Raw genomic sequence first — 72,089 nt, 5'->3', positions numbered from 1 at the left:
TATCAGGCAGGTCTGTGCTCTTAAGTAGATAGGTTGGTAGAAAAGACTAATTGTAATTGCAGTCCTTTTCAGGGCTAGGTTACATCAGTTCCTATCACTTTTTGCCAGGCAGGACTGTGCCAGTGCTGTGCAAGTTTTTTTCACAGCATTTGGCTAAATCTAGCGAAGAAAATCCTTTTTGTCCTCTTGCAGTGTGTGTTAGTCAATGGAGAAGCCTATATGTGTTGCAAGCTACACCACCTGTGTATAGAATACAAATTTTTTTACTGCACCTAGTGAAGTAAAAACTTTTGGGCATAGCATCATTCTATTAGTCCATCTATACTTAACTCCAGCAGGTTGCAAATTTAAAAATTTTTTAACTGCATCTAGCTCTGAAAAAATATTTGGGCTTCGGCTTGTAGCAGTGTGTGGGACTTGTTCTATTAGACCATCTATACTAACCTCCAGCAGGTTGCAAATTCAAAATAATTATTATCTGCACCTAGCTCTGAAAAAATATTTGGGCTTCGTCTTGTAGCAGTGTGTGGGACTTGTTCTATTAGTCCATCTATACTAACCTCCAGCAGGTTGCAAATTCAAAATAACTTTTTTCTGCATCTAGCTCTGAAAAAAATATTTGGGCTTCGGCTTGTAGCAGTGTGTGGGACTTGTTCTATTAGTCCATCTATACTAACCTCCAGCAGGTTGCAAATTCAAAATAATTTTTAACTGCATCTAGCTCTGAAATAATATTTGGGCTTCTGCTTGAAGCAGTGTTTGGGACTTGTTCTATAAGTGCATCTATACTAACCTCCAGCAGGTTGCAAATTCAAATTACATTTTGTCTGCATCTAGCTATGAAAAAATATTTGGGATTTGGCTTATAGCAGTGTGTGGGATTTGTTCTATTAGTCCATCTATACTAACCTCCAGCAGGTTGCAAATTCAAAATAATTTTTATCTGCATCTAGTTCTGAAAAAATATTTGGGCTTCGGCTTGTAGCAGTGTGTGGGACTTGTTCTATTAGTCCATCTATACTAACCTCCAGCAGGTTGAAAATTCAAAATAATTTTTATCTGCATCTAGCTCTGAAAAAGTATTTCGGCTTCTGCTTGTAGCAGTGTGTGGGACTTGATCTATTAGTCCATCTATATTAACCTCCAGCAGGTTGCAAATTCAAAATAATTTTTATCTGCATCTAGCTCTGAAAAAATATTTGTGCTTCGGCTTGTAGCAGTGTATGGGACTTGTTCTATTAGTCCATCTATACTAACCTCCAGCAGGTTGCAAATTCAAAATAATTTTTATCAGCTTCTAGCTCTGAAAAAATATTTGGGCTTCGGCTAGTAGCAGTGTGTGGGACATTTTCTATTAGTCCATTTATACTAACCTAAATCAGGTTGCAAATTCAAAAAATTTATTATCTGCACCTAGCTCTGAAAAAATATTTGGTCTTCGGCTTGTAGCAGTGTGTGGGACTTGTTCTATTTGTCCATCTATACTAACCTCCAGCAGGTTGCAAATTCAAAATAATTTTTATCTGCATGAAGCTATAAAAAAATATTTGGGCTTCGGCTTGTAGCAGTGTGTGAGACGTGTTCTGTTAGTCCATCTATACTAACCTCCAGCAGGTTGCAAATACAAAATAACTTTTATCTGCATCTAGCTCTGAAAAAATATTTGGGCTTAGGCTTCTAGCAGTGTGTGGGACTTGTTATATTAGTCCATCTATACTAACATCCATCAGGTTGAAAATTCAAAATAATTTTTATCTGCATGTAGCTAGGAAAAAATATTTGGGCTTCGGCTTGTAGCAGTGTGTGGGACTTTTTCTACTAGTCCATCTATACTAACCTCCAGCAGGTTTCAAATTCAAAATCATTTTTATCTGCATCTAGTTCTGAAAAAATATTTGGGCTTCGGCTTGTAGCAGTGTGTGGGACTTGTTCTATTTGCCTATCGATACTAACCTCCAGCAGGTTGCAAATTCAAAATAACTTTTTTCTGCATCTAGCTCTGAAAAAATATTTGGGCTTCGGCTTGTAGCAGTGTGTGGGACTTGTTCTATTAGTCCATCTATTCTAACCTCTAGCAGGTTGCAAATTCAATATAATTTTTATCTGCATCTAGCTCTGAAAAAATATTTGGGCTTCGGCTCGTATCAGTGTGTGGGACTTGTTCTATTAGTCCATGTATACTAACCTCCAGCAGGTTGCAAATTCAAAATAATTTTTATCTGCATCTATCTCTGAAAAAATATCTGGGCTTCGGCTTGTATCAGTGTGTGGGACTTGTTCTATTAGTCCATCTATACTAACCTCCAGCAGGTTGAAAATTCAAAATAATTTTTAACTGCATCTAGCTCTGAAAAAATATTTCGGGTTTGGCTTGTAGCAGTGTGTGGGACTTGTTCTATTAGACCATCTATACTAACCTCCAGCAGGTTGAAAATTCAAAATAATTTTTAACTGCATCTAGCTCTGAAAAAATATTTCGGGTTTGGCTTGTAGCAGTGTGTGGGACTTGTTCTATTAGACCATTTATACTAACCTCCAGCAGGTTGCAAATTCAAAATAATTTTTAACTGCATCTAGCTCTGAAAAAATATTTGGGCTTCGGCTTGTAACAGTGTGTGGGACTTGTTCTATTAGTCCATCTATACTAACCTCCAGCAGGTTGCAAATTCAAAATAAATTTTATCTGCATCTAGCTCTGAAAAAATATTTAGGCTTCGGCTTATAGCAGTGTGTGGGTCTTGTTCTATTAGTCCATCTATACTAACCTCCAGCAGGTTACAAATTCAAAATAGTTTTTATCTGCTTCTAGTTCTGAAAAAATATTTGGGCTTCGGCTTGTAGCAGTGTGGGGACTTGTTCTATTAATCCATCTATACTAACCTCCAGCAGGTAGAAAATTCAAAAGAATTTTTATCTGCATCTAGCTCTGAAAAAATATTTGGGCTTCTGCTTTTAACAGTGTGTGGGACTTGTTCTATTAGTCCATATGTACTAACCTCCAGCAGGTTACAAGTTCAAAGAATTTTTAGCTGCATCTAGCTCTGAAAAAATCTTTTGGCTTTGGCTTGTAGCAGTGTATGAGACTTGTTCTATTAGTCCATCTATACTAACCTCCAGCAGGTTGAAAATTCAAAATAATTTTTATCTGCATCTAGCTCTGAAAAAATATATGGGCTTCTGCTTGTAGCAGTGTGTGGGACTTGATCTATTAGTCCATCTATACTAACCTCCAGCCGGTTGCAAATACTAAATAATTTTCATCTGCATCTAGCTCTGAAAAAATATTTGTGCTTCGGCTTGTAGCAGTGTATGGGACTTGTTCTATTAGTCCATCTATACTAACCTCCAGCAGGTTGCAAATTCAAAATAATTTTTATCAGCATCTAGCTCTGAAAAAATATTTGTGCTTCGGCTAGGAGCAGTGTGTGGGACTTTTTCTATTAGATCATCTATACTAACCTCCATCAGGTTGCAAATTCAAAAAAGTTATTATCTGCTCCTAGCTCTGAAAAAATATTTGGTCTTCGGCTTGTAGCAGTGTGTGGGACTTGTTCTATTAGTCCACCTATACTAACCTCCTGCAGGTTGTAAATTCAAAATAATTTTCATCTGCATCTAGCTATGAAAAAATATTTGGGCTTCGGCATGTAGCAGTGTGTGAGACTTGCTCTATTATTCCATCTATACTAACCTCCATCAGGTTGCAAATTCAAAATAATTTTTATCTGCATCTAGCTCTGAAAAAATATTTGGGCTTCGACTTGTAGCAGTGTGTGGGACTTGTTCTATTAGTCCTTCTATACTAAACTCCAGCAGGTTGCAAATTCAAAATAATTTTTATCTGCATCTAGCTATGAAAAATATTTGGGCTTCGGCTTATAGCAGTGTGTGGGACTTGTTCTATTAGTCCATCTATACTAACCTCCAGCAGGTTGCAAATTCAAAATAACTTTTTTCTGCATCTAGCTCTGAAAAAATATTTGGGCTTCGTCTTGTAGCAGTGTGTGGGACTTGTTCTATTAGTCCATCTATACTAACCTCCAGCAGGTTGCAAATTCAAAATAACTTTTTTCTGCATCTAGCTCTGAAAAAAATATTTGGGCTTCGGCTTGTAGCAGTGTGTGGGACTTGTTCTATTAGTCCATCTATACTAACCTCCAGCAGGTTGCAAAATCAAAATAATTTTTAACTGCATCTAGCTCTGAAATAATATTTGGGCTTCGGCTTGAAGCAGTGTGTGGGACATGTTCTATAAGTCCATCTATACTAACCTCCAGCAGGTTGCAAATTCAAATTACATTTTGTCTGCATCTAGCTATGAAAAAATATTTGGGATTTGGCTCATAGCAGTGTGTGGGATTTGTTCTATTACTACATCTATACTAACCTCCAGCAGGTTGCATATTCAAAATAATTTTTATCTGCATCTAGCTTTGAAAAAGTATTTCGGCTTCTGCTTGTAGCAGTGTGTGGGACTTGATCTATTAGTCCATCTATATTAACCTCCAGCAGGTTGCAAATTCAAAATAATTTTTATCTGCATTTAGCTCTGAAAAAATATTTGTGCTTCGGCTTGTAGCAGTGTATGGGACTTGTTCTATTAGTCCATCTATACTAACCTCCAGCAGGTTGCAAATTCAAAATAATTTTTATCAGCATCTAGCTCTGAAAAAATATTTGGGCTTCGGCTAGTAGCAGTGTGTGGGACATTTTCTATTAGTCCATCTATACTAACCTCCATCAGGTTGCAAATTCAAAAAATTTATTATCTGCACCTAGCTCTGAAAAAATATTTGGTTTTCGGCTTGTAGCAGTGTGTGGGACTTGTTCTATTTGTCCATCTATATTAACCTCCAGCAGGTTGCAAATTCAAAATAACTTTTATCTGCATCTAGCTCTGAAAAAATATTTGGGCTTCGGCTTGTAGCAGTGTGTGGGACTTGTTATATTAGTCCATCTATACTAACATCCATCAGGTTGAAAATTCAAAATAATTTTTATCTGCATGTAGCTAGGAAAAAATATTTGGGCTTCGCCTTGTAGCAGTGTGTGGGACTTTTTCTACTAGTCCATCTATACTAACCTCCAGCAGGTTTCAAATTCAAAATAATTTTTATCTGCATCTAGTTCTGAAAAAATATTTGGGCTTCGGCTTGTAGCAGTGTGTGTGACTTGTTCTATTAGCCTATCGATACTAACCTCCAGCAGGTTGCAAATTCAAAATAACTTTTTTCTGCATCTAGCTCTGAAAAAATATTTGGGCTTCGGCTTGTAGCAGTGTGTGGGACTTGTTCTATTACTCCATCTATTCTAACCTCTAGCAGGTTGAAAATTCAATATAATTTTTATCTGCATCTAGCTCTGAAAAAATATTTGGGCTTCGGCTTGTAGCAGTGTGTGGGACTTGTTCTATTAGTCTATCTATACTAACCTCCAGCAGGTTGCAAATTCAAAATAATTTTTATCTGCATCTAGCTCTGAAAAAATATCTGGGCTTTGGCTTGTATCAGTGTGTGGGACTTGTTCTATTAGTCCATCTATACTAACCTCCAGCAGGTTGAAAATTCAAAATAATTTTTATCTGCATCTAGCTAGGAGAAAATATTTCGGCTTCGGCTTGTAGCAGTGTGTGGGACTTGGTATACAGTACAAGTCCATCTATACTAACCTCCAGCAGGTTTCAAATTCAAAATAATTTTTTTCTGCATCTAGCTCTGAAAAAATCTTTTGGCTTCGGCTTGTAGCAGTGTATGAGACTTGTTCTATTAGTCCATCTATACTAACCTCCAGCAGGTTGCAAATTCAAAATAATTTTTATCTGCATCTAGCTCTGAAAAAATATTTGTGCTTCGGCTTGTAGCAGTGTGTGGGACTTGTTCTATTAGTCCATCTATACTAACCTGCAGCAGGTAGCAAATTCAAAATAATTTTTATCTGCATCTAGCTATGAAAAAATATTTTTGCTTCGGCTTGTAGCAGTGTGTGGGACTTGTTCTAATAGTCCATCTATACTAACCTCCAGCAGGTTGCAAATTCAAAATAACTTTTTTCTGCATCTAGCTCTGAAAAAATATTTGGGCTTCGGCTTGTAGCAGTGTGTGGGACTTGTTCTATAAGGCCATCTATACTAACCTCCAGCAGGTTGCAAATTCAAAATAATTTTTAACTGCATCTAGCTCTGAAATAATATTTGGGCTTCGGCTTGAAGCAGTGTGTGGGACTTGTTCTATAAGTCCATCTATACTAACCTCCAGCAGGTTGCAAATTCAAAATTACATTTTATCTGCATCTAGCTATGAAAAAATATTTGGGCTTTGGCTTATAGCAGTGTGTGGGATTTGTTCTATTACTCCATCTATACTAACCTCCAGCAGGTTGCAAATTCAAAATAATTTTTGTCTGCATCTATTTCTGAAAAAATCTTTGGTCTTCGGCTTGTAGTAGTGTGTGGGACTTTTTCTATTAGTCCATCTATACTAACCTCCAGCAGGTTGAAAATTCAAAAAAACTTTTATCTGCATCTAGCTCTGAAAAAATATTTGGGCTTCTGCTTGTAGCAGTGTGTGGGACTTGATCTATTAGTCCATCTATACTAACCTCCAGCAGGTTGCAAATTCAAAATCATTTTTATCTGCATCTAGCTCTGAAAAAATATTTGGGCTTCGGCTTGTAACAGTGTATGGGACTTGTTCTATTAATCCATCTATACTAACCTCCAGCAGGTTGCAAATTCAAAATACTTTTTATCAGCATCTAGCTCTGAAAAAATATTTGAGCTTCGGCTTGTAGCAGTGTGTGGGACTTTTTCTGTTAGTCCATCTATACTAACCTCCAGCAGGTTGCAAATTCAAAAAATTTATTATCTGCACTTAGTTCTGAAAAAATATTTGGACTTCGGCATGTAGCAGTGTGTGGGACTTGGTCTATTAGTCCATCTATTCTAATGTCTAGCAGGTTGCAAATTCAAAATAATTTTTATCTGCATCTAGCTCTGAAAAAATATTTGGGCTTCGGCTTGCAGCAGTGTGTGGGACTTGTTCTATTAGTCCTTCTATACTAACCTCCATCAGGTTGCAAATTCAGAATAATTTTTATCGGCATCTAGCTAGGAAAAAATATTTGGGCTTCGGCTTCGAGCAGTGTGTGGGACATTTTTATCTAGTCCATCTATACTAACCTCCAGCAGGTTTCAAATTGAAAATTATTTTTATCTGCATTTAGCTCTGAAAAAATATTTGGGCTTCGGCTTGTAGCACTGTGTGGGACTTGTTCTATTAGTCCATCTATACTAACCTCCAGCAGGTAGCAAATTCAAAATAATTTTTATCTGCATCTAGCTATGAAAATATATTTAGGCTTCGGCTTGTAGCAGTGTGTAGGACTTGTTCTATTAGTCCATCTATACTAACCTCCAGCAGGTTGCAAATTCAAAATAATTTTATTCTGCATCTTGTTCTGAAAAAAATTTCGGCTTTGGCTTGTAGCACTGTGTGGGACTTGTTCTATTATTCCATCTATACTAACCTCCAGCAGGTTGAAAATTCAAAATAATTTTTACCTGCATCTAGCTCTGAAAAAATATTTGGGCTTTGGCTTATAGCAGTGTGTGGGATTTGTTCTATTACTCCATCAATACTAACCTCCAGCAGGTTGCAAATTCAAAATAATTTTTGTCTGCATCTATTTCTGAAAAAATCTTTGGTCTTCGGCTTGAAGTAGTGTGTGGGACTTGTTCTATTAGTCCATCTATACTAACCTCCAGCAGGTTGAAAATTCAAAAAAACTTTTATCTGCATCTAGCTCTGAAAAAATATTTGGCTTCTGCTTGTAGCAGTGTGTGGGACTTGATCTATTAGTCCATCTATACTAACCTCCAGCAGGTTGCAAATTCAAAATCATTTTTATCTGCATCTAGCTCTGAAAAAATATTTGGGCTTCGGCTTGTAGCAGTGTATGGGACTTGTTCTATTAGTCCATCTATACTAACCTCCAGCAGGTTGCAAATTCAAAATACTTTTTATCAGCATCTAGCTCTGAAAAAATATTTGGGCTTTGGCTAGTAGCAGTGTGTGGGACTTGTTCTATTAGTCCATCTATACTAACCTCCAGCAGGGTGCAAATTCAAAATAATTTTTACCTGCACCTAGCTCTGAAAAAATATTTGGGCTTCTGCTTGTAGCAGTGTGTGGGAATTGTTCTATTAGTCCATCTATACTAACCTCCAGCAGGTTGCAAATTCAAAATAATTTTTATCTGCATCTAGCTCTGAAACAATATTTGTGCTTCGGCTAGTAGCAGTGTATGGGACTTGTTCTATTAGTCCATCTATACTAACCTCCAGCAGGTTGCAAATTCAAAATAATTTTTATCTGCATCTAGCTATGAAAAAATATTTGGGCTTCGGCTTGTAGTAGTGTGTGGGACTTGGTCTATTAGTCCATCTATTCTAACGTCTAGCAGGTTGCAAATTCAAAATAAATTTTATCTGCACCTAGCTCTGAAAAAATATTTGGTCTTCGGCTTGTAGCAGTGTGTGAGACTTGTTCTATTAGTCCATCTATACTAACCTCCAGCAGGTTGCAAATTCAAAATAATTTTTATCTGCATCTAGCTATGAAAAAATATTTGCGCTTCGGCATGTAGCAGTGTGTGGGACTTGTTCTATTAGTCCATCTATACTAACCTCCAGCAGGTTGCAAATCCAAAATGATTTTTATCTGCATCTAGATCTGAAAAAATATTTGGGCTTCGGCTTGTAGCAGTGTGTGGGACTTGTTCTATTAGTCCATCTATACTAACCTCCAGCAGGTAGCAAATTCAAAATAATTTTTATCTGCATCTAGCTCTGAAAAAATATTTGGGCTTCGGCTTGTAGCAGTGTGTGGGACTTGTTCTATTAGTCCATCTATACTAACCTCCAGCAGGTTGCAAATTCAAAATAATTTTTTTCTGCATCTTGTTCTGAAAAAAATTTGGGCTTCGGCTTGTAGCAGTGTGGGAGACTTGTTCTATTAGTCCATCTATATTAACCTCCGGCAGGTTGCAAATTCAAAATAATTTTTATCTGCATCTAGCTATGAAAAAATATTAGGGCTTCGGCATGTAGCAGTGTGTGGGACTTGTTCTATTAGTCCATCTATACTAACCTCCAGCAGGTTGCAAATTCAAAATAATTTTTATCTGCATATAGCTTTGAAAAAATATTTGGGCTTCGGCTTGTAGCAGTGTGTGGGACTAGTTCTATTAATCCATCTATACTAACCTCCAGCAGGTTGCAAATTCAAAATAATTTTTATATGCATGTAGCTATGAAAAATATCTGGTCTTCGGCTTGTAGCAGTGTGTGGGACTTGTTCTATTAGTCCTTCTATACTAACCTACAGCAGGTTGCAAATTCAAAATATTTTTTATCTGCATCTAGCTATGAAAAAATATTTGGGCTTCGGCATGTAGCAGTGTGTGGGAATTGTTCTATTAGTCCATCTATACTAACCTCCAGCAGGTTGCAAATTCAAAATAATTTTTATCTGCATCTAGCTCTGAAAAAATATTTGTGCTTCGGCTAGTAGCAGTGTATGGGACTTGTTCTATTAGTCCATCTATACTAACCTCCAGCAGGTTGCAAATTCAAAATAATTTTTATCTGCATCTAGCTATGAAAAAATATTTGGGCTTCGGCTTTTAGTAGTGTGTGGGACTTGGTCTATTAGTCCATCTATTCTAACGTCTAGCAGGTTGCAAATTCAAAATATTTTTTATCTGCACCTAGCTCTGAAAAAATATTTGGTCTTCGGCTTATAGCAGTTTGTGGGACTTGTTCTATTAGTCCATCTATACTAAACTCCAGCAGGTAGCAAATTCAAAATAATTTTTATCTGCATCTACCTCTGAAAAAATATTTGGGCTTCGGCTTGTAGCAGTGTGTGGGACTTGTTCTATTAGTCCATCTATACTAACCTCCAGCAGGTTGCAAATTCAAAATAATTTTTTTCTGCATCTTGTTCTGAAAAAAATTTGGGCTTCGGCTTATAGCAGTGTGGGAGACTTGTTCTATTAGTCCATCTATATTAACCTCCGGCAGGTTGCAAATTCAATATAATTTTTATCTGCATCTAGCTATGAAAAAATATTAGGGCTTCGGCATGTAGCAGTGTGTGAGACTTGTTCTATTAGTCCATCTATACTAACCTCCAGCAGGTTGCAAATTCAAAATAATTTTTATCTGCATATAGCTTTGAAAAAATATTTGGGATTCGGCTTGTAGCAGTGTGTGGGACTAGTTCTATTAATCCATCTATGCTAACCTCCTGCAGGTTGCAAATTCAAAATAATTTTTATCTGCATCTAGCTATGAAAAAATATTTGGGCTTCGGCATGTAGCAGTGTGTGAGACTTGTTCTATTAGTCCATCTATACTAACCTCCATCAGGTTGCAAATTCAAAAAAATTTTTATCTGCATCTAGCTCTGAAAAAATATTTGGGCTTCGGCTTGTAGCAGTGTGTGGGACTTGTTCTATTTGTCCATCTATACTAACCTCCAGCAGGTTGCAAATTCAAAATAATTTTTATCTGCATCTAGCTATGAAACAATATTTGGGCTTCGGCTTGTAGTAGTGTGTGGGAATTGTTCTATTAGTCATTCTATACTAACCTACAGCAGGTTGCAAATTCAAAATTTTTTTTATCTGCATCTAGCTATGAAAAAATATTTGGGCTTCGGCATGTAGCAGTGTGTGGGAATTGTTCTATTAGTCCATCTATACTAACCTCCAGCAGGTTGCAAATTCAAAATAATTTTTATCTGCATCTAGCTATGAAAAAATATTTGGGCTTCGGCTTGTAGTAGTGTGTGGGACTTGGTATATTAGTCCATCTATTCTAACGTCTAGCAGGTTGCAAATTCAAAATATTTTTTGTCTGCACCTAGCTCTGAAAAAATATTTGGTCTTCGGCTTGTAGCAGTGTGTGGGACTTGTTCTATTAGTCCATCTATACTAAACTCCAGCAGGTTGCAAATTCAAAATAATTTTTATCTGCATCTAGCTATGAAAAAATATTTGGGCCTCGGCATGTAGCAGTGTGTGGGACTTGTTCTAGTAGTCCATCTATACTAACCTCCAGCAGGTTGCAAATCCAAAATAATTTTTTTCTGCATCTAGTTCTGAAAAAATATTTGGGCTTCGGCTTGTAGCAGTGTGTGGGACTTGTTCTATTAGTCCATCTATACTAACCTCCGGCAGGTAGCAAATTCAAAATAATTGTTATCTGCATCTAGCTCTGAAAAAATATTTGTGCTTCGGCTTGTAGCAGTGTGTGGGACTTGTTCTATTAGTCCATCTATACTAACCTCCAGCAGGTTGCAAATTCAAAATAAATTTTTTCTGCATCTTGTTCTGAAAAAAATTTGGGCTTCGGCTTGTAGCAGTGCGTGGGACTTGTTCTATTAGTCCATCTATTCTAACCTCTAGCAGGTTGCAAACTCACAATAATTTTTATCTGCATCTAGCTCTGAAAAAATAACTGGGCTTCGGCTTGTAGCAGTGTGTGGGACTTATTCTATTAGTCCATCTATACTAACCTCCAGCAGGTTGCAAATTCAAAATAATTTTTATCTGCATCTATCTCTGAAATAATATTTGGGCTTCTGCTTGTAGCAGTGTGTGGGACTTGTTCTTTTAGTCCATCTATACTAACCTCCAGCAGGTAGCAAATTCAAAATAATTTTTATCTGCATCTAGCTATGAAAATATATTTAGGCTTCGGCTTGTAGCAGTGTGTGGGACTTGTTCTATTAGTCTATCTATACTAACCTCCAGCAGGTTGCAAATTCAAAATAATTTTTCTCTGCATCTAATTCTGAAAAAATATTTGGGCTTCAGCTTGTAGCAGTGTGTGGGACTTGTTCTATTAGTCCATCTATACTAACCTCCAGCAGGTTGAAAATTCAAAATAATTTTTATCTGCATCTAGCTCTGAAAAAATATTTGGGCTTCTGCTTGTAGCAGTGTGTGGGACTTGTTCTATTAATCCATCAATACTAACCTCCAGCAGGTTGCAAATTCAAAATAATTTTTATCTGCATCTAGCTCTGAAAAAATATTTGTGCTTCGGCTAGTAGCAATATATGGGACTTGTTCTCTTAGTCCATCTATACTAACCTCCAGCTGGTTGCAAATTCAAAATAATTTTTATCTGCACCTAGCTCTGAAAAAATATTTGGTCTTCGGCTTGTAGCAGTGTGGGAGACTTGTTCTATTAGTCCATCTATATTAACCTCCGGCAGGTTGCAAATTCAAAATAATTTTTATCTGCATCTAGCTATGAAAAAATATTAGGGCTTCGGCATGTAGCAGTGTGTGGGACTTGTTCTATTAGTCCATCTATACTAACCTCCAGCAGGTTGCAAATTCAAAATAATTTTTATCTGCATATAGCTTTGAAAAAATATTTGGGCTTCGGCTTTTAGCAGTGTGTGGGACTTGTTCTATTATTCCATCTATACTAACCTCCTGCAGGTTGCAAATTCAAAATAATTTTTATCTGCATCTAGCTCTGAAAAAATATTTGGGCTTCGGCATGTAGCAGTGTGTGAGACTTGTTCTATTAGTCCATCTATACTAACCTCCAGCAGGTTGCAAATTCAAAATAATTTTTATCTGCATCTAGCTATGAAAAAATATTTGGGCTTCGGCTTGTAGTAGTGTGTGGGACATTTTCTATTAGTCCATCTATACTAACCTCCATCAGGTTGCAAATTCAAAAAATTTATTATCTGCATCTAGCTCTGAAAAAATATTTGGGTTTGGATTGTAGCAGTGTGTGGGACTTGTTCTATTATTCCATCAATACTAACCTCCATCAGGTTGCAAATTCAAAATAATTTTTATCTGCATTTAGCTCTGAAAAAATATTTGGGCTTCGGCTTGTAGCAGTGTGTGGGAATTGTTCTATTAGTCCATCTATACTAACCTCCAGCAGGTTGCAAATTCAAAATAATTTTTATCTGCATCTAGCTCTGAAAAAATATTTGTGCTTCGGCTAGTAGCAGTGTATGGGACTTGTTTTGTTAGTCCATCTATACTAACCTACAGCAGGTTGCAAATTCAAAATAATTTTTATCTGCATCTAGCTATGAAAAAATATTTGGGCTTTGACTTGTAGTAGTGTGTGGGACTTTTTCTATTAGTCCATCTATACTAACCTCCATCAGGTTGCAAATTCAAAAAATTTATTATCTGCACCTAGCTCTGAAAAAATATTTGGTCTTCGGCTTGTAGCAGTGTGTGGGACTTGTTCTATTAGTCCATCTATACTAACCTCCAGCAGGTTGCAAATTCAAAATAATTTTTATCTGCATCTAGCTATGAAAAAATATTTGGGCTTCGGCATGTAGCAGTGTGTGGGACTTGTTCTATTAGTACATCTATACTAACCTCCAGCAGGTTGCAAATCCAAAATAATTTTTATCTGCATCTAGCTCTGAAAAAATATTTGGGCTTCGGCTTGTAGCAGTGTGTGGGACTTGTTCTATTAGTCCATCTATACTAACCTCCAGCAGGTTGCAAATCCAAAATAATTTTTATCTGCATCTAGCTATGAAAAAATATTTGGGCTTCGGCTTGTAGCAGTGTGTGGGACTTGTTCTATTAGTCCATCTATACTAACCTCCAGCAGGGTGCAAATTCAAAATAATTTTTACCTACACCTAGCTCTGAAAAAATATTTGGGCTTCTGCTTGTAGCAGTGTGTGGGAATTGTTCTATTAGTCCATCTATACTAGCCTCCAGCAGGTTGCAAATTCAAAATAATTTTTATCTGCATCTAGCTCTGAAAAAATATTTGTGTTTCGGCTAGTAGCAGTGTATGGGACTTGTTCTATTAGTCCATCTATACTAACATCCAGCAGGATGCAAATTCAAAATAATTTTTATCTGCATCTAGCTATGAAAAAATATTTGGGCTTCGGCTTGTAGTAGTGTGTGGGACTTTTTCTATTAGTCCATCTATACTAACCTCCATCAGGTTGCAAATTCAAAAAATTTATTATCTGCACCTAGCTCTGAAAAAATATTTGGTCTTCAGCTTGTAGCAGTGTGTGGGACTTGTTCTATTAGTCCATCTATTCTAACCTAAAGCAGGTTGAAAATTCAATATAATTTTTATCTGCATCTAGCTCTTAAAAAATATTTGGGCTTTGGCTTGTAGCAGTGTGTGGGTCTTGTTCTATTATTCCATCAATACTAACCTCCAGCAGGTTGCAAATTCATAATAATTTTTATCTGCATCTAGCTCTGAAAAAATATTTGGGCTTCGGCTTGTAGCAGTGTATGGGACTTGTTCTATTAGTCCATCTATACTAACCTCCAGCAGGTTGCAAATTAAAAATAATTTTTATCTGCATCTAGCTTTGAAAAAATATTTGGGCTTCGGCTTGTAGCAGTGTGTGGGACGTGTTCTATTAATCCATCTATACTAACCTCCTGCAGGTTGCAAATTCAAAATAATTTTTACCTGCATCTAGCTATGAAAAAATATTTGGGCTTCGGCATGTAGCAGTGTGTGAGACTTGTTCTATTAGTCCATCTATACTAACTTTCATCAGTTTGCAAATTCAAAAAATTTTTTATCTGCATCTAGCTCTGAAAAAATATTTGGGCTTCGGCTTGTAGCAGTGTGTGGGACTTGTTCTATTAGTCCATCTATACTAACCTCCAGCAGGTTGCAAATTCAAAATAATTTTTATCTGCATCTAGCTATGAAAAAATATTTGGGCTTCGGCTTGTAGCAGTGTGTGGGACTTGTTCTATTATTCCTTCTATACTAACCTCCAGCAGGTTGCAAATTCAAAATAATTTTTATCTGCATGTAGCTATGAAAAATATTTGGGCTTCGGCTTGTAGCAGTGTGTGGGACTTGTTCTATTAGTCCTTCTATACTAACCTCCAGCAGGTTGCAAATTCAAAATAATTTTTACCTGCACCTAGTTCTGAAAAAATATTTGGGCTTCGGCTTGTAGCAGTGTGTGGGACTTGTTCTATTAGTCCATCTATACTAACCTCCAGCAGGTTGAAAATTCAAAATAATTTTTATCTGCATCTAGCTCTGAAAAAATATTTGGGCTTCTGCTTGTAGCAGTGTGTGGGACTTGTTCTATTAATCCATCAATACTAACCTCCAGCAGGTTGCAAATTCAAAATAATTTTTATCTGCATCTAGCTAGGAGAAAATATTTGGGCTTCGACTTGTAGCAGTGTGTGGGACTTGTTATACAATACTAGTCCATCTATACTAACCTCCAGCAGGTTTCAAATTCAAAATAATTTTTATCTGCATCTACCTCTGAAAAAATATTTGGGCTTGGCTTGTAGCAGTGTGTGGGACTTGTTCTATTAGTCCACCTTTACTAACCTCCAGCACTTTGCAAATTCAAAATAATTTTTTTCTGCATCTAGTTCTAAAAAAATATATGGGCTTCGGCTTGTAGCAGTGTGTGGGACTTGTTCTATTAGTCCATCTATACTAACCTCCAACATGTTGCAAATTCAAAATAATTTTTTTCTGCATCTTGTTCTGAAAAAATATTTGGGCTTCGGCTTGTAGCAGTGTGTGGGACTTGTTCTATTAGTCCATCTATACTAAACTCCAGCAGGTTGAAAATTCAAAATAATTTTAATCTGCATCTAGCGAGGAAAAAATATTTGGGCTTCTGCTTGTAGCAGTGTGTGGGACTTGTTCTATTAATCCATCTATACTAATCTCCAGCAGGTTGAAAATTCAAAGTAATTTTTATCTGCATCTAGCTCTGAAAAAATATTTGTGCTTCGGCTAGTAGCAGTGTTTGGGACTTGTTCTATTAGTCCATCTATACTAACCTCCAGCAGGTTGCAAATTCAAAATAATTTTTATCTGCATCTACCTCTGAAAAAATATTTGGGCTTCGGCTTGTAGCAGTGTGTGGGACTTGTTCTATTAGTCCACCTTTACTAACCTCCAGCAGGTTGCAAATTCAAAATATTTTTTATCTGCATCTAGCTATGAAAAAATATTTGGGCTTCGGCATGAAGCAGTGTGTGGGTCTTGTTCTATTATTCCATCAATACTAACCTCCAGCAGGTTGCAAATTCAAAATAATTTTTATCTGCATCTAGCTCTGAAAAAATATTTGGGCTTCGGTTTGTAGCAGTGTGTGGGAATTTTTCTATTTGTCGATCTATACTAACCTCCAGCAGATTGCAAATTCAAAATAATTTTTATCTGCATCTAGCTATGAAACAGTATTTGGGCTTCGGCTTGTAGTAGTGTGTGGGACTTTTTCTATTAGTCCATCTATACTAACCTCCATCAGGTTGCTAATTGAAAAAATTTATTTTCTGCACCTAGCTCTGAAAAAATATTTGGTCTTCGGCTTGTAGCAGTGTGTGGGACTTGTTCTATTAGTCCATCTATACTAACCTACAGCAGGTTGCAAATTCAAAATATTTTTTATCTGCATCTAGCTATGAAAAAATATTTGGGCTTCGGCATATAGCAGTGTGTGGGACTTGTTCTATTAGTCCATCTATACTAACCTCCAGCAGGTTGCAAATCCAAAATAATTTTTATCTGCATCTAGCTCTGAAAAAATATTTGGTCTTCGGATTGTAGCAGTGTGTGGGACTTGTTCTATTAGTCCATCTATACTAACCTACAGCAGGTTGCAAATTCAAAATAATTTTTATCTGCATCTAGCCCTGAAAAAATATTTGGGCTTCGGCTTGTAGCAGTGTGTGGGACTTGTTCTATTAATCCATCTATACTAACCTCCAGCAGGTTGCAAATTCAAAATAACTTTTATCTGTATCTAGCTCAGAAAAAATATTTGGGCTTCGGCTTGTAGCAGTGTGTGGGACTTGTTCTATTAGTCCATCTATTCTAACGTCTAGCAGGTTGCAAATTCAAAATAATTTTTATCTGCATCTACCTCTGAAAAAATATTTGGGCTTCGGCTTGTAGCAGTGTGTGGGTCTTGTTCTATTAGTACACCTATACTAACCTCCAGCAGGTTGCAAATTCAAAATAATTTTTTTCTGCGTCTAGTTCTGAAAAAATATTTGGGCTTTGGCTTGTAGCAGTGTGTGGGACTTGTTCTATTATTCCATCAATACTAACCTCCAGCAGGTTGCAAATTCAAAATAATTTTTATCTGCATCTAGCTATGAAAAAATATTTGGGCTTCGGCTTGTAGTAGTGTGTGGGACTTTTTCTATTAGTCCATCTATACTAACCTCCATCAGGTTGCAAATTCAAAAAATTTATTATCTGCACCTAGCTCTGAAAAAATATTTGGTCTTCGGCTTGTAGCAGTGTGTGGGACTTGTTCTATTAGTCCATCTATACTAACTTCCAGCAGGTTGCAAATCCAAAATAATTTTTATCTGCATCTAGCTCTGAAAAAATATTTGGGCTTCGGCTTGTAGCAGTGTGTGGGACTTGTTCTATTAGTCCATCTATACTAACCTACAGCAGGTTGCAAATTCAAAATAACTTTTATCTGCATCTAGCTCAGAAAAAATATTTGGGCTTCGGCTTGTAGCAGTGTGTGGGACTTGTTCTATTAGTCCATCTATTCTAACCTCTAGCAGGTTGCAAATTCAAAATAATTTTTATCTGTATCTACCTCTGAAAAAATATTTGGGCTTCGGCTTATAGCAGTGTGTGGGACTTGTTCTATTAGTCCATCTATACTAACCTCCAGCAGGTGGCAAATTCAAAATAATTTTTTTCTGCGTCTAGTTCTGAAAAAATATTTGGGCTTTGGCTTGTAGCAGTGTGTGGGAATTGTTCTATTATTCCATCAATACTAACCTCCATCAGGTTTCAAATTCAAAATAATTTTTATCTGCATCTAGCTCTGAAAATATATTTGGGCTTTGGCTAGTAGCAGTGTATGGGACTTGTTCTATTAGTCCATCTATACTAACCTCCAGCAGGTTGCAAATTCAAAATAATTTTTATCTGCATCTAGCTATGAAAAAATCTTTGGGCTTCGGCTTGTAGCAGTGTGTGGGTCTTGTTCTATTATTCCATCAATACTAACCTCCAGCAGGTTGCAAATACAAAATAATTTTTATCTGCATCTAGCTCTGAAAAATTATTTGGGCTTCGGCTTGTTGCAGTGTGTGGGACTTGTTCTATTTGTCCATCTATACTAACCTCCAGCAGGTTGCAAATTCAAAATAATTTTTATCTGCATCTAGCTATGAAACAATATTTGGGCTTCGGCTTGTAGTAGTGTGTGGGACTTTTTCTATTAGTCCATCTATACTAACCTCCATCAGGTTGCAAATTCAAAAAATTTATTATCTGCACCTAGCTCTGAAAAAATATTTGGTCTTCGGCTTGTAGCAGTGTGTGGGACTTGTTCTATTAGACCATCTATTCTAACCTCCAGCAGGTTGCAAATTCAAAATATTTTTTATCTGCATCTAGCTATGAAAAAATCTTTGGGCTTCGGCTTGTAGCAGTGTGTGGGTCTTGTTCTATTATTCCATCAATACTAACCTCCAGCAGGTTGCAAATACAAAATAATTTTTATCTGCATCTAGCTCTGAAAAAATATTTGGGCTTCGGGTTGTAGCAGTGTGTGGGACTTGTCCTATTTGTCCATCTATACTAACCTCCAGCAGGTTGCAAATTCAAAATAATTTTTATCTGCATCTAGCTATGAAACAATATTTGGGCTTCGGCTTGTAGTAGTGTGTGGGACTTTTTCTATTAGTCCATCTATACTAACCTCCATCAGGTTGCAAATTCAAAAAATTTATTATCTGCACCTAGCTGAAAAAATATTTGGTCTTCGGCTTGTAGCAGTGTGTGGGACTTGTTCTATTAGTCCATCTATACTAACCTACAGCAGGTTGCAAATTCAAAATATTTTTTATCTGCATCTAGCTATGAAAAAATATTTGGGCTTCGGTATATAGCAGTGTGTAGGACTTGTTCTATTTGTCCATCTATACTAACCTCCATCAGGTTGCAAATTCAAAAAATGTATTTTCTGCACCTAGCTCTGAAAAAATATTTGGTCTTCGGCTTGTAGCAGTGTGTGGGACTTGTTCTATTAGTCCATCTATACTAACCTACAGCAGGTTGCAAATTCAAAATAACTTTTATCTGCATCTAGCTCAGAAAAAATATTTGGGCTTCGGCTTGTAGCAGTGTGTGGGACTTGTTCTATTAGTCCATCTATTCTAACCTCTAGCAGGTTGCAAATTCAAAATAATTTTTATCTGTATCTACCTCTGAAAAAATATTTGGGCTTCGGCTTATAGCAGTGTGTGGGACTTGTTCTATTAGTCCATCTATACTAACCTCCAGCAGGTGGCAAATTCAAAATAATTTTTTTCTGCGTCTAGTTCTGAAAAAATATTTGGGCTTTGGCTTGTAGCAGTGTGTGGGAATTGTTCTGTTATTCCATCAATACTAACCTCCATCAGGTTTCAAATTCAAAATAATTTTTATCTGCATCTAGCTCTGAAAATATATTTGGGCTTTGGCTAGTAGCAGTGTATGGGACTTGTTCTATTAGTCCATCTATACTAACCTCCAGCAGGTTGCAAATTCAAAATAATTTTTATCTGCATCTAGCTATGAAAAAATCTTTGGGCTTCGGCTTGTAGCAGTGTGTGGGTCTTGTTCTATTATTCCATCAATACTAACCTCCAGCAGGTTGCAAATACAAAATAATTTTTATCTGCATCTAGCTCTGAAAAATTATTTGGGCTTCGGCTTGTTGCAGTGTGTGGGACTTGTTCTATTTGTCCATCTATACTAACCTCCAGCAGGTTGCAAATTCAAAATAATTTTTATCTGCATCTAGCTATGAAACAATATTTGGGCTTCGGCTTGTAGTAGTGTGTGGGACTTTTTCTATTAGTCCATCTATACTAACCTCCATCAGGTTGCAAATTCAAAAAATTTATTATCTGCACCTAGCTCTGAAAAAATATTTGGTCTTCGGCTTGTAGCAGTGTGTGGGACTTGTTCTATTAGTCCATCTATTCTAACCTCCAGCAGGTTGCAAATTCAAAATATTTTTTATCTGCATCTAGCTATGAAAAAATCTTTGGGCTTCGGCTTGTAGCAGTGTGTGGGTCTTGTTCTATTATTCCATCAATACTAACCTCCAGCAGGTTGCAAATACAAAATAATTTTTATCTGCATCTAGCTCTGAAAAAATATTTGGGCTTCGGGTTGTAGCAGTGTGTGGGACTTGTCCTATTTGTCCATCTATACTAACCTCCAGCAGGTTGCAAATTCAAAATAATTTTTATCTGCATCTAGCTATGAAACAATATTTGGGCTTCGGCTTGTAGTAGTGTGTGGGACTTTTTCTATTAGTCCATCTATACTAACCTCCATCAGGTTGCAAATTCAAAAAATTTATTATCTGCACCTAGCTGAAAAAATATTTGGTCTTCGGCTTGTAGCAGTGTGTGGGACTTGTTCTATTAGTCCATCTATACTAACCTACAGCAGGTTGCAAATTCAAAATATTTTTTATCTGCATCTAGCTATGAAAAAATATTTGGGCTTCGGTATATAGCAGTGTGTAGGACTTGTTCTATTAGTCCATCTATACTAACCTCCATCAGGTTGCAAATTCAAAAAATGTATTTTCTGCACCTAGCTCTGAAAAAATATTTGGTCTTCGGCTTGTAGCAGTGTGTGGGACTTGTTCTATTAGTCCATCTATACTAACCTACAGCAGGTTGCAAATTCAAAATAACTTTTATCTGCATCTAGCTCAGAAAAAATATTTGGGCTTCGGCTTGTAGCAGTGTGTGGGACTTGTTCTATTAGTCCATCTATTCTAACCTCTAGCAGGTTGCAAATTCAAAATAATTTTTATCTGTATCTACCTCTGAAAAAATATTTGGGCTTCGGCTTATAGCAGTGTGTGGGACTTGTTCTATTAGTCCATCTATACTAACCTCCAGCAGGTGGCAAATTCAAAATAATTTTTTTCTGCGTCTAGTTCTGAAAAAATATTTGGGCTTTGGCTTGTAGCAGTGTGTGGGAATTGTTCTGTTATTCCATCAATACTAACCTCCATCAGGTTTCAAATTCAAAATAATTTTTATCTGCATCTAGCTCTGAAAATATATTTGGGCTTTGGCTAGTAGCAGTGTATGGGACTTGTTCTATTAGTCCATCTATACTAACCTCCAGCAGGTTGCAAATTCAAAATAATTTTTATCTGCATCTAGCTATGAAAAAATCTTTGGGCTTCGGCTTGTAGCAGTGTGTGGGTCTTGTTCTATTATTCCATCAATACTAACCTCCAGCAGGTTGCAAATACAAAATAATTTTTATCTGCATCTAGCTCTGAAAAATTATTTGGGCTTCGGCTTGTTGCAGTGTGTGGGACTTGTTCTATTTGTCCATCTATACTAACCTCCAGCAGGTTGCAAATTCAAAATAATTTTTATCTGCATCTAGCTATGAAACAATATTTGGGCTTCGGCTTGTAGTAGTGTGTGGGACTTTTTCTATTAGTCCATCTATACTAACCTCCATCAGGTTGCAAATTCAAAAAATTTATTATCTGCACCTAGCTCTGAAAAAATATTTGGTCTTCGGCTTGTAGCAGTGTGTGGGACTTGTTCTATTAGTCCATCTATTCTAACCTCCAGCAGGTTGCAAATTCAAAATATTTTTTATCTGCATCTAGCTATGAAAAAATATTTGGGCTTCGGCATGTAGCAGTGTGTGGGTCTTGTTCTATTATTCCATCAATACTAACCTCCAGCAGGTTGCAAATTCAAAATAATTTTTATCTGCATCTAGCTCTGAAAAAATATTTGGGCTTCGGTTTGTAGCAGTGTGTGGGAATTTTTCTATTTGTCGATCTATACTAACCTCCAGCAGATTGCAAATTCAAAATAATTTTTATCTGCATCTAGCTATGAAACAGTATTTGGGCTTCGGCTTGTAGTAGTGTGTGGGACTTTTTCTATTAGTCCATCTATACTAACCTCCATCAGGTTGCTAATTGAAAAAATTTATTTTCTGCACCTAGCTCTGAAAAAATATTTGGTCTTCGGCTTGTAGCAGTGTGTGGGACTTGTTCTATTAGTCCATCTATACTAACCTACAGCAGGTTGCAAATTCAAAATATTTTTTATCTGCATCTAGCTATGAAAAAATATTTGGGCTTTGGCATATAGCAGTGTGTGGGACTTGTTCTATTAGTCCATCTATACTAACCTCCAGCAGGTTGCAAATCCAAAATAATTTTTATCTGCATCTAGCTCTGAAAAAATATTTGGTCTTCGGATTGTAGCAGTGTGTGGGACTTGTTCTATTAGTCCATCTATACTAACATACAGCAGGTTGCAAATTCAAAATAATTTTTATCTGCATCTAGCCCTGAAAAAATATTTGGGCTTCGGCTTGTAGCAGTGTGTGGGACTTGTTCTATTAATCCATCTATACTAACCTCCAGCAGGTTGCAAATTCAAAATAACTTTTATCTGTATCTAGCTCAGAAAAAATATTTGGGCTTCGGCTTGTAGCAGTGTGCGGGACTTGTTCTATTAGTCCATCTATTCTAACGTCTAGCAGGTTGCAAATTCAAAATAATTTTTATCTGCATCTACCTCTGAAAAAATATTTGGGCTTCGGCTTGTAGCAGTGTGTGGGTCTTGTTCTATTAGTACACCTATACTAACCTCCAGCAGGTTGCAAATTCAAAATAATTTTTTTCTGCGTCTAGTTCTGAAAAAATATTTGGGCTTTGGCTTGTAGCAGTGTGTGGGACTTGTTCTATTATTCCATCAATACTAACCTCCAGCAGGTTGCAAATTCAAAATAATTTTTATCTGCATCTAGCTATGAAAAAATATTTGGGCTTCGGCTTGTAGTAGTGTGTAGGACTTTTTCTATTAGTCCATCTATACTAACCTACAGCAGGTTGCAAATTCAAAAAATTTATTATCTGCACCTAGCTCTGAAAAAATATTTGGTCTTCGGCTTGTAGCAGTGTGTGGGACTTGTTCTATTAGTCCATCTATACTAACTTCCAGCAGGTTGCAAATCCAAAATAATTTTTATCTGCATCTAGCTCTGAAAAAATATTTGGGCTTCGGCTTGTAGCAGTGTGTGGGACTTGTTCTATTAGTCCATCTATACTAACCTACAGCAGGTTGCAAATTCAAAATAATTTTTATCTGCATCTAGCCCTGAAAAAATATTTGGGCTTCGGCTTGTAGCAGTGTGTGGGACTTGTTCTATTAATCCATCTATACTAACCTCCATCAGGTTTCAAATTCAAAATAATTTTTATCTGCATCTAGCTATGAAAAAATATTTGGGCTTCGGCTTGTAGTAGTGTGTGGGACTTTTTCTATTAGTTCATCTATACTAACCTCCATCAGGTTGCAAATTCAAAAAATTTATTATCTGCACCTAGCTCTGAAAAAATATTTGGTCTTCGGCTTGTAGCAGTGTGTGGGACTTGTTCTATTAGTCCATCTATTCTAACCTCCAGCAGGTTGAAAATTCAATATAATTTTTATCTGCATCTAGCTCTGAAAAAATATTTGGGCTTCGGCTTGTAGCAGTGAGTGGGTCTTGTTCTATTATTCCTTCAATACTAACCTCCAGCAGGTTGCAAATTCAAAATAATTTTTATCTGCATCTAGCTCTGAAAAAATATTTGGGCTTCGGGTTGTAGCAGTGTGTTTGACTTGTTCTATTTGTCCATCTATACTAACCTCCAGCAGGTTGCAAATTCAAAATAATTTTTATCTGCATCTAGCTATGTAACAATATTTGGGCTTCGGCTTGTAGTAGTGTGTGGGACTTTTTCTATTAGTCCATCTATACTAACCTCCATCAGGTTGCAAATTCAAAAAATGTATTTTCTGCACCTATCTCTGAAAAAATATTTGGTCTTCGGCTTGTAGCAGTGTGTGGGACTTGCTCTATTAGTCCATCTATACTAACCTACAGCAGGTTGCAAATTCAAAATAACTTTTATCTGCATCTAGCTCAGAAAAAATATTTGGGCTTCGGCTTGTAGCAGTGTGTGGGACTTGTTCTATTAGTCCATCTATACTCACCTCCAGCAGGTTGCAAATTCAAAATAATTTTTTTCTGCGTCTAGTTCTGAAAAAATATTTGGGCTTTGGCTTGTAGCAGTGTGTGGGAATTGTTCTATTATTCCATCAATACTAACCTCCATCAGGTTTCAAATTCAAAATAATTTTTATCTGCATCTAGCTATGAAAAAATCTTTGGGCTTCGGCTTGTAGCAGTGTGTGGGTCTTGTTCTATTATTCCATCAATACTAACCTCCAGCAGGTTGCAAATACAAAATAATTTTTATCTGCATCTAGCTCTGAAAAAATATTTGGGCTTCGGGTTGTAGCAGTGTGTGGGACTTGTCCTATTTGTCCATCTATACTAACCTCCAGCAGGTTGCAAATTCAAAATAATTTTTATCTGCATCTAGCTATGAAACAATATTTGGGCTTCGGCTTGTAGTAGTGTGTGGGACTTTTTCTATTAGTCCATCTATACTAACCTCCATCAGGTTGCAAATTCAAAAAATTTATTATCTGCACCTAGCTGAAAAAATATTTGGTCTTCGGCTTGTAGCAGTGTGTGGGACTTGTTCTATTAGTCCATCTATACTAACCTACAGCAGGTTGCAAATTCAAAATATTTTTTATCTGCATCTAGCTATGAAAAAATATTTGGGCTTCGGTATATAGCAGTGTGTAGGACTTGTTCTATTAGTCCATCTATACTAACCTCCATCAGGTTGCAAATTCAAAAAATGTATTTTCTGCACCTAGCTCTGAAAAAATATTTGGTCTTCGGCTTGTAGCAGTGTGTGGGACTTGTTCTATTAGTCCATCTATACTAACCTACAGCAGGTTGCAAATTCAAAATAACTTTTATCTGCATCTAGCTCAGAAAAAATATTTGGGCTTCGGCTTGTAGCAGTGTGTGGGACTTGTTCTATTAGTCCATCTATTCTAACCTCTAGCAGGTTGCAAATTCAAAATAATTTTTATCTGCATCTACCTCTGAAAAAATATTTGGGCTTCGGCTTATAGCAGTGTGTGGGACTTGTTCTATTAGTCCATCTATACTAACCTCCAGCAGGTTGCAAATTCAAAATAATTTTTTTCTGCGTCTAGTTCTGAAAAAATATTTGGGCTTTGGCTTGTAGCAGTGTGTGGGAATTGTTCTATTATTCCATCAATACTAACCTCCATCAGGTTTCAAATTCAAAATAATTTTTATCTGCATCTAGCTCTGAAAATATATTTGGGCTTTGGCTAGTAGCAGTGTATGGGACTTGTTCTATTAGTCCATCTATACTAACCTCCAGCAGGTTGCAAATTCAAAATAATTTTTATTTGCATCTAGCTATGAAAAAATCTTTGGGCTTCGGCTTGTAGCAGTGTGTGGGTCTTGTTCTATTATTCCATCAATACTAACCTCCAGCAGGTTGCAAATACAAAATAATTTTTATCTGCATCTAGCTCTGAAAAAATATTTGGGCTTCGGGTTGTAGCAGTGTGTGGGACTTGTCCTATTTGTCCATCTATACTAACCTCCAGCAGGTTGCAAATTCAAAATAATTTTTATCTGCATCTAGCTATGAAACAATATTTGGGCTTCGGCTTGTAGTAGTGTGTGGGACTTTTTCTATTAGTCCATCTATACTAACCTCCATCAGGTTGCAAATTCAAAAAATTTATTATCTGCACCTAGCTGAAAAAATATTTGGTCTTCGGCTTGTAGCAGTGTGTAGGACTTGTTCTATTAGTCCATCTATACTAACCCACAGCAGATTGCAAATTCAAAATATTTTTTATCTGCATCTAGCTATGAAAAAATATTTGGGCTTCGGTATATAGCAGTGTGTAGGACTTGTTCTATTAGTCCATCTATACTAACCTCCAGCAGGTTGCAAATCCAAAATAATTTTTATCTGCATCTAGCTCTGAAAAAATATTTGGGCTTCGGCTTGTAGCAGTGTGTGGGACTTGTTCTATTAGTCCATCTATACTAACCTCCAGCAGGTTGCAAATTCAAAAAATTTATTATCTGCACCTAGCTGAAAAAATATTTGGTCTTCGGCTTGTAGCAGTGTGTGGGACTTGTTCTATTAGTCCATCTATACTAACCTACAGCAGGTTGCAAATTCAAAATATTTTTTATCTGCATCTAGCTATGAAAAAATATTTGGGCTTCGGTATATAGCAGTGTGTAGGACTTGTTCTATTAGTCCATCTATACTAACCTCCATCAGGTTGCAAATTCAAAAAATGTATTTTCTGCACCTAGCTCTGAAAAAATATTTGGTCTTCGGCTTGTAGCAGTGTGTGGGACTTGTTCTATTAGTCCATCTATACTAACCTACAGCAGGTTGCAAATTCAAAATAATTTTTATCTGCATCTAGCCCTGAAAAAATATTTGGGCTTCGGCTTGTAGCAGTGTGTGGGACTTGTTCTATTAATCCATCTATACTAACCTCCAGCAGGTTGTAAATTCAAAATAACTTTTATCTGCATCTAGCTCAGAAAAAATATTTGGGCTTTGGCTTGTAGCAGTGTGTGGGACTTGTTCTATTAGTCCATCTATTCTAACCTCTAGCAGTTTGCAAATTCAAAATAATTTTTATCTGCATCTACCTCTGAAAAAATATTTGGTCTTCGGCTTATAGCAGTGTGTGGGACTTGTTCTATTAGTACACCTATACTAACCTCCAGCAGGTTGCAAATTCAAAATAATTTTTTTCTGCGTCTAGTTCTGAAAAAATATTTGAGCTTTGGCTTGTAGCAGTGTGTGGGACTTGTTCTATTATTCCATCAATACTAACCTCCATCAGGTTTCAAATTCAAAATAATTTTTATCTGCATCTAGCTCTGAAAAAATATTTGGGCTTCGGCTTGTAGCAGTTTGTGGGACTTGTTCTATTAGTCCATCTATACTAACCTCCAGCAGGGTGCAAATTCAAAATAATTTTTACCTGCACCTAGCTCTTAAAAAATATTTGGGCTTCTGCTTGTAGCAGTGTGTGGGAATTGTTCTATTAGTCCATCTATACTAACCTCCAGCAGATTGCAAATTATAAATAATGTTTATCTGCATCTAGCTCAGAAAAAATATTTGGGCTTCGGCTTGTAGCAGTGTGTGGGACTTGTTCTATTAGTCCATCTATTCTAACCTCTAGCAGGTTGCAAATTCAAAATAATTTTTATCTGCATCTACCTCTGAAAAAATATTTGGTCTTCGGCTTGTTGCAATGTGTGGGACTTGTTCTATTAGTCCACCTATACTAATCTCCAGCAGGTTGCAAATTCACAATAATTTTTTTCTGCATCTAGATCTGAAAAAATATTTGGGCTTTGGCTTGTAGCAGTGTGTGGGACTTGTTCTATTAGTCCATCTATACTAACCTCCAGCAGTTAGCAAATTCAAAATAATTTTTATCTGCATCTAGCTATGAAAATATATTTGGGCTTCGGCTTGTAGCAGTGTGTGGGACTTGATCTATTAGTCCATCTATACTAACCTCCAGCAGGTTGCCAATTCAATATAATTTTTTTCTGCATCTAGTTCTGAAAAAATATTTGGGCTTCGGCTTTTAGCAGTGTGTGGGACTTGTTCTATTAGTCCATCTATACTAACCTCCAGCAGGTTGCAAACTCAAAATAATTTTTAGCTGCATCTTGCTCTGAAAAAATATTTGGGCTTCGACTTGTAGCAGTGTGTGGAACTTGTTCCATTAGTCCATCGATACTAACCTCCAGCAGTTTGCAAATTCAAAATAATTTTTATATGCATCTAGCTCTGAAAAAATATTTGGGCTTCAGCTTGTAGCAGTGCGTGGGACTTGCTCTATTAGTCCATCTATTCTAACCTCTAGCAGTTTGCTAATTCAAAATAACATTTTTCTGCATCTAGTTTTATAAAAATATTTGGGCTTCGGCTTGTAGCAGTGTGTGGGACTTGTTCTATTAGTCCATCTATACTAACCTCCAGCAGGTTGCAAATTCAAAATCATTTTTATCTGCATCTAGCTCTGAAAAAATATTTGGGCTTCGGCTTATAGCAGTGTGTGGGACTTGTTCTATTAGTTCACCTATACTAACCTCCAGCAGGTAGAAAATTCAAAATAATTTTTATGTGCATCTAGCTATGAAAATATATTTAGGCTTCGGCTTGTAGCAGTGTGTGGGACTTGTTCTATTAGTTCATCTATACTAATCTCCAGCAGGTTGCAAATTCAAAATAATTTTTTTCTGCATCTAGTTCTGAAAAAATATTTGGATTTCGGTTTGTAGCAGTGTGTGGGACTTGTTCTATTCGTCCATCTATTCTAACCTCTAGCAGGTTGCAAATTCACAATAATTTTTATCTGCATCTAGCTCTGAAAAAATATTTGGGCTTAGGCTTGTAGCAGTGTGTGGGACTTGTTCTATTAATCAATTTATACAAACCTCCAGCAGGTTGCAAATTCAAAATAATTTTCATCATCATCTAGCTCTGAAAAAATAATTGTGCTTTGGCTAGTAGAAGTGTATGGGACTTGTTCTATTTGTCCATCTATACTAACCTCCAGCAGGTTGCAAATTCAAAATAATTTTTATCTGCATCTAGCTCTGAAAAAATATTTTTGCTTCGGCTTGTAGCAGTGTGTGGGACGTGTTCTATTAGTCCATCCATACTAACCTCCAGCAGGTTGCAAATTCAAAATAATTTTTATCTGCATCTAGCTATGAAAATATATTTAGGCTTCGGCTTGTAGCAGTGTGTGGGACTTGTTCTATTAGTCCATCTATACTAACCTCCAGCAGGTTGCAAATTCAAAATATTTTTTTTCTGCATCTAGTTCTGAAAAAAATTTCGGTTTTGGCTTGTAGCAGTGTGTGGGACTTGTTCTATTAGTCCATCTATTCAAACCTCTAGCAGGTTGCACATTCACAATAATTTTTATCTGCATCTAGCTCTGAAAAAATATTTTGGCTTCGGCTTGTAGCAGTGTGTGGGACTTGTTCTATTAGTCCATCTATACTAACCTCGAGCAGGTTGCAAATTCAAAATAATTTTTATCTGCATCTAGCTCTGAAAAAATATTTGGGCTTAGGCTTGTAGCAGTGTGTGGGACTTGTTCTTTTAGTCCATCTATACTAACCTCCAGCAGGTAGCAAATTCAAAATAATTTTTATCCGCATCTAGCTATGAAAATATATTTAGGCTTCGGCTTGTAGCAGTGTGTGGGACTTGTTCTATTAGTCCATGTATACTAACCTCCAGCAGGTTGCAAATTCAAAATAATTTTTTTCTGCATCTAGTTCAGAAAAAATATTTGGGCTTCGGCTTGTAGCAGTGTGTGGGACTTGTTCTATTAATCCATCTATACTAACCTCCAGCAGGTTGTAAATTCAAAATAATTTTTTCTGCATCTAGCTCTGAAAAAATATTTGGGCTTCTGCTTGTAGCAGTGTGTGGGACTTGTTCTACTAATCCATCTATACTAACCTCCAGCAGGTTGCAAATTCAAAATAATTTTTATCTGCATCTAGCTCTGGAAAAATATTTGTGCTTTGGCTAGCAGCAGTGTATGGGACTTGTTCAATTATTCCATCTATACTAACCTCCAGCAGGTTGCAAATTCAAAATAATTTTTATCTGCATCTAGCTATGAAAAAATATTTGGGCTTCGGCATGTAGCAGTGTGTGGGACTTGTTCTCTTAGTCCATCTATACTAACCTCCAGGAAGTTGCAAATTCAAAATAATTTTTATCTGCATCTAGTTCTGAAAAAATATTTGGGCTTCGGCTTGTAGCAGTGTGTGGGACTTGTTCTATTAGTCCATCTATACTAACCTCCAGCAGGTAGCAAATTCAAAATAATTTTTATCTGCATCTAGCTATGAAAATATATTTGGGCTTCGGCTTGTAGCAGTGTGTGGAACTTGATCTATTAGTCCATCTATACTAACCTCCAGCAGGTTGCCAATTCAATATAATTTTTTTCTGCTTGTAGTTCTGAAAAAATATTTGGGCTTCGGCTTTTAGCAGTGTGTGGGACTTGTTCTATTAGTCCATCTATACTAACCTCCAGCAGGTTGCAAACTCAAAATAATTTTTATCTGCATTTTTCTCTGTAAAAATATTTGGGCTTCGGCTTGTAGCAGTGTGTGGGACTTGTTACATTAGTCCATCGATACTAACCTCCAGCAGTTTGCAAATTCAAAATAATTTTTATATGCATCTAGCTCTGAAAAAATATTTGGGCTTCAGCTTGTAGCAGTGTGTGGGACTTGTTCTATTAGTCCATCTATACTAACCTCCAGCAGGTAGAAAATTCAAAATAATTTTTATCTGCGTCTAGCTTTGAAAATATATTTAGGCTTCGGCTTGTAGCAGTGTGTGGGACTTGTTCTATTAGTTCATCTATACTAACCTCCAGCAGATTGCAAATTTAAAATAATTTTTTTATGCATCTAGTTCTGAAAAAATATTTGGATTTCGGCTTGTAGCAGTGTGTGGGACTTGTTCTATTAGTCCATCTATTCTAACCTCTAGCAGGTTGCAAATTCACAATAATTTTTATCTGCATCTAGCTCTGAAAAAATATTTGGGCTTAGTCTTGTTGCAGTGTGTGGGACTTGTTCTATTAGTCCATCTATACTAACCTCCAGCAGGTAGCAAATTCAAAATAATTTTTATCTGCATCTAGCTATAAAAATATATTTAGGCTTTGGCTTGTAGCAGTGTGTGGGACTTGTTCTATTAGTCCATCTATACTAACCTCCAGCAGGTTGCAAATTCAAAATATTTTTTTATGCATCTAGTTTTAAAAAAATATTTGGGCTTCGGCTTGTAGCTGTGTGTGGGACTTGTTCTATTAGTTCATCTATACTAACCTCCAGCAGGTTGAAAATTCAAAATAATTTTTATCTGCACCTAGCTCTGAAAAAATATTTGGGCTTCTGCTTGCAGCAGTGTGTGGGACTTGTTCTATTAATCAATTTATACAAACCTCTAGCAGGTTGCAAATTCAAAATAATTTTTATCATCATCTAGCTCTGAAAAAATAATTGTGCTTCGGCTAGTAGAAGTGTATGGGACTTGTTCTATTAGTCCATCTATACTAACCTCCAGCAGGTTGCAAATTCAAAATAACTTTTATCTGCATCTAGTTCTGAAAAAATATTTGGGCTTCGGCTTGTAGCAGTGTGTGGGACTTGTTCTATTAGCCTTCTATACTAACCTCCAGCAGGTTGCAAATTCAAAATAATTTTTATCTGCATCTACCTAGGAACAAATATTTGGGCTTCGGCATGTAGCAGTGTGTGGGACTTGTTCTATTAGTCCATCTATACTAACCTCCAGCAAGTTGCAAATCCAAAATAATTTTTATCTGCATCTAGCTCTGAAACAATATTTGGGCTTCGGCTTGTAGCAGTGTGTGGGACTTGTTCTATTAGTCTATCTATACTAACCTACAGCAGGTTGCAAATTCAAAATAATTTTTATCTGCATCTAGCTCTGAAAAAAATATTTGGGCTTCGGCTTGTAGCAGTGTGTGGGACTTGTTCTATTAATCCATCTATACTAACCTCCAGCAGGTTGCAAATTCAAGATAACTTTTATCTGCCTCTAGCTCAGAAAAAATACTTGGGCTTCGGCTTGTAGCAGTGTGTGGGACTTGTTCTATTAGTCCATCTATTCTAACCTCTAACAGTTTGCAAATTGAAAATAATTTTTATCTGCATCTACCTCTGAAAAAATATTTAGGCTTCGGCTTATAGTAGTGTGTGGGACTTGTTCTATTAGTCCACCTATACTAACCTCCAGCAGGTTGCAAATTCAAAATAATTTTTTTCTGCATCTAGTTCTGAAAAAATATTTGGGCTTCGTCTTTTAGCAGTGTGTGGGACTTGTTCTATTAGTCCGTCTATACTAACCTCCAGCAGGTTGCAAACTCAAAATAATTTTTATCTGCATCTTGCTCTGAAAAAATATTTGGGCTTCGGCTTGTAGCAGTGTGTGGGAATTGTTCCATTAGTCCATCGATACTAACCTCCAGCAGTTTGCAAATTCAAAATAATTTTTATATGCATCTAGCTCTGAAAAAACTTTTGGGATTCAGCTTGTAGCAGTGCGTGGGACTTGCTCTATTCGTCCATCTATTCTAACCTCTAGCAGTTTGCCAATTCAAAATAACTTTTTTCTGCATCTAGTTTTGAAAAAATATTTGGGCTTCGGCTTGTAGCAGTGTGTGGGACTTGTTCTATTAGTCCATCTATACTAACCTCCAGCAGGTTGCAAATTCAAAATCATTTTTATCTGCATCTAGCTCTGAAAAAATATTTGGGCTTCGGCTTGTAGCAGTGTGTGGGACTTGTTCTATTAGTCCATCTATACTAACCTCCAGCAGGTAGAAAATTCAAAATAATTTTTAACTGCATCTAGCTATGAAAATATATTTAGGCTTCGGCTTGTAGCAGTGTGTGGGACTTGTTCTATTAGTTCATCTATACTAACCTCCAGCAGGTTGCAAATTCAAAATAATTTTTTTCTGCATCTAGTTCTGAAAAAATATTTGGATTTCGGCTTCTAGCAGTGTGTGGGACTTGTTCTATTAGTCCATCTATTCTAACCTCTAGCAGGTTGCAAATTCACAATAATTTTTATCTGCATCTAGCTCTGAAAAAATATTTGGGCTTAGGCTTTTAGCAGTGAGTGCGACTTGTTCTATTAGTCCATCTATACTAACCTCCAGCAGGTAGCAAATTCAAAATAATTTTTATCTGCATCTAGCTATAAAAATATATTTAGGCTACGGCTTGTAGCAGTGTGTGGGACTTGTTCTGTTAGTCCATCTATACTAACCTCCAGCAGGTTGCAAAGTCAAAATATTTTTTTCTGCATCTAGTTTTAAAAAAATATTTGGGCTTCGGCTTGTAGCTGTGTGTGGGACTTGTTCTATTAGTCCATCTATACTAACCTCCAGCAGGTTGAAAATTCAAAATTATTTTTATCTGCACCTAGCTCTGAAAAAATATTTGGGCTTCTGCTTGCAGCAGTGTGTGGGACTTGTTCTATTAATCAATTTATACTTTCCTCCAGCAGGTTGCAAATTCAAAATAATTTTTATCATCATCTAGCTCTGAAAAAATAATTGTGCTTCGGCTAGTAGAAGCGTATGGGACTTGTTCTATTAGTCCATCTATACTAACCTCCAGCAGGTTGCAAATTCAAAATAATTTTTATCTGCATCTACCTAGGAACAAATATTTGGGCTTCGGCATGTAGCAGTGTGTGGGACTTGTTCTATTAGTCCATCTATACTAACCTCCAGCAGGTTGCAAATTCAAGATAACTTTTATCTGCCTCTAGCTCAGAAAAAATACTTGGGCTTCGGCTTGTAGCAGTGTGTGGGACTTGTTCTATTAGTCCATCTATTCTAACCTCTAACAGTTTGCAAATTGAAAATAATTTTTATCTGCATCTACCTCTGAAAAAATATTTGGGCTTCGGCTTATAGTAGTCTGTGGGACTTGTTCTATTAGTCCACCTATACTAACCTCCAGCAGGTTGCAAATTCAAAATAATTTTTTTCTGCATCTAGTTCTGAAAAAATATTTGGGCTTCGTCTTTTAGCAGTGTGTGGGACTTGTTCTATTAGTCCATCTATACTAACCTCCAGCAGGTTGCAAACTCAAAATAATTTTTATCTGCATCTTGCTCTGAAAAAATATTTGGGCTTCGGCTTGTAGCAGTGTGTGGGAATTGTTCCATTAGTCCATCGATACTAACCTCCAGCAGTTTGCAAATTCAAAATAATTTTTATATGCATCTAGCTCTGAAAAAACTTTTGGGATTCAGCTTGTAGCAGTGCGTGGGACTTGCTCTATTCGTCCATCTATTCTAACCTCTAGCAGTTTGCCAATTCAAAATAACTTTTTTCTGCATCTAGTTTTGAAAAAATATTTGGGCTTCGGCTTGTAGCAGTGTGTGGGACTTGTTCTATTAGTCCATCTATACTAACCTCCAGCAGGTTGCAAATTCAAAATCATTTTTATCTGCATCTAGCTCTGAAAAAATATTTGGGCTTCGGCTTGTAGCAGTGTGTGGGACTTGTTCTATTAGTCCATCCATACTAACCTCCAGCAGGTAGAAAATTCAAAATAATTTTTAACTGCATCTAGCTATGAAAATATATTTAGGCTTCGGCTTGTAGCAGTGTGTGGGACTTGTTCTATTAGTTCATCTATACTAACCTCCAGCAGGTTGCAAATTCAAAATAATTTTTTTCTGCATCTAGTTCTGAAAAAATATTTGGATTTCGGCTTGTAGCAGTGTGTGGGACTTGTTCTATTAGTCCATCTATTCTAACCTCTAGCAGGTTGCAAATTCACAATAATTTTTATCTGCATCTAGCTCTGAAAAAATATTTGGGCTTAGGCTTTTAGCAGTGAGTGCGACTTGTTCTATTAGTCCATCTATACTAACCTCCAGCAGGTAGCAAATTCAAAATAATTTTTATCTGCATCTAGCTATAAAAATATATTTAGGCTACGGCTTGTAGCAGTGTGTGGGACTTGTTCTGTTAGTCCATCTATACTAACCTCCAGCAGGTTGCAAAGTCAAAATATTTTTTTCTGCATCTAGTTTTAAAAAAATATTTGGGCTTCGGCTTGTAGCTGTGTGTGGGACTTGTTCTATTAGTCCATCTATACTAACCTCCAGCAGGTTGAAAATTCAAAATTATTTTTATCTGCACCTAGCTCTGAAAAAATATTTGGGCTTCTGCTTGCAGCAGTGTGTGGGACTTGTTCTATTAATCAATTTATACTTTCCTCCAGCAGGTTGCAAATTCAAAATAATTTTTATCATCATCTAGCTCTGAAAAAATAATTGTGCTTCGGCTAGTAGAAGCGTATGGGACTTGTTCTATTAGTCCATCTATACTAACCTCCAGCAGGTTGCAAATTCAAAATAATTTTTATCTGCATCTAGCTCTGAAAAAATATTTGGTCTTCGGCTTGTAGCAGTGTGTGGGACTTGTTCTATTAGTCCATCTATACTAACCTACAGCAGGTTGCAAATTCAAAATAATTTTTATCTGCATCTAGTTCTGAAAAAATATTTGGGCTTCGGCTTGTAGCAGTGTGTGGGACTTGTTCTATTAGTCCTTCTATACTAACCTCCAGCAGGTTGCAAATTCAAAATAATTTTTATCTGCATCTAGCTATGAAAAAATATTTGGGCTTCGGCTTGTGGCAGTGTGTGGGACTTGTTCTATTAGTCCATCTATAATAACCACCAGCAGGTTGCAAATTCAAAATAAATTTTATCTTCATCTTACTATGAAAAAATATTTGGGCTTCGGCTTGTAGCAATGTGTGGGACTTGTTCTATTAGTCCATCTATACTAACTTCCAGCAGGTTGCAAATTCAAAATAATATTTATCTGCATCTAGCTCTGATAAAATATTTGGGCTTCGGCTTGTAGCAGTGTGTGGGACTTCATCTATTAGTCCATCTATACTAGCCTCCAGCCGATTTCAAATTCAAAATAGTTTTTATCTGCATCTAGCTCTGAAAAAATATTTGGGCTTCGGCTTGTAGCAGTGTCTGGGACTTGTTCTAATAGTCCTTCTATACTAACCTCCAGCAGGTTGCAAATTCAAAATAATTTTTATCTGCATCTAGCTCTGAAAAAATATTTGGGCTTCGGCTTGTAGCAGTGTGTTGGACTTCTTCTATTAGTCCACTATACTAACCTCCAGCAGTTTGCAAATTCAAAATAATTTTTATCTGCATCTAGCTCTGAAAAAATATTTGGGCTTTGGCTTGTAGCAGTGTGTGGGACTTGTTCTATTAGTCCGTCTATACTAACCTCCAGCAGGTTGCAAATTCAAATTAATATTTATCTGCATCTAGATCTGAAAAAATATTTGGGCTTCGGCATGTAGCAGTGTGTGGGACTTCATCTATTAGTATATCTATACTAGCCTCCAGCAGGTTTCAAATTCAAAATAATTTTTATCTGCATCTAGCTCTGAAAAATAATTGGGCTTCGGCTTGTAGCAGTGTGTGGGACTTGTTCTATTAGTCCATCTATACTAACCTCCAGCAGGTTGCAAATTCAAAATAATATTTATCTGCATCTAGCTCTGATAAAATATTTGGGCTTCTGCTTGTAGCAGTGTGTGGGACTTCATCTATTAGTCCATCTATACTAGCCTCCAGCAGATTTCAAATTCAAAATAGTTTTTATCTGCATCTAGCTCTGAAAAAATATTTGGTCTTCGGCTTGTAGCAGTGTGTGGGACTTGTTCTATTAGTCCATCTATACTAACCTACAGCAGGTTGCAAATTCAAAATAATTTTTATCTGCATCTAGTTCTGAAAAAATATTTGGGCTTCGGCTTGTAGCAGTGTGTGGGACTTGTTCTATTAGTCCTTCTATACTAACCTCCATCAGGTTGCAAATTCAAAATAATTTTTATCTGCATCTAGCTATGAAAAAATATTTGGGCTTCGGCTTGTGGCAGTGTGTGGGACTTGTTCTATTAGTCCATCTATACTAACCACCAGCAGGTTGCAAATTCAAAATAAATTTTATCTTCATCTTACTATGAAAAAATATTTGGGCTTCGGCTTGTAGCAATGTGTGGGACTTGTTCTATTAGTCCATCTATACTAACTTCCAGCAGGTTGCAAATTCAAAATAATATTTATCTGCATCTAGCTCTGATAAAATATTTGGGCTTCGGCTTGTAGCAGTGTGTGGGACTTCATCTATTAGTCCATCTATACTAGCCTCCAGCAGATTTCAAATTCAAAATAGTTTTTATCTGCATCTAGCTCTGAAAAAATATTTGGGCTTCGGCTTGTAGCAGTGTCTGGGACTTGTTCTAATAGTCCTTCTATACTAACCTCCAGCAGGTTGCAAATTCAAAATAATTTTTATCTGCATCTAGCTCTGAAAAAATATTTGGGCTTCGGCTTGTAGCAGTGTGTTGGACTTCTTCTATTAGTCCACTATACTAACCTCCAGCAGTTTGCAAATTCAAAATAATTTTTATCTGTATCTAGCTATGAAAAAATATTTGGGCTTCAGCTTGAAGCAGTGTGTGGGACTTGTTCTATTAGTCCATCTATACTAACCTCCAGCAGCTTGAAAAATCCAAAATAATTTTTATCTGTATCTAGCTATGAAAAAATATTTGGGCTTCAGCTTGAAGCAGTGTGTGGGACTTGTTCTATTAGTCCATCTATACTAACCTACAGCAGGTTGCAAATTCAAAATAATTTTTATCTGCATCTAGTTCTGAAAAAATATTTGTGATTCGGCTTGTAGCAGTGTGTGGGACTTGTTCTATTAGTCCTTCTATACTAACCTCCAGCAGGTTGCAAATTCAAAATAATTTTTATCTGCATCTAGCTCTGAAAAAATATTTGGGCTTCGGCTTGTAGCAGTGTGTGGGACTTTTTCTATTAGTCCACCTATACTAACCTCCAGCAGGTTGCAAATTCAAAATATTTTTTTTCTGCATCTAGTTCTGAAAAAATATTTGGGCTTCGGCTTGTAGAAGTGTGTGGGACTTGTTCCATTAGTCCATCTATACTAACCTCCAGCAGGTTGAAAATTCATTATAATTTTTATCTGCATCTAGCTCTGAAAAAATATTTGGGCTTCGGATTGTAGCAGTGTGTGGGACTTGTTCTATTAGTACATCTATACTAACCTCCAACTGATTGCAAATTCAAAATAATTTTTATCTGCATCTAGCTCTGAAAAAATATTTGGGCTTCGGCTTGTAGCAGTGTGTGGGACTTGTTCTAATAGTCCTTCTATACTAACCTCCAGCAGGTTGCAAATTCAAAATAATTTTTATCTGCATCTAGCTCTGAAAAAATATTTGGGTTTCGGCTTGTAGCAGTGTGTGGAACTTGTTCTATTAGTCCTTCTATACTAACCTTCAGCAGGCTGCAAATTCAAAATAATTTTTATCTGCATCTAGCTCTGGAAAAATATTTGGGCTTCGGCTTGTATCAGTGTGTTGGACTTGTTCTATTAGTCCACTATACTAACCTCCAGCAGTTTGCAAATACAAAATAATTTTTATCTGCATCTAGCACTGAAAAATATTTGGGATTCGGCTTGTAGCAGTGTGTGGGACTTGTTCTATTAGTCCATCTATACTAACCTCTAGCAGGTTGCCAATTCAAAATAACTTTTTTCTGCATCTAGTTTTGAAAAAATATTTGGGCTTCGGCTTGTAGCAGTGTGTGGGACTTGTTCTATTAGTCCATCTATACTAACCTCCAGCAGGTTGCAAATTCAAAACAATATTTATCTGCTTCTAGATCTGAAAAAATATTTGGGCTTTGGCTTGTAGCAGTGTGTGGGACTTCATCTATTAATCTGTATATACTAGCCTCCAGCAGGTTTCAAATTCAAAATAATTTTTATCTGCATCTAGCTCTGAAAAAATATTTGGGCTTCGGCTTGTAGCAGTGTATGGGACTTGTTCTAATAGTTCTTCTATACTAACCTTTAGCAGGTTGCAAATTCAAAATAATTTTTGTCTGCATCTAGCTCTGAAAAAATATTTGGGCTTCGTCTTGTAGCAGTGTGTGGGACTTGTTCTATTAGTCCATCTATACTAACCTCCATCAGTTTGCAAATTCAAAATAATTTTTATCTGCATCTAGCTCTGAAGAAATATTTAGGCTTCGGCTTGTAGCAGTGTGTGGGACTTGTTCTATTAGTCCATCTATACTAACCTACAGCAGGTTGCAAATTCAAAATATTTTTTTTCTGCATCTAGTTCTGAAAAAATATTTGGGTTTCGGCTTGTAGCAGTGTGTGGGACTTGTTCTATTAGTCCATCCATACTAACCTCCAGCAGGTTGCAAATTCAAAATAATTTTTATCTGCATCTAGCTCTGAAAAAATATTTGGGCTTAGGCTTGTAGCAGTGTGTGGGACTTGTTCTTTTAGTCCATCTATACTAACCTCCAGCAGGTAGCAAATTCAAAATAATTTTTCTCCGCATCTAGCTATGAAAATATATTTAGGCTTCGGCTTGTAGCAGTGTGTGGGACTTGTTCTATTAGTCCATGTATACTAACTTCCAGCAGGTTGCAAATTCAAAATATTTTTTTTCTGCATCTAGTTCAGAAAAAATATTTGGGCTTCGGCTTGTAGCAGTGCGTGGGACTTGTTCTATTAATCCATCTATACTAACCTCCAGCAGGTTGTAAATTCAAAATAATTTTTATCTGCATCTAGCTCTGAAAAAATATTTGGGCTTCTGCTTGTAGCAGTGTGTGGGACTTGTTCTACTAATCCATCTATACTAACCTCCAGCAGGTTGCAAATTCAAAATAATTTTTATCTGCATCTAGCTCTGAAAAAATATTTGTGCTTCGGCTAGCAGCACTGTATGGGACTTGTTCAATTAGTCCATCTATACTAACCTCCAGCAGGTTGCAAATTCAAAATAATTTTTATCTGCATCTAGCTATGAAAAAATATTTGGGCTTCGGCATGTAGCAGTGTGTGGGACTTGTTCTATTAGTCCATCTATACTAACCCCCAGCAAGTTGCAAATCCAAAATAATTTTTATCTGCATCTAGCTCTGAAACAATATTTGGGCTTCAGCTTGTAGCAGTGTGTGGGACTTGTTCTATTAGTCTATCTATACTAACCTACAGCAGGTTGCAAATTCAAAATAATTTTTATCTGCATCTAGCTCTGAAAAAAATATTTGGACTTCGGCTTGTAGCAGTGTGTGGGACTTGTTCTATTAATCCATCTATACTAACCTCCAGCAGGTTGCAAATTCAAAATAGCTTTTATCTGCATCTAGCTCAGAAAAAATATTTGGGCTTCGGCTTGTAGCAGTGTGTGGGACTTGTTCTATTAGTCCATCTATTCTAACCTCTAACAGTTTGCAAATTCAAAATAATTTTTATCTGCATCTACCTCTGAAAAAATATTTGGGCTTCGGCTTGTAGTAGTGTGTGGGACTTGTTCTATTAGTCCATCTATACTAACCTCCAGCAGGTTGCAAACTCAAAATAATTTTTATCTGCATCTTGCTCTGAAAAAATATTTGGGCTTCGGCTTGTAGCAGTGTGTGGGACTTGTTCCATTAGTCCATCGATACTAACCTCCAGCAGTTTGCAAATTCAAAATAATTTTTATATGCATCTAGCTCTGAAAAAATATTTGGGCTTCAGCTTGTAGCAGTGCGTGGGACTTGCTCTATTAGTCCATCTATTCTAACCTCTCGCAGTTTGCCAATTCAAAATAACATTTTTCTGCATCTAGTTTTGAAAAAATATTTGGGCTTCGGCTTGTAGCAGTGTGTGGGACTTGTTCTATTAGTCTATCTATACTAACCTCCAGCAGGTTGCAAATTCAAAATCATTTTTATCTGCATCTAGCTCTGAAAAAATATTTGGGCTTCGGCTTGTAGCAGTGTGTGGGACTTGTTCTATTAGTCCATCTATACTAACCTCCAGCAGGTAGCAAATTCAAAATAATTTTTATCTGCATCTAGCTATAAAAATATATTTAGGCTTCGGCTTGTAGCAGTGTGTGGGACTTGTTCTATTAGTCCATCTATACTAACCTCCAGCAGGTTGCAAATTCAAAATATTTTTTTCTGCATCTAGTTTTAAAAAAATATTTGGGCTTCGGCTTGTAGCTGTGTGTGGGACTTGTTCTATTAGTCCATCTATACTAACCTCCAGCAGGTTGAAAATTCAAAATAATTTTTATCTGCACCTAGCTCTGAAAAAATATTTGGGCTTCTGCTTGCAGCAGTGTGTGGGACTTGTTCTATTAATCAATTTATACAAACCTCCAGCAGGTTGCAAATTCAAAATAATTTTTAGCATCATCTAGCTCTGAAAAAATAATTGTGCTTCGGCTAGTAGAAGTGTATGGGACTTGTTCTATTAGTCCATCTATACTAACCTCCAGCAGGTTGCAAATTCAAAATAATTTTTATCTGCATCTAGCTATAAAAAAATATTTGGGCTTCGGCATGTAGCAGTGTGTGGGACTTGTTCTGTTAGTCCATCTATACTAACCTCCAGCAAGTTGCAAATCCAAAATAATTTTTATCTGCTTCTAGCTCTGAAACAATATTTGGGCTTCGGCTTGTAGCAGTGTGTGGGACTTGTTCTATTAGTCTATCTATACTAACCTACAGCAGGTTGCAAATTCAAAATAATTTTTATCTGCATCTAGCTCTGAAAAAAATATTTGGGCCTCGGCTTGTAGCAGTGTGTGGGACTTGTTCTATTAATCCATCTATACTAACCTCCAGCAGGTTGCAAATTCAAAATAACTTATCTGCATCTAGTTCTGAAAAAATATTTGGGCTTCGGCTTGTAGCAGTGTGTGGGACTTGTTCTATTAGTCCTTCTATACTAACCTCCAGCAGGATGCAAATTCAAAATAATTTTTATCTGCATCTAGCTATGAAAAAATATTTGGGCTTCGGCATGTAGCAGTGTGTGGGACTTGTTCTATTAGTCCATCTATACTAACCTCCAGCAAGTTGCAAATCCAAAATAATTTTTATCTGCATCTAGCTCTGAAACAATATTTGGGCTTCGGCTTGTAGCAGTGTGTGGGACTTGTTCTATTAGTCTATCTATACTAACCTACAGCAGGTTGCAAATTCAAAATAATTTTTATCTGCATCTAGCTCTGAAAAAAATATTTGGATTTCGGCTTGTAGCAGTGTGTGGGACTTGTTCTATTAGTCCATCTATTCTAACCTCTAGCAGGTTGCAAATTCACAATAATTTGTATCTGCATCTAGCTCTGAAAAAATATTTGGGCTTAGGCTTGTAGCAGTGAGTGGGACTTGTTCTATTAGTCCATCTATACTAACCTCCAGCAGGTAGCAAATTCAAAATAATTTTTATCTGCATCTAGCTATAAAAATATATTTAGGCTTCGACTTGTAGCTGTGTGTGGGACTTGTTCTATTAATCCATCTATACTAACCTCCAGCAGGTTGAAAATTCAAAATAATTTTTATCTGCACCTAGCTCTGAAAAAATATTTGGGCTTCTGCTTGCAGCAGTGTGTGGGACTTGTTCTATTAATCAATTTATACTTTCCTCCAGCAGGTTGCAAATTCAAAATAATTTTTATCATCTAGCTCTGAAAAAATAATTGTGCTTCGGCTAGTAGAAGTGTATGGGACTTGTTCTATTAGTCCATCTATACTAACCTCCAGCAGGTTGCAAATTCAAAATAATTTTTATCTGCATCTAGCTCTGAAAAAATATTTGGTCTTCGGCTTGTAGCAGTGTGTGGGACTTGTTCTATTAGTCCATCTATACTAACCTACAGCAGGTTGCAAATTAAAAATAATTTTTATCTGCATCTAGTTCTGAAAAAATATTTGGGCTTCGGCTTGTAGTAGTGTGTGGGACTTGTTCTATTAGTCCTTCTTTACTAACCTCCAGCTGGTTGCAAATTCAAAATAATTTTAATCTGCATCTAGCTATGAAAAAATATTTGGGCTTCGGCTTGTGGCAGTGTGTGGGACTTGTTCTATTAGTCCATCTATACTAACCACCAGCAGGTTGCAAATTCAAAATAAATTTTATCTTCATCTTACTATGAAAAAATATTTGGGCTTCGGCTTGTAGCAGTGTGTGGGACTTGTTCTATTAGTCCATCTATACTAACCTCCAGTAGGTTGCAAATTCAAAATAATATTTATCTGCATCTAGCTCTGATAAAATATTTGGGCTTCGGCTTGTAGCAGTGTGTGGGACTTCATCTATTAGTCCATCTATACTAGCCTCCAGCAGATTTCAAATTCAAAATAGTTTTTATCTGCATCTAGCTCTGAAAAAATATTTGGGCTTCAGCTTGTAGCAGTGTCTGGGACTTGTTCTAATAGTCCTTCTATACTAACCTCCAGCAGGTTGCAAATTCAAAATAATTTTTATCTGCATCTAGCTCTGAAAAAATATTTGGGCTTCGGCTTGTAGCAGTGTGTTGGACTTGTTCTATTAGTCCACTATACTAACCTCCAGCAGTTTGCAAATTCAAAATAATTTTTATCTGCATCTAGCTCTGAAAAAATATTTGGGCTTCGGCTTGTAGCAGTGTGTGGGACTTGTTCTATTAGTCCATCTATACTAACCTCTAGCAGGTTGCCAATTCAAATTAACTTTTTTCTGCATCTAGTTTTGAAAAAATATTTGGGCTTCGGCTTGTAGCAGTGTGTGGGACTTGTTCTATTAGTCCATCTATACTAACCTCCAGCAGGTTGCAAATTCAAAATAATTTTTATCTGTACCTAGCTCTGAAAAAATATTTGGGCGTTGGCTTGTAGCAGTGTGTGGGACTTGTTCTATTAGTCCATCTATACTAACCTCCAGCAGGTTGCAAATTCAAATTAATATTTATCTGCATCTAGATCTGAAAAAATATTTGGGCTTCGGCTTGTAGCAGTGTGTGGGACTTCATCTATTAGTCTATCTATACTAGCCTCCAGCAGGTTTCAAATTCAAAATAATTTTTCTCTGCATCTAGCTCTGAAAAAATATTTGGGCTTCGGCTTGCAGCAGTGTAAGGGACTTGTTCTAATAGTCCTTTTATACTAACCTCCAGCAGGTTGCAAATTCAAAATAATTTTTATCTGCATCTAGCTCTGAAAAAATATTTGGGCTTTGGCTTATAGCAGTGTGTGGGACTTGTTCTATTAGTCCATCTATTCTAACCTCCAGCAGTTTGCAAATTCAAAATAATTTTTATCTGCATCTAGCTCTGAAAAAATATTTGGGCTTCGGCTTGTAGCAGTGTGTGGGACTTGTTCTATTAGTCCATCTATACTAACCTCTAGCAGGTTGCCAATAGTGTTGAGCCACCCCCGTAGTGTTCGAGCTCGGTTCGGTTCGTCGAACACCCGTGTGTTCGCCGAACTGTTCGTCGAACTGTTCGTCGAACACCTTCGAACACCGTTAAAACCAATGGCAGGCAAACAAAAACACATAAAAACACATAGAAAACACCTTCAAAGGTGTCCAAAAGCTGACAAACTGCTCAGAAGACACAACTAACACATGGAAAAGTGACAAGTACATATAGTCATGCGAAAAGAAAAGAGGTGGAGGAGTAAAAGGAGGGGGAGACACAGATATAGGCATGTCATGCCCTTCTAAAATCCAAAAAGTAAGAAGCTGACACGTTCAGTCCGCTCCTGGCCGTGCCACCTCCGTGTCGCCGGGTTTGTGCCAGAGCCGCGGTGAACCCTGACGGCCAGCCCCCCTCTCCCAATACTGGTGCCTGTCCGCTGGTGGGTCGAGCGAGCCCCCCTGTGGTCGAGGCAGCTCTAAGCTTTTTAATTTAAATTGTCTCTCTAATTTGAATGAATACACTTTAAATCCATTTACAAGGATCTATTGGAGGGCAAGTCTCATGCCAGCAGCCGCGTAATTCCAGCTCCAGTAGCGTCCACTAAAGCTGCTGCAGTTAAAAAGCTTTTATAACGATCGAGCTCGGCTGTCCACCGCAAGGCATCCTACTGCCAGTCCCAGCCCCTATGCCTTGGGGTGCCTCCTGATGCTCTTCACTGAGTATCCCGTGGTCCCGAAGCATTTCCTTTGAAAAAATTAAGTGTCCAAACTACAGGTGGTGTAGCTTGCTTAACAGCCGGGATAATCCGCTGACTAGCAGACACTGCTACTAGGCACAAAGTATTTCCTGGGCTAGATGCAGTTAAAAATTTGTAATTAGATACTCTCGTTGGATGCTGAGAAACCATTCCATAGAGTCTCCTGGCACGCCATATATGATTCTCTTAAAAAGCTTGGGGTAGGGGTCTAGGGGACCCTTTTATAGCCAAAATCACGGCCTTGTTTCACAATAAGTCACCTAGGCTGAAGATAAATGGAACTGTAGCACCCTGAGGGCTCGGTTGCTACAGAGGTATTGCACCTCACCCAGAGGTGTGATATCTCACTCTCAGGTAAGGATGGAGTGTGGATCAGTACCCGACACCTGCATGCATTACACCACATTGCCGTGGGGCAGGGCGACCAATATGCCTCTGAGATGAGCACGACAGTCCCTGTCCCTGGCTGGAGTGGAGGGAGGGAACACTGAGGAAGGGGAACCCTGTAGTGCAGGAGCAGGGAGGAAGCAGTTCCTGGGTGCATTGAGAAGGGAGTATAAAAGGTGGGCACCATCTTAGTTCAGTGCAGAGAAGTCTGAGCAGAAGGGGCAGGGAGCAGGGGCTCTGCATGAGCTCTGCTCCGGAGGCGGGCCTAGTAACAGAGGCCCAGGCCTGGAAGAGGGAGAAGGAAGGAAGAGGAGCGGAGAAGGCTCCAGGAACGAGGAATGAAGGGATCCCAGGGTTGCGGACGGGCGAGTCGCCACCGCATGCCCGAATCCATCTGCGTGGAGGGGTCAGGCCAAAGGGGGAGACCGATCCCCGAAACTAGTGGAGGCAGGAAACGACCCTCAGCTAGAAACCGGAGGCTGTGACATTTTATGTGGCGCAGCCCCTCGCTACACCCGCTAGGAAGGCACCACATAGGGTCAGGGAAACTGGCGCCAAGTTTACCAAGAGGAGGCCCGAGGCAGCCGGACAGAAGGGTTGGTAAGAAAAGGCCAGACAAAGGACACACAAAGGGGGTCCTGTGAAGCGCTCCAAAGTTATCTGGGAGTTGTCTGAGCCCCTCACCTGGTGAGCACAGTACGACGTGGGCAGCCGTTACCTGCAGACGTGGTCTGGATAATAAGAACTGTGAGTAAAGGCCCTGGACTGCATCACTGACTCCGTGTCGTTACTGCTGCTGAACTGCACCATCACCCCCATCCTCCGCATACACTGCCCTGAGGCTATACTCCTCGCGTGGGGAGTTATGCTACGCTCTGCTGCACCCACAACACCAGCCTCAGCGGTCTGCCCTGCAGCGGCGGTTCACTCTGACCGCAATCCACAGGTGGCGTAGTCAGACATTTAAACATCAAAACCACATAAATAGTTCCGCCACTGGTTTGACCGCCCTGAGCCACGGAACCGAGTCACCACCACGAAGACTACAACCACCAGCATCCACCAAAAAGGGTCCGGCTCCGGGTGTCCCAAGGCCCAGGGGGTGCATCAGAACATTTTCATCACCTTTCACAATCACCAATGGGACAAGGCAGGGATGTCCTCTGTCCCCTCTCTTATACATCCTAGTGATGGAGCACCTGCTCTCATCAATTCGCCATAATCCCAATATTAGGTGGATTGAGGTGGGAGGCACCGAGTACAAGTGCTCTCTATTTGCTGATGATGTCCTAGTATATATCACTCAATCACATATATCCATCCATGCTGTTCTGGCTGAAATAGATTACTTTGTTACATTTTCAAATTTTAAAATCAATGCAGCGAAGTCTGAGGCCCTCGATGTCTCCCTCCCCAAATCCATATAGGATTCCATCCAGTCCAACTTTCCCTTTGCCTGGCCCTCACAGGGTATCAAATACTTAGGAATTCCTATTCATAGAGACCTCTCCCATCTATGTTATCTTAATTTTGGGCCCTTTATTGAACAACTCCATACAGACCACGGTTGGCAAGTTAGAACTGTAAGATTCACTACGTGAACCACTGGTGTTTTGTGGAAAAGCACATGTACACTGTGTTAAAAATTATTATGCAAAAAGTGTTTAGGAGTGATAAGGGAAGAATTTGTTTTTGTCAGTTAAACTCATTGATGGTGATGTGTGTCAGGGCTCTTTATATCACTGTAAGCAATTGCAGACACCTGTGCTAATTAGTTTGGCAGGTGTGTCCAATGAAAGGCAAGACTACTTAAGAAGGCTGTCTCACATTATTAAGCAGCCTACATTTTCTGCCAAAATGGGAAAGAAAAAGGATGTGTCGGCTGCTGAGAAGCAACAAATTGTGGAGTGTTTAGGTCAAGGCATGACTACAATCAACATTGTGCGATGATCAGGATGAAGTGTCTTGGCAATCAAGAACTATGTAGCTGATTCACAGTACACACGTGTGCGTGCTGATAAGGGCAAATTGAGGACTCTTTCCTACAGGCAATTACGTCAGGTTAAAAGAGCAGCGGCAAAAAAGCCTTGTCATAGCAGCAGACAAGTTTTTGAAGCTGCTGGTGCCTCCAACGTCCCCCGAACAACAAGATGCAGGGTCCTTCAGAGGTTTGCAGCTGTGCATACGCCATCCTGTTGACCTCCTCTATCCACTTCACACAAGCAGAAACGGCTCCAGTGGGCCAAACATTACATGAAGACTGATTTCAAAACTGTTTTGTTCACGGATGAGTGCCGTGCAGCGCTCGATGGTCTAGATGGATGGAGTGGAGGATGGCTGGTTGATGGACACCCCACGCAAACACGGCTACAGCGCCAAAAAGGAGGAGGTGGAGTAATGTTTTGGGCTGGAATCATGGGGAGAGAGATTGTCGGCCCCTTTAGGATCCCTGAAGGCGCTAAAGATGAACTCCATAATGTATGTGGATTTTCTCAAACAGCACTTCCTGCCATGGTTCAAGAAGAAGAACCGTGTATTTCACAGCAAGATCATTATTTTGCATGATAATGCACCATCTCATGCTGCACATAAAACATCTGCATCTCTGGCTGATATGGGCATAAAAGGGGACAAACTTATGGTGTGACCCCCATGCTCCCCTGACCTCTACCCCATTCAGAACCTCTGGAGCATCATAAAAAGGAGTGTCTATGATGGCGGGAGGCAGTTCACATCTAAGCAACAGCTCTGGGAGGGTATTCTGTCCTCATGCAAAAAGAATTGAAGCAGAAACCATCCAAAACCTGACAAATTCAATGGACGAGAGAGTTCAGAAGCTCCTTTCGAACAAGGGGTCCTATGTGAAAATGTAACATCACCTAGAATAAAGTTTTGAGTTGAAAACTGTTTGATTTCAGTTTCTAATAACCTGCTAATGCTTATAATTTCAAAAATGACCATTTTTTTGGTCTTTATTAAAATGAAAAGGTTGATCGAAAAGTTTGGGGGATCTAAGAGTGTTGGAACCCAGTAGTCATGATTACTTCGAATTCTGACAATATGAGGGTCATGTTGCAGGTAGTGCAGCAAGAAGGCACTTATGTGTCTTGCGCATCTCGGAGCCCCAAAATTATTTTCCGGGTTAGATGCAGCTAAAAATTATTATTAATTTTAAATCTGGTGGAGCTTAGTATAGATGGCCTAATAGGATCAGTGCTGCACACTGCTACAAAGCCCAAATTATTTTCCAGTCAAGATACAGATAAACATGATGAGTAATTTTAAATCTGGTGGAGCTTATTATAGATGGCCTAATAGAATCAGTGCTGCACACTGCTACAAAGCCCAAATTATTTTCCAGCCAAGATACAGATAAACATGATTAGTAATTTGAAAGCTTAAAACGGTTGGTAGGGTGATTTTAACCAATCATCAAGCTTTTACTCTCCCCAGGATGACACAGGGGTAGAAAAGTCGTTTTGGATCCATGATTTGTTCATCTTTATGAACGTGAGTCTGTCTACATTATCAGTGGAGAGCCGCGTGCGCTTATCTGTCAGCACACCACCAGCAGCGCTGAACACACGTTCAGACAGAACGCTGGCTGCGGGGCATGACAAGATCTCCAAGGCGTAAGTGGCTAGCTCCGGCCATTTATCCAGATTGGAAGCCCAAAAAGAGCAAGGGTCCAGTGACACAGTCATGGCTTCAATGTTTACTTGGAGATACTCCTGTACCATCGTCTCTAGGCGTTGACTATGTGTCAGACTTCTTGTCTCCTGTGGCCTTGCAAAGGATGGGCTAAAAAATTGGTGAAATGATTCCGCAAAATTGATGTTACCAGCAGATACTGTGGTTCTGTTATGGTTTGAGTGCTGAACACTTGACGGTCCCACGGTTGGCAAGTTGGAACTGTGAGATTCACTACGTGCACCACTGGTGTTTTGTGGAAAAGCACATGTAAGATTCTGCAACAGTCTCTGCTGATACTCCTGCATGCGTGCATCCCTTTCTATGGCAGGAATAATTTCTGCAAATTTACTTTTGCATTGGGGATCTAACAGTGTGGAAACCCAGTAGTCAGGATTATTTCTAATTCTCACAATTCGAGGGTCATGTTGCAGGTAGTGCAGCAAGAAGGCACTCATGTGTGTTGCGCATCCAGGAGCACCAAGTCCCTGTTGTGTTGGTGGCAAGGTAACAATCATGCTTCCTTCCTCTCCCCCCAACCTCGCACAACAGAAATGTGATCAAGGTCTCCCTCATCTGATGAGTCTTCCATCAATTCGTCCTCCACTTCTTCCTGGGCTCCTGCACCTTCCTCACTAGTTTGGCTGCTACCATGCGCCCTAGTAAAACCATCTCCCCCACCCTCACATGCCTGCCGCCTTGGTGCTGCCGACCGTCTGGACCTTGCAGATGTTAGCCCTTCCGCATACAACTCCTCCTCCTCTACTTCCTCCACCTCCTCTTGTGCCACCACCTGACTCCGAATTCTGTTTAACATGTGCTCCAGCATGTAAATCACCGGAATAGTCATGCTGATAATGGCATCGTCAGCACTAAACATCTTCGTCGCCATTTCAAAACTGTGCAGAAGGGTGCATAGGTCCCTGATCTGAGACCACTCCTCCAGCGTGATTTGCCCCACCTCTGGATCTCGTTGGCCCAGGCTATACATCAGAACGTATTGCACCAGGGCTTGTCGGTGCTGCCACAGTCGCTGCAATATGTGCAGAGTTGAATTCCACCGGGTAGGCACATCGCATTTTAGCCGGTGAAGTGGCAGGCCCAATGACTTCTGTAGAGATGTAAGTCGCTGAGCTGCGGGATGCGAACGGCAGAAGTGAGCACACAGCGACCGTGCCCTCTGCAGAAGGCCATCTAGTCTGGGATAGTGGGCTAAAAATTGCTGGACAACCAGGTTCAACACGTGAGCCATACAAGGCACGTGTGTGACATTGCCCCGGTGAAGGGCTGCACCCAGGTTTGCAGCATTGTCGCACACGGCCTTCCCTGGTTTCAGGTCCAGTGGAGACAACCATTCATGAAATTGGTTCTCCAGAGCTGACCACAACTCCTCAGCTGTGTGACTCACATTTCCCAGACATTTCAAAGTAAAAACCACCTGATGACGTTGAGCCCTACTGCCAGCATAGTAAGGAGGTGTGCAGGATCCCTTCTGCGCAGTTAGAAAGCTTGTGGCATGACCAGACAGGCTTTGGGTGCAGGTGGAAGACCGAGAGGAGGCTGAGGAGGCAGAAGCAGTGGAGGAACTTTAACATAAAGAGGATTGACGCACAACTCGTGGGGACGGCAAGACTTGGACAGCAGCCCCTTGTCCTGCTGTCACTATAGTTACCCAGTGCCCAGTCAGCGACATGTAACGCCCCTGTCCATGCCTACTCGTCCAAGTGTCTGTGGTGAAATGCACCCTGTCACACACAGAGTTTCTCAAAGAAGCGGTGATGTTGTGTGCAACATGCTGGTAAAGCGTAGGCACACCTTTCTTTGAGAAGTAGTGCTGACTGGGCATCTGGTACTGGGGCACTGCAACGGACATAAGGTCTCGAAAATCCTCTGTGTCCACCAGGCGGAAAGGCAGCATTTCTGTAGCCAAGAACTTGCAGATGGTGAAATTCAACCTCTTAGCTTTCTCATGGCTAGGAGGAAATGGTCTTTTACTTGTCCACATCTGAGGGACGAGGGCTGGCTATTGTGCTTAGATGGGGTTGATAAGGGTGTCCCCGGCAAACTGCCGGTCTGTGAGGAAGAGGCAGGCGGACATGTTAGGTTGCCTTGATCCAAAGGTGGTGCTATCGATGTCGGACAGCGCTCAACACCAGCTGGTGTTACCACCTCCAAAGAAAATGATGACCTGCCAATCACGCTGGCTGTTGCGGGTAAAGAGGTGGCAGGTCTGTGCCCCAAAACAGGTGTGACTGCTGTCCCCCCAGTCACAGAGGATGAAGAGGCCGCGGATGCACAAGATATGGCAGACGGTGGTTGGCCCGGCCGGCTAGGCCGCATTGTAGCACACTGAGCTTCCCACTGCAACTTATGCTTCATGTCCATGTGCCGGTTCATGCATGAAGTACTCAAACTATGTATTTTTTGGCCTCTACTTAGCTTTTGCTGACAAATGTTACAGATAACACGAGTTGGGTCATCTTTATCAATCTGAAAAAATGCCCAGGCTATGCAAGGCTTAGCACCCATGCGACCTGAAGAGCCACCACGACTTGTGGTGAGAGGCAGAGTTGTGTTTGAGGATGCAGTTGTTGACGTGCTTCCAGTACTACGTCTCTGTCCAGGAAGGCGCAACCTGACCTCGTCGTCACTAGCATCTTCCTCCACCTCCTCTGCTGACCTCATCTCTTGGCTGACTGTGGGTTGACAGTAAGTGGGATCTCCAACCTCATCATCATCACCCTGTGCTTTATCACACCCGTCGTCCTCAGAGCCAACTTGTTCCTGCCCTGACAAAAAACTAAAGTTGTCGCTCCAATCAGGTATTTGAGTCTCATCATCGTCTTCCTCATTGTCTCCACCAACAGGAGTTACAGTTTGGGAATGAGGGTCTACATTATGGTCAGAACCTTCTGCGTCTGGTCCTGAATCCGACTCATAAAGATTCTGGGCATCAGTGCAGATCATTTCCTCGTCTGGATTCACAGAAGCGCTGGAGTCGACCTCTGATTCCCAGGCTATAGTATGAGTAAACAGCTCTGCAGACTCAACCATCTTTTCTACCTCATACTCAGACGGGCAGCTGGAGATTTGGGAGCTGTGAGGAAGCAAGTGCGATTGGGGTGACACCTTTGAGGACTGGAGTATTTGTGATGTTGAAGTTGATGTGGAGGAGAGCCCACTTAAAGGAGCACTTGATATCCGTTGAAGCACCTGCTGTTTTTGTGCCTCATCTGGCATTTGTAGCGATTGGCGTAGCCGTAAGAAAGGGATCTTATCACATTGTCCGCTAAAAGAAGTAGACATTTTAGTTTGGCTGGAAGATGGTCTTTCTTCTGCAGATGTTACTGTTGCTTTAACACCTACCCCACGGACACAACCTTTTTTCCCCTTCCCAACACGCCTATTCCCCTATCCACCAGCAGCAGGCCTTTTTCCACTCATTTTGGTGGTTAACTAATTCACAACTCTGGAGTTGTTTGCACAAAAAAACAATGGATGGGAACCGAGCAGAGCTGAGTGGCCAAACTGTGGTATTAGGCCAAAACTATTGGCTGGGTAAGATGCAGAAAAAAATTATATTCAATTTGCAACCTGATGGAGGTCAGTATAGATGGACTAATAGAACAAGTCCCACACACAGCTAGAAGCCCAAATATTTTTTCAGAGGTAGATGCAGAAAAAAAATATATTCAGTTTGCAACCTGATAGAGGTCAGTATAGATGGACTATTAGAGAAAGTCCCACACACTGCTAGAAGGCCAACTATTTTTTCAGAGGTAGATGCAGATAAAAATTATTTTTAATTTGCAACCTGATGGAGGTCAGTATAGATGGACTAATAGAGAAAGTCCCACACACTGCTAGAAGGCCAAATATTTTTTCAGAGCTAGATGCAGAAAAAAATTATATTCAGTTTGCAACCTGATGGAGGTCAGTATAGATGGACTAATATAACAAGTCCCACACACAGCTAGAAGCCCAAATATTTTTTCAGAGGTAGATGCAGATAAAAATTATTTTTAATTTGCAACCTGATGGAGGTCAGTATAGATGGACTAATAGAGAAAGTCCCACACACTGCTAGAAGGCCAAATATTTTTTCAGACCTAGATGCAGACAAAAAATTATTTTGAATTTGCAGCGTGATGGAGGTCAGTATAGATGGACTAATAGAACAAGTCCCACACACTGCTAGAAGGCCAAATATTTTTTCAGAGCTAGATGCAGAAAAAAATTATATTCAGTTTGCAACCTGATGGAGGTCAGTATAGATGGACTAATAGAACAAGTCCCACACACTGCTAGAAGCCCAAATATTTTTTCAGAGCTAGATGCAGAAAAAAATTATACTCAATTTGCAACCTGATGGAGGTCAGTATAGATGGACTAATAGAATTATGCTATGCCCAAAAGATTTTACTTCACTAGGTGCAGTAAATACATTGGTATTCTATACACAGGTGGTATATCTTGCAACACAGATAGGCTACTCCACTGGCTAACACACTCTGCAATAGGCCAAAAAGGATTAGCTTTGCTAGATTCAGTCAAATGCTGTGAAAAAAACTTGCACAGCACTGGCACAGACCTGCCTGGCAAAAACTGATAGGAACTGATGTAACCTAGTCCTGAAAAGGACTGCAATTACAATTAGTCTTTACTCCCACAATCTATCTATTTAAGAGCACAGACCTGCCTGATAAAAGTCGTAGGAAATGCTGTAACCTAGTCCTTAAAAGGACTGCAATCACAACTATTCCCTACTCCCAAGCTATCTGTAGATTTGTGCGAAAATTGGCTTGAAATTAACAAGGTATAGTGCACACAGCAACAGCGGTGACGTCTAACACGCAGCTGCAGCAGTGAGAAAATGGTGACGACGGGGAAAATGGCTTGGTCTTATAGGGCAAGGACATGTGACATACAATGCCAATGACACATGCCCTTGCTTGTGTGAAAAAAAGCACTTCGCTCCATGTGTGCGCTGCTGACAGGCTGACAGATTGCACCTCCCTGTTATGGAATAACGTCTCAGTCTCCCAAAGGATGAGTGCACACACTTTCTCTGTAGATTAAAGAAAGTTTTATTGTAGCCACAAGAGCTCTGATCAATATTAGAACAGAACTGCCTCCATTGTATTGGGGCACAATTCTTATAGGATAAATTGTGGGTTGTACATAGTAGGTGGGACATAGGAAGATTATAACATAACCAATCATCTTATAATATAAACAACTGGCATCCAATCATTACTATTCAGGCGATTACATAAAATGCTTACCTATGTACTTATATAATTACTTGATGCAATGTACCTGTTTTGTTGGTCAATGTGCTTTCCCTAGATCAACCTGACCTCAAAAGGGCATTTTGACTAAGATAAGCAACCCCTGCAAATTCCACAGTGGCTTGGGTAAACTTTACATCTTTGCTTAGAGATTATTGATTAATCTTTATAATTTAGTTGTTTCAGCAGCATATTTTACTATATTGGTTTATAGGAGTGTTAAAGGGATATATTAAAAGGGATTAATTGATATGGTATACTAATTTTTCCTATCATTTTCCTCTCTCTGATAATAATATTATCACTTGTCACTTAAACCTCTACATCAAAGTAATAGTATCTTCTGCCCTCTCTCCGAAAAGGAGGGGGAGGAGCAAGGAGAGGTATTTCAGAATTTTCATTTGCCGGAAGGAGATGAACGTTTAAGACGTTTTTGGGTCTTCGGATTTTTGTTATGGCCCACTTACATAATTTTATGAGCAATATGATGATGAAAGCAAACAGACAAATTTGTAGGAACATGTGACCTATACCGGCAATCCATCCTCCTATACCTTTAAACCAGTTAGCAGGGTTCAACCATTGTAACCAACTGCTAAAAATGGTTTCATCATCATGGGAATGTTCTTCTCTGAATTTTTCTTTTAATTCCATGGCTTTGGCGATGTGTTTATCTACTCTGACTGAAAAATTGGCATCTACATAGTTGCAACAGGCAGGACCGATTATCTGACACATGCCTCCTTGACTGGCCGTTAAATAGTCCAGTACTAGAGAATGTTGATTTAGTACCTTTGCATGAAACCGAGTTTGATTGTTTAGTATTGAGATGGCATCGAATACTTCATCTGTGACATTATCAAATAATTCTGCTAATTGTTCAATGTTACGAGAATTATGGATAGCCAATCCTGTAATTGTGAGAGTGAGTCCAAACTTTGTGTACCATGGAGTGTGTATCAAAGGCTGGGTTTTAACTCTTCTTTTCTGCATCATATGTCTTGGTATCTGGTCAAGGTCTATCTCATCATGGGCGATGGTCCATGTAGCTAGGGTCAATCTTGCTAGGGTACATGTACCAACGCCATCATAAGCTAAAAATTTGTAAGCAAAAGTTCCACAAACATAATACATATTTTCTGGAAGAATGATATGTTCTCCACCTAAATGGGATAGTAACCTGTAAGAAATTTCAGATGCATACCATATGAGGGGTTGTAACCTCGGGGACGGGCACCAGGGGTGTCTTAGTATTCCTCTTACTGTTTGATTGCATGTATTCGTATCTTTATTATATCCTGAACTATTTATTAAATCATGCAACAAACCTGATGTTCCTTCGGTTAATTCGTATACTAGGCCCCCGAATATAGAAGTTTCTTCATTATTTTCTGATGTATAGGGGACCCGACTTGGTAGAAATACAACCTCCAATGATTCTAGATTAACAGGTGTGGATCCCAGCTCATTATTTGCAATATTAATTCTATTACATCGTATGCTGGTAGATCCTGGGCCACATATAGCTATGCCGTGGGGTGAAATGAGGGATAGATCTCGAATCGCTACCCACCATGGTGGAGCTGTCCATCCTGCTATTGGAAGGGACACCCGAGTGTTGTTATATCGTGAAGCACTCAGATTTGTGGGGAATGTGAAAGTTTCTTCCAATGACAGGATAAGTTCCTCCATTGGTACAGGAGTAGCTAAGAAAGGCATAGATTTTGAGGATATTGGTGAATGAGTGCATATCCAACAATCCTTAGTTCCTGTGCGCTTGGCTATAGTGTCATGCATATTTAACAATTTATTGTCCCAGGGCTCTTGTAGGTGTTCATGTAACTCCCGTTTACCTCTAAGGAATTCTCTATCATCAAAACACCAAACTATACACCGGGCTTCATAACCATTAGGTTTACAATAATATTCTATACAGTCATGAACATCTGGGACACCTCTTTTCTTTCTCCCTCCCAAGAATGGATCTAGTGGTATTATTGGATTATCAGTATCTGTGGATGTAGAACATTCACTTAAACTGTGTAAACACACCATTATCACCAAAAGACTACATAGGCCTATCACCGCTCCCCAGAGTCTTTTGCTCGCATGTGGTCCATATAACTGCTCATAAAGTGACATCTTCTTCTTTGTTTTATCCTCTTCACGCGATGGAAGAACAGCGCTGGAATTATCTTCAGCTGTTACAGCAGCGACTTAGGTGGCAGCCTGAGAGAAGCGTATTTCTGCCTTATCTCAGACCACAAAACTCACTTACGGGTGCAGCTCAGGGTGTGTGGTACAGATGATGTCAACTGGATCTTCTTTATCTGGCACAGATGAAGATGTCGTCTCGGCAGTGGGTTGCACTCTTTTGCAGTGAGATGCGTGGATCCACGTCCCTCTTCCTTCTACCTTAACGCTGGTAGGGGTTGTCAACAGGACTTGGTATGGACCTTCCCACCGTTCTGTAAGGGAACCAGATCTCAAGAATTTACGTACCAACACGTAGTCTCCTGGCTGCACCTCGTGACAAGACAAAGTGACTTGTGGTTGCTGTAAATGTACACACTGGGCAATGTCTTTTAGTTGTTTTTGCAAGCGTAAGACGTAGTCCACATTCAAGGTATTCTGAGCAGCCTGGGCAGTTTCTGGGGGTGAAAGTGGGTGATTAGGTATCTTGCCATACAGAATCTCAAAAGGTGATAACTGTAAAAGACCTTGTGGTGTTATTCTGATATCCATTAATACCAAAGGTAGGGCATCTGGCCACTTCATACCTGTTTCTTTACAACATTTTGCTAGTTTCTCTTTTATGGTTCGGTTATACCTTTCCACCTTCCCGCTAGCTTGTGGGTGATAAGGAGTATGCAATTGTTGTTTTACTCCTATCATTGAACATACCTTTTGGAACACTTTACCTGTAAATGCAGGACCTTGATCACTAGATATTATCTGTGGGATACCATATCTACACACAAGTTCCTTACATATCTTTGAAGCAGTCACTTCTGCTGTCTGTGAGGCTGTTGGATAAGCCTCTACCCACCCTGAAAATTGATCAACACATACCAAGACATATTGCAGTCTACCAACTTTAGGTAGTTGAATGTAATCAATCTGTAGAATTTGGAAAGGACCCGTGGTTGATGGGAGGTGAGAAGGTGGGGCTTTCACAGCTCCTCCAGCATTTTGCTGGAGACATGTTTGGCAAGACAAACATTTTCTTTTTGCAATAACTGTGAAACCTGGTGCACACCAGTACATATATACCAAATTTCGCATTGCGGTTTTACCTCCATGGGTTAAACCATGCGCAGCATCTGCTAATGCTGTTAGCAGAGATTTTGGGGCCACTGGTTTACCTTCACCGTTTCTCCAGAGGCCTTCTGAATCCTGGGTGCATCCTATGTCCTTCCATCGGGCCTTTTCCTGAGGAGAACAATTATTTTGCATTGTTTGCAGTTTTTCCCAATTTGGGATTTCAATCAGATTCATCATATGGGTGTTTAAAACTTTGCTTGCTGCCGTTTTTGCAGCTGCATCAGCTCTGTTGTTTCCTTTTGCTACTGGATCTTGTCCAGTGGTATGAGCTTGACACTTGATGACAGCAATCTCCTTTGGGAGATTCACTGCATCAAGTAACTGAGCAATTTCTCCTGAGTGGCTTATTGGAGAACCACTTGCAGTGAGAAAATTTCTCATTTTCCATATAGTACCAAAATCATGTATTACACCAAATGCGTACCTTGAGTCTGAATAAATGTTAACACGTTGTCCTTCTGCTAGCTGGCATGCTTTTGTGAGTGCAATTAGTTCTGCTCTTTGTGCCGAGTGCGGTGTTCCTAATGCTTCAGCATGAACCACATTGTGGTCATCCACTACTGCAAACCCAGAATTCAATTCTCCTGTGTCTGTTTGCCTGTGATAACTTCCATCAACGTAAAACACCAGATCTGGGTTTTGCAGCGGTTCTTCTTGTAAATCTGCCCTAGGCAGTGTCAATGTTTGCGTGTGAAGTACACAGTCATGTTCATCAGAGCATGCCATTCTGTTAAACTCACTGTCTGTGTCAAATTCACCAGTCTCACCATTCACTTCCTCTCTCTGAGACAAGAGTGTCTCATATGGTAGTAAAGTAGCAGGGTTCAACTGGGAACATCTGCGTAAAGTGATGTGACTTGGCTGTAAAAGTGTCACTTCCCATCTGGTAAGTCTGGTCTGGGTGACATGCTTGGTCCTCTGGCAGTTGAGCAGTGCATACACAGAGTGTGGGACCCATACAATCAAGGAGTGCATGAGAACCAGGTCTGCAGATTTCTCCACAGAAAATGCTGCTGCTGCAACAGCCTTAAGACAAGCATGCATTCCTCGTGCAACCGGGTCTAGTTCTGAGCTGTAGTAGGCAATTGGTCTGTTAGCATCATTATGACGTTGAGTCAATACAGCTTGAGCATGCCCTTGTACTTCATGGCAAAAAAGATGAAAAGGGAGAGCATAATTGGGTAAGCCAAGAGCAGGGGCAGAGATCAAGGCTTCCTTCAGTTCTACAAAGGCAGTTTGAACTTCCTCTGTATGCTCAAAAGGTTCTGGGACAGTATCTTTGGTAAGGGCATAAAGTGGTGTGGAATATAAAGAAAAACAAGGAATCCACTGTCTACAGTATCCAACCATCCCTAAAAACTGTCTCATCTGTTTCTTGTTATAGGGAATGGTCATATGTTTAATGGCCATTACTCTTTCTGTCAAGAGATGTCTTAGTCCTTTTGTCAAACAGTGTCCAATGTATACTACCTTAGTCTGGCACAGTTGCAACTTGGCAAGTGCTGCTTTGTGTCCGTTTTCTGCTAGAAAGCACAGAAGGGCTTCTGTATCTTCCAGATTCTCATCTTTTGAAAGAGAACACAGCAACAGGTCATCCACATACTGAATCAAGATGGATCCGCATGGGAGCACTAGATCTGCCAGGTTGTTACTGAGTGCTTGACTGAAGATGGTAGGTGAGTTTAGAAAACCTTGTGGCAACCGAGTCCATGTATACTGCTGTCCTCTGTAAGTAAAGGCAAAAAGGTACTGGGAGTCAGGGTGAATGGGGATGGAGAAGAAAGCGGAACACAGATCTATGACAGAAAAATAAGAACTATTTGCTGGGATTTGCATTAAGATAGTAGCTGGATTTGGAACGACTGGGTGTAATGGTACAACCACTTCATTTATGGTCCTTAGATCTTGAACCATCCTCCACTGTCCTTTACTACCAGGTTTCTTGATGGGAAAAATAGGACTGTTACATGGACTCTGAATTTTCTTCAACACACCTTGTATCAAAAGTGATTTAATAGTTGGGGCTATGCCAACTTCAGCTTCTGGTTTTAATGGGTATTGAGGTCTACAGGGGAGAATACAGTGAGGTTTTAAGTCAATTTGTACAGGTTGGACATGATTCATGTTACCAACCTCAGTAGAATCAGTATTCCACAATTTCGGTGGAACCTTTGTCAACATTGATTCTACCGCAGGATCCAATATTTTGGAGACCAATATGGTATCTGGACTCATGTACAATAAATTCACTGCATCCTCCGTAAGACCCTTAGGTACTTGTAAATGTACTCCATCCGGGGTACAAAATATGGTACAATTCAGTTTACATAGCAGGTCCCGTCCTAGGAGGCTTATCGGGGCATCTGCTGACAACAGAAAAGAATGTTCAGTTGTAATGGGACCTATAGTAACTCTAGTTGGATCTGAAATAGAAAGAATATTAGGTTTTCCTGTGACTCCAACCGTTTTCAATTTTTCTCCTGTTTTGGGAAGGAATGAGTTATCATTAATTAGAGACACTGAAGCACCTGTGTCAATGAGAAAAGGTACAGTTTCTCCTGCCACTTCACAGTGTAGAACTGGTTCTCTAGAGGAAAAGGAAGAAGTGTTTAAAGGCATTAAAGGGTTAACCATATATTGCACAGTTTTACTATCATCTAGTCAACTCTGTTTGTCTTCGTCCTGTTTTTGTTGTCTCTTTGGTTTCTTGCAATACCTGGCAATGTGACCCTTCCCATTGCAATTGAAACACCTAAAATCCTTTCCTTTTGAGTTGTCATCTTTGTTAGCAGTGCCTGTGTTTTTCAGAGTTCTTTCTGTAGCAGATATTTGTAACTGCATTAATCTTTCTTCCTTTTTCTTTTGTGCCCCCTCTAGATTTTTCTCGTGATGATATAAATCAGCTAACACACTATCCATAGTTAAAGTTTTCCAATGAGGCATATGAGTGGTTAATCTGCTTTTTAACACCTTAGTTAACCCATCAACAAATGTTTGGATAAGAATTATAGCAACTTCAGGAACTTCAAATAGACTTTTTTCACCACTCTGATCTTTCACCAACTGACTGAATCTGTGATAATACTCTCTTACTGATTCAGTTGACCCTTGTTGTATATTGCTTATAGTATTCCAATCAGGGGTTTGCTTAAACATTTCCTTATAATTGTGACGAATTTTATCCCATTGATTTTGTACCTCATCAATTTTGAACTCTGGATTAGGTCCAGTGTATTGAGTATCCCTTAGTAATTCTACAACCTCTGCAGGTGTAAAGACAGTATGCAAGATCTGTAGAATATCTTGACCATATAGTTGATGTGTATGAAAGATCTTATCTAACATTTCCCAAGATCTTCTGGGATTTTTCCTATATTCACCCACTTGCTTATTTATCTCAAACAAATCAGTGCAAGTGTAAGGTTTTCTCATCTTCCATGACTGGTTACCTGGGCCTGTGATTTCTTGCATGGGGTACATATGGGCAGGGGGATTGTTTTGTAGGCGCCTTCTACCTTCAGTTATAATGTTATCTGTGCTTACATTGGTATAATTTTTATCTATTATTGGTGTTTTGTCAGAATATTCTTCCAATTCCCTATTTGGGTATAATTCTTCTCTTACTACAGTGGTCCTAGCAAGTGTTTCTGCATGCACCTTCTCATCTATACTAGCACCAGATGATGATGGGCTTGTTTTTATAAAACCAGTATCTGTGATTATAGATAAAGGTGCATCGGGACCTATTGGGGCAGAAGCTTGCAATGGGGAAGGCGTGGTTACGGGTGCATAAGACTGAACTGCTTGTGCAACTCTGGCAGCCCGGGCTTGGTCTATCATGCTCTGGGCCACGCAGGCTATCATTTGTTCATCATCACAATCCATCATATTTAATAATTTTGGTTTACTAGAATAATATGATGGTGGGGCACGAGGCATAAGAGGAGTCACGGATACTGGATTAGTGGTAGATGCAGCTACTTCTAACCAGGAACAGTACATCTTCTGTTCTTCCTCACTGATACAGCAAGGTGATATAGTCTTTAATAGAGTAATATCTAATGTTCCTTCTATTGGTAGATCAGGCAAAACAGATCTCCATCTAGTCCATATATTGAATGCTGGTTGCCCATATGTATCAATCATATAAATCATCGGACTCCCTTCTGAGTATTGTACACATTTAATTTCCTTCTGTGGGGTTTTGCCGGGTTTAGCACAATTGCTATGGACATTCCCCATTTTCACTTTGGAGTTATGTTAGTACAGGAAATAAATGTGGGTCTCGTCAGACCAACTTATGAGTTAACAATATTCAGTGTAAATATATATGATTGATACTAAGTTTCTTATCACTTTTCAAAACTTTATTTTTCTAAACTAAGTTATTAGTTAAAACAATTAATCAATTAATGAAAATAACCGTATGTCTATTTGTAAAATCTGGTTATTCCAATATGTTTGCTCAGAGTGCTGTGCAAAATTAATACCACTGTCCCATCTCCTTAGCTTGTGCTTGAGAAACGTTCACTGAACAGGATAAACTGGCAGTGAGTGTGAGTGATATATTGATTAGGTAAACAATAGTATATTACACAGCTCTCTCAGGAAACAGACCAGAAATAGCAGCAATATTTACATGACAGTAAAACTTAATAACATTGAAATAAACTCTAATACTTTACGTACATTTACTATATACCCTTTGGGAGAGTGGATAAAATAAAGGCTAAAATAAATACCTCAGACATTACTGGACAGGAACAAGAAGTTACTGACAGGCCAAAGTGGATGACCACTCAAACAACAGGGAAATCTCACCTGCAGCGCGCTTTTGTAGTAGTGATCCACCTGTCCAGCCAGCATACAGCTTGAGGTTCTCCCGTCCAAAGTAGCGGCGTGAGGTCCCGGACTTTCGGCACCAAATGTTATGGAATAACGTCTCAGTCTCCCAAAGGATGAGTGCACACACTTTCTCTGTAGATTAAAGAAAGTTTTATTGTAGCCACAAGAGCTCTGATCAATATTAGAACAGAACTGCCTCCATTGTATTGGGGCACAATTCTTATAGGATAAATTGTGGGTTGTACATAGTAGGTGGGACATAGGAAGATTATAACATAACCAATCATCTTATAATATAAACAACTGGCATCCAATCATTACTAATCAGGCGATTACATAAAATGCTTACCTATGTACTTATATAATTACTTGATGCAATGTACCTGTTTTGTTGGTCAATGTGCTTTCCCTAGATCAACCTGACCTCAAAAGGGCATTTTGACTAAGATAAGCAACCCCTGCAAATTCCACAGTGGCTTGGGTAAACTTTACATCTTTGCTTAGAGATTATTGATTAATCTTTATAATTTAGTTGTTTCAGCAGCATATTTTACTATATTGGTTTATAGGAGTGTTAAAGGGATATATTAAACGGGATTAATTGATATGGTATACTAATTTTTCCTATCACTCCCCACTGTAAATGCGGGAAAGAGAAAAAAAAATGGAGATCTTCATTATTCCTGCAGAGATCCATCCCCTGCCCCTCCCCCCATCCCGCTGTACACTCAAACTGCGTATTAACATTAATTTTCATCATTACTGAGAAAAAATCCAGTTAGGATTTTGGTGCACGAACAGTTATCGAACATAACCTCGAACAGCCGAATTTTTCTCAAATCGTTCATGTTCGCCGAACGGCTCGAACACCGCCCAAGACAGCTCGAATTTGAGATTGGCGAACAGTTCGAGTCGAACAACGCTCATCTCTAGTTGCCAATTCAAAATAACTTTTTTCTGCATCTAGTTTTGAAAAAATATTTGGGCTTCGGCTTGTAGCAGTGTGTGGGACTTGTTCTATTATTCCATCTATACTAACCTCCAGCAGGTTGCAAATTCAAAATAATTTTTATCTGCATCTAGCTATAAAAATATATTTAGGCTTCGGCTTGTAGCAGTGTGTGGGACTTGTTCTATTAGTCCATCTATACTAACCTCCAGCAGGTTGCAAATTCAAAATATTTTTTTTCGGCATCTAGTTCTGAAAAAATATTTGGGCTTCGGCTTGTAGCTGTGTGTGGGACTTGTTCTATTAGTCCATCTATACTAAACTCCAGCAGGTTGAAACTTCAAAATAATTTTTATCTGCACCTAGCTCTGAAAAAATATTTGGGCTTCTGCTTGCAGCAGTGTGTGGGACTTGTTCTATTAATCAATTTATACTAACCTCCAGCAGGTTGCAAATTCAAAATAATTTTTATCTGCATCTAGTTCTGAAAAAATATTTGGGCTTCGGCTTGTAGTAGTGTGTGGGACTTTTTCTAATAGTCCTTCTATACTAACCTCCAGCAGGTTGCAAATTCAAAATAATTTTTATCTGCATCTAGCTCTGAAAAAATATTTGGTCTTTGGCTTGTAGCAATGTGTGAGACTTGTTCTATTAGTCCATCTATACTAACCTCCAGCAGGTTGCAAATTCAAAATAATTTTTATCTGCATCTAGCTCTGAAAAAATATTTGGGCTTCGGCTTGTAGCAGTGTGTGGGACTTGTTCTATTATTCCATCTATACTAACCTCCAGCAGGTTGCAAATTCAAAATAATTTTTATCTGCATCTAGCTATAAAAATATATTTAGGCTTCGGCTTGTAGCAGTGTGTGGGACTTGTTCTATTAGTCCATCTATACTAACCTCCAGCAGGTTGCAAATTCAAAATATTTTTTTTCGGCATCTAGTTCTGAAAAAATATTTGGGCTTCGGCTTGTAGCTGTGTGTGGGACTTGTTCTATTAGTCCATCTATACTAAACTCCAGCAGGTTGAAAATTCAAAATAATTTTTATCTGCACCTAGCTCTGAAAAAATATTTGGGCTTCTGCTTGCAGCAGTGTGTGGGACTTGTTCTATTAATCAATTTATACTAACCTCCAGCAGGTTGCAAATTCAAAATAATTTTTATCTGCATCTAGCTCTGAAAAAATATTTGGGCTTCGGCTTGTAGTAGTGTGTGGGACTTTTTCTAATAGTCCTTCTATACTAAGCTCCAGCAGGTTGCAAATTCAAAATAATTTTTATCTGCATCTAGCTCTGAAAAAATATTTGGTCTTTGGCTTGTAGCAATGTGTGAGTCTTGTTCTATTAGTCCATCTATACTAACCTCCAGCAGGTTGCAAATTCAAAATAATTTTTATCTGCATCTAGCTCTGAAAAAATATTTGGGCTTCGGCTTGTAGCAGTGTGTGGGACTTTTTCTATTAGTCCACCTATACTAACCTCCAGCAGGTTGCAAATTCAAAATATTTTTTTTCTGCATCTAGTTCTGAAAAAATATTTGGGCTTCGGCTTGTAGAAGTGTGTGGGACTTGTTCTTATTGTCCATCTATACTAACCTCCAGCAGGTTGAAAATTCAATATAATTTTTATCTGCATCTAGCTCTGAAAAAATATTTGGGCTTCGGCTTGTAGCAGTGTGTGGGACTTGTTCTAATAGTCCTTCTATACTAACCTCCAGCAGGTTGCAAATTCAAAATAATTTTTATCTGCATCTAGCTCTGAAAAAATATTTGGTCTTTGGCTTGTAGCAATGTGTGAGACATGTTCTATTAGTCCATCTATACTAACCTCCAGCAGGTTGCAAATTCAAAATAATTTTTATCTGTATCTAGCTATGAAAAAATGTTTGGGCTTCAGCTTGAAGCAGTGTGTGGGACTTGTTCTATTAGTCCATCTATACTAACCTACAGCAGGTTGCAAATTCAAAATAATTTTTACCTGCATCCAGCTCTGAAAAAATATTTGGGCTTCGGCTTGTAGTAGAGTGTGGGACTTTTTCTAATAGTCCATCTATACTAACCTCCAGCAGCTTGCAAATCCAAAATAATTTTTATCTGTATCTAGCTATGAAAAAATATTTGGGCTTCAGCTTGAAGCAGTGTGTGGGACTTGTTCTATTAGTCCATCTATACTAACCTACAGCAGGTTGCAAATTCAAAATAATTTTTATCTGCATCTAGTTCTGAAAAAATATTTGTGATTCGGCTTGTAGCAGTGTGTGGGACTTGTTCTATTAGTCCTTCTATACTAACCTCCAGCAGGTTGCAAATTCAAAATAATTTTTATCTGCATCTAGCTCTGAAAAAATATTTGGGCTTCGGCTTGTGGCAGTGTGTGGGACTTGTTCTATTAGTCCATCTATACTAACCTCCAGCAGGTTGCAAATTCTAAATAATTTTTATCTGCATCTAGCTCTGAAAAAATATTTGGGCTTCGGCTTGTAGCAGTGTGTGGGACTTTTTCTATTAGTCCACCTATACTAACCTCCAGCAGGTTGCAAATTCAAAATATTTTTTTTCTGCATCTAGTTCTGAAAAAATATTTGGACTTCGGCTTGTAGAAGTGTGTGGGACTTGTTCCATTAGTCCATCTATACTAACCTCCAGCAGGTTGAAAATTCATTATAATTTTTATCTGCATCTAGCTCTGAAAAAATATTTGGGCTTCGGCTTGTAGCAGTGTGTGGGACTTGTTCTATTAGTACATCTATACTAACCTCAAACTGATTGCAAATTCAAAATAATTTTTATCTGCATCTAGCTCTGAAAAAATATTTGGACTTCGGCTTGTAGCAGTGTGTGGGACTTGTTCTATTAGTCCTTCTATACTAAACTTCAGCAGGTTGCAAATTCAAAATAATTTTTATCTGCATCTAGCTCAGGAAAAATATTTGGGCTTCGGCTTGTATCAGTGTGTTGGACTTGTTCTATTAGTCCACTATACTAACCTCTAGCAGTTTGCAAATTCAAAATAATTTTTATCTGCATCTAGCTCTGAAAAAATATTTGGGATTCGGCTTGTAGCAGTGTGTGGGACTTGTTCTATTAGTCCATCTATGCTAACCTCTAGCAGGTTGCCAATTCAAAATAACTTTTTTCTGCATCTAGTTTTGAAAAAATATTTGGGCTTCGGCTTGTAGCAGTGTGTGGGACTTGTTCTATTAGTCCATCTATACTAACCTACAGCAGGTTGCAAATTCAAAATAAATTTTATCTGCATCTAGTTCTGAAAAAATATTTGTGCTTCGGCTTGTAGCAGTGTGTGGGACTTGTTCTATTAGTACTTCTATACTAACCTCCAGCAAGTTGCAAATTCAAAATAATTTTTATCTGCATCTAGCTCTGAAAAAATATGTGGGCTTCGGCTTGTAGAAGTGTGTTGGACTTCATCTATTAGTCCATCTATACTAGCCTCCAGCAGATTTCAAATTCAAAATAGTTTTTATCTGCATCTAGCTCTGAAAAAATATTTGGGCTTCGGCTTGTAGCAGTGTGTGGGACTTGTTCTAATAGTCCTTCTATACTAACCTCCAGCAGGTTGCAAATTCAAAATAATTTTTATCTGCATCTAGCTCTGAAAAAATATTTGGGCTTCGGCTTGTAGCAGTGTATGGGACTTGTTCTAATATTCTTTCTATACTAACCTTTAGCAGGTTGCAAATTCAAAATAATTTTTGTCTGCATCTAGCTCTGAAAAAATATTTGAGCTTCGTCTTGTAGCAGTGTGTGGGACTTGTTCTATTAGTCCATCTATACTAACCTCCATCAGTTTGCAAATTCAAAATAATTTTTATCTGCATCTAGCTCTGAAAAAATATTTGGCTTCGGCTTGTAGCAGTGTGTGGGACTTGTTCTATTATTCCATCTATACTAACCTCCAGCAGGTAGCAAATTCAAAATATTTTTTATCTGCATCTAGCTATGAAAATATATTTAGGCTTCGGCTTGTAGCATCGAGTGGGACTTGTTCTATTAGTCCATCTATACTAACCTACAGCAGGTTGCAAATTCAAAATAATTTTTATCTGCATCTAGCTCTGAAAAAATATTTGGGCTTAGGCTTGTAGCAGTGTGTGGGACTTGTTCTATTAGTACATCTTTACTAACCTCCAGCAGGTAGGAAATTCAAAATAATATTTATCTGCATCTAGCTATGAAAATATATTTGGGCTTCGGCTTGTAGCAGTGTGTGGGACATGTTCTTTTAGTCCATCTATACTAACCTCCAGCAGGTTGAAAATTCAAAATAATTTTTTTCTGCACCTAGCTCTGAAAAAATATTTGGGCTTCGGCTTGTAGAAGTGTATGGGACTTGTTCTATTAATCCATCTATACTAACCTCCAGCAGGTTGCAAATTCAAAATAATTTTTATCTGCATCTAGCTCTGAAAAAATATTTGGGCTTCGGCTTGTAGTAGTGTGTGAGACTTTTTCTATTAGTCCATCTATACTAACCTCCATCAGGTTGCAAACTCAAAAAATTTATTATCTGCAACTAGCTCTGAGAAAATATTTGGTCTTCGGCTTGTAGAAATGTGTGAGACTTGTTCTATCAGTCCATCTATACTAACCTCCAGCAGGTTGCAAATTCAATATAATTTTTATCTGTATCTAGCTATGAAAAAATATTTAAGCTTCGGCATGTAGCAGTGTGTGGGACTTGTTCTATTAGTCCATCTATACTAACCTCCAGCAGGTTGCAAATCCAAAATAATTTTTATCTGCGTCTAGCTCTGAAAAAATATTTGTGCTTCGGCTTGTAGCAGTGTGTGGGATTTGTTCTATTAGTTCTTCTATACTAACCTCCAGCAGGTTGCAAATTCAAAATAATTTTTATCTGCATCTAGCTATGAAAAAATATTTGGGCTTCGGCTTGTAGCAGTGTGTGGGACTTGATCTATTAGTCCATCTATACTAACCTCCAGCAGGTTGCAAATTCAAAATAATTTTTATCTGCATCTAGCTATGAAAAAATATTTCGGTTTCGGCTTGTAGCAGTGTGTGGGACTTGTTCTATTAGTCCATCTATACCAAACTACAGCAGGTTGCAAATTCAAAATAATTTTTATCTGCATCTAGCTCTGAAAAAATATTTTGGCTTCGGCTCGTAGCAGTGTGTGGGACTTGTTCTATTAGTCCATCTACAATAACCTCCAGCAGGTTGCAAATTCAAAATAATATTTATCTGCATCTAGCTCTGAAAAAATATTTGTGCTTCGGCTTGTAGCAGTGTGTGGGACTTGTTCTAATAGTCCTTCTATACTAACCTCCAGCAGGTTGCAAATTCAAAATAATTTTTATCTGCATCTAGCTCTGAAAAAATATTTGGGCTTCGGCTTGTAGTAGTGTGTGGGACTTTTTCTATTAGTCCATCTATACTAACCTCCATCAGGTTGCAAACTCAAAAAATGTATTATCTGCAACTAGCTCTGAGAAAATATTTGGTCTTCGGCTTGTAGAAATGTGTGAGACTTGTTCTATTAGTCCATCTATACTAACCTCCAGCAGGTTGCAAATTCAATATAATTTTTATCTGCGTCTAGCTCTGAAAAAATATTTGGGCTTCGGCTTGTAGCAGTGTGTGGGACTTGTTCTATTAGTCCATCTATACTAACCTACAGCAGGTTGCAAATTCAAAATAATTTTTATCTGCATCTAGCTCTGAAAAAATATTTGGGCTTCTGCTTGTAGCAGTGTGTGGGATTTGTTCTATTAGTTCTTCTATACTAACCTCCAGCAGGTTGCAAATTCAAAATAATTTTTATCTGCATCTAGCTATGAAAAAATATTTGGGCTTCGGCTTGTAGCAGTGTGTGGGACTTGTTCTATTAGTCCATCTATACTAACCTCCAGCAGGTTGCAAATTCAAAATAATTTTTATCTGCATCTAGCTATGAAAAAATATTTGGGTTTCGGCTTGTAGCAGTGTGTGGGACTTGTTCTATTAGTCCATCTATGCCAAACTACAGCAGGTTGCAAATTCAAAATAATTTTTATCTGCATCTAGCTCTGAAAAAATATTTGGGCTTCGGCTCGTAGCAGTGTGTGGGACTTGTGCTATTAGTCCATCTATACTAACCTCCAGCAGGTTGCAAATTCAAAATAATTTTTATCTGCACCTAGCTCTGAAAAAATATTTGGGCTTCGGCTTGTAGCAGTGTGTGGGACTTGTTCTATTAGTCCATCTACAATAACCTCCAGCAGGTTGCAAATTCAAAATAATTTTTATCTGCATCTAGCTCTGAAAAAATATTTGGGCTTCGGCTTGTAGCAGTGTGTGGGACTTGTTCTATTAGTCCATCTATACTAACCTCCAGCAGTTTGCAAATTCAAAATAATTTTTATCTGCATCTAGCTCTGAAAAAATATTTGGGCTTCGGCTTGTAGCAGTGTGTGGGACTTGTTCTATTAGTCCATATATTCTAACCTCTAGTAGGTTGCAAATTCACAATAATTTTTATCTGCATCTAGCTCTGAAAAAATATTTGGGCTTCGGCTTGTAGCAGTGTGTGGGGCTTGTTCTATTAGTCGATCCATACTAACCTCCAGCAGGTTGCAAATTCAAAATAATTTTTATCTGCATCTAGCTATGAAAAAATATTTAGGCTTCGGCTTGTAGCAGTGTGTGGGACTTGTTCTATTAGTCCATCTATACTAACCTCCAGCAGGTTGCAAATTCAAAATATTTTTTTTATGCATCTAGTTCTGAAAAAATATCTGAGCTTCGGCTTGTAGCAGTGTGTGAGACTTGTTCTATTAGTCCATCTATACTAACCTCCAGCAGGTTGCAAATTCAAAATAATTTTTATCTGCATCTAGCTCTGAAAAAATATTTGGGCTTCGGCTTGTAGTAGTGTGTCTGACTTTTTCTATTAGTCCATCTATACTAACCTCCATCAGGTTGCAAATTCAGAAAATTTATTATCTGCAACTAGCTCTGAGAAAATATTTGGTCTTCGGCTTGTAGCAATTTGTGAGACTTGTTCTATTAGTCCATCTATACTAACCTCCAGCAGGTTGCAAATTCAATATAATTTTTATCTGTATCTAGCTATGAAAAAATATTTAAGCTTCGGCTTGTAGCAGTGTGTGGGACTTGTTCTATTAGTCCATCTATACTAACCTCCAGCAGGTTGCAAATCCAAAATAATTTTTATCTGCATCTAGCTCTGAAAAAATATTTGGGCTTCGGCTTGTAGCAGTGTGTGGGACTTGTTCTATTAGTCCATCTATACTAACCTACAGCAGGTTGCAAATTCAAAATAATTTTAATCTGCATCTAGCTCTGAAAAAATATTTGGGCTTCGGCTTGTAGCAGTGTGTGGGACTTGTTCTATTAGTTCTTCTATACTAACCTCCAGCAGGTTGCAAATTCAAAATAATTTTTATCTGCATCTAGCTATGAAAAAATATTTGGGCTTCGGCTTGTAGCAGTGTGTGGGACTTATTCTATTAGTCCATCTATACTAACCTCCAGCAGGTTGCAAATTCAAAATAATTTTTGTCTGCATCTAGCTCTGAAAAAATATTTGGGCTTCGTCTTGTAGCAGTGTGTGGGACTTGTTCTATTAGTCCATCTATACTAACCTCCAGCAGTTTGCAAATTCAAAATAATTTTTATCTGCATCTAGCTCTGAAAAAATATTTGGGTTTAGGCTTGTAGTAGTGTGTGGGACTTGTTCTATTAGTACATCTTTACTAACCTCCAGCAGGTAGGAAGTTCAAAATAATTTTTATCTGCATCTAGCTATGAAAATATATTTGGGCTTCGGCTTGTAGCAGTGTGTGGGACTTGTTCTTTTAGTCCATCTATACTAACCTCCAGCAGGTTGCAAATTCACAATAATTTTTATCTGCATCTAGCTCTGAAAAAATATTTGGGCTTCGGCTTGTAGCAGTGTGTGGGACTTGTTCTTTTAGTCGATCCATACTAACCTCCAGCAGGTTGCAAATTCAAAATAATTTTTATCTGCATCTAGCTATGAAAAAATATTTAGGCTTCGGCTTGTAGCAGTGTGTGGGACTTGTTCTATTAGTCCATCTATACTAACCTCCAGCAGGTTGCAAATTCAAAATATTTTTTTTATGCATCTAGTTCTGAAAAAATATCTGAGCTTCGGCTTGTAGCAGTGTGTGAGACTTGTTCTATTAGTCCATCTATACTAACCTCCAGCAGGTTGCAAATTCAAAATAATATTTATCTGCATCTAGCTCTGAAAAAATATTTGGGCTTCGGCTTGTAGTAGTGTGTCTGACTTTTTCTATTAGTCCATCTATACTAACCTCCATCAGGTTGCAAATTCAGAAAATTTATTATCTGCAACTAGCTCTGAGAAAATATTTGGTCATCGGCTTGTAGCAATTTGTGAGACTTGTTCTATTAGTCCATCTATACTAACCTCCAGCAGGTTGCAAATTCAATATAATTTTTATCTGTATCTAGCTATGAAAAAATATTTAAGCTTCGGCTTGTAGCAGTGTGTGGGACTTGTTCTATTAGTCCATCTATACTAACCTCCAGCAGGTTGCAAATCCAAAATAATTTTTATCTGCATCTAGCTCTGAAAAAATATTTGGGCTTCGGCTTGTAGCAGTGTGTGGGACTTGTTCTATTAGTCCATCTATACTAACCTACAGCAGGTTGCAAATTCAAAATAATTTTAATCTGCATCTAGCTCTGAAAAAATATTTGGGCTTCGGCTTGTAGCAGTGTGTGGGACTTGTTCTATTAGTTCTTCTATACTAACCTCCAGCAGGTTGCAAATTCAAAATAATTTTTATCTGCATCTAGCTATGAAAAAATATTTGGGCTTCGTCTTGTAGCAGTGTGTGGGACTTATTCTATTAGTCCATCTATACTAAC

The sequence above is a fragment of the Phyllobates terribilis genome, unplaced genomic scaffold, assembly GCF_046119375.1.
Source record: "Phyllobates terribilis strain yellow unplaced genomic scaffold, ASM4611937v1 Scaffold_2__4_contigs__length_985480577, whole genome shotgun sequence".
In the NCBI taxonomy this organism is placed as follows: domain Eukaryota; kingdom Metazoa; phylum Chordata; class Amphibia; order Anura; family Dendrobatidae; genus Phyllobates; species Phyllobates terribilis.
This window is presented reverse-complemented; position numbering follows the sequence as displayed.